Consider the following 72,089-nt stretch of genomic DNA (forward strand, 5'->3'; position numbering starts at 1 on the left):
GGAAGAGACTGATCATAGAGTTGGGTGATGGTAAAGGGTGAAAAACTGTATTGAATGCTTTGGATAGGTCAAGGAAGAGGGTGGAGTCAGTGTTGCCAGCGTCATGGACTCTTGACTGTATCCATAAAGGAGAAAAGGGCTATTGTAGTACTATGGCCAGGTCTGAAGCCATGTCGGGGTGAAAATTTGGATGTCAAGAAGATATCGGCGAAGTTGAATATTGATGCATTTTTCTAAGATTTTGGAGAAAGAATTGCAATGGGTCAGAATTTAGAGATGGTGTTGCCACATTTATGGAAAAGGAGAATGAAGGCCTTTTTCCAGGTTTTGGGAACTTCGAAGTCAAGGATGTACCTATTGATAAGTATGCTTATGGGGTAAGTGATACTGTCAGCAGCAGTTTTTTATGTATTCTGAGGGTATGCCATCAGTGGCATTAGAGCAAGGCTTTAGTAGTATTTTTATAGTTGATTGGGATTGGCTTTAGTAAAGGTAGAAAAGGCGTTGGTGTTGGGGTTTTGAGTGTTAGGTGTTCAGGAAGGGGAATGCTTTGGTGATCTAGATCTAGATGTGGATGTGTGGGATGTGGGGTAATTTTAGAAAATGTTGCTGTAATGTCTGCTATAGAGTTGAAAAAGCAGTTAAAAAGGGAGGCTGTTTCTTCAGAAGATTAGTCCGGATGAGTGGAGGTGCTCCCTGGTCAGCCTCAGTAAAAAGTCGAGATCCCTTGTAAGATCCTGCAAAGCTAGCTGCGAAAAGAAAATCACCACTGATTCTAAGGGCAGCCACAAAGCATTTAATAGCTATGTCAAGAATCTCAATGGCAACACCCAGATCTGATCAGAGTTGCAGCACAAAAATTACAGACCCAACTGATACTGCCAACATCCTGGCAGATAGGTTCAGTGCTAACTTCACCCACCTCTCACCCCCTAAAGGGCCTATATCTGTACAGGAAGAATGCAGTCTCCCCGCAATCACATCTATGCAGGTAAAAGCTGCACACTCTAAAACCAAAAACACAGCATCCATGGGACAGGACAACATCCCAGGCTGCATTTTGCACTAACTTCAGAACGAACTGGCTCCTCAACTAAGCACCATGTTCAGTCAGTCTTGCATCGGGCTTTGTGCCTGCTGAATGGCGCACAGCAACAGTTAATCCCACTCCACAAAGGGGGAGCCACCACTGATCCTGGGAACTATTGCCCTGTTAGCCTGACAAGCCTGGTCTACAAGGCCATGGAACAGATCATGGACCTCCTAAACAGACATTGGTAACCTCCAAACTCTGGATCCCACCCAGGTCGGGTTTGTGAAAGACAGATCATGCCTTCTGAACCTGATCAGCTTCTTTGAGGCAGACACCAAAGCCGTAGACGAGGGTAAGGTGGTTCACACAGCCTATCTTGACCTCACTAAGGCTTACGACACCTTCCCCCATTCTGGAATTCTAGCTAAACTCCCTAAACTAGGTATAAATCCCTACATCACAAGATGGGTTGCCAACTGGCACACTGACGGAACCCACACTGTAAAAGTTGCAGACTCCAAATTGGACTTCAAACCAGTGACAGGTGGAGTACCACAGGGTTCAGTCCTGGGACCTCTCATGTTTGGTATCTACTTCTCTGAAGTACATGCTAACACAGAAGGCCTCTGGCTAACTAAGTTTGCAGATGACTGCAAACTAGGAGCTATAGTGGAGTCCCCAAATGATGTGGACATCCTACAGAAGGGCCTCACTGAGACACATGCCTGGTGTCAGAGGCAATGGCCTCAAGCTCAATGCCAAAAAGTGCATTGTCCTCCCCTTTGGCAAAAAACTCTGTACCCATGAAGTACCGCATAAACGGCAGTCCACTTAATGCCAAATGTGTAATAAGTGACCTTGGGACCCAGGTGGACAGTAGTCTGCTATGATAATCACATCGCCACAGTAGTCAGGAAATCCTGTGTGGCACACCTCATAAAAGGGTCCTCATCCAGGAAAGAATTCATTGTTCCCCTCTACTCTGCACTCATTAAACCCATTGTAGAGTACAACACCCTTTTTGGAATGTACCTTACAAGACATCTGCAGCAGCTGGAAAGGCCACAGAAGTACCTCGCAAAGAAGATTACCAGCCTCACAGATGCCCTGCACTGACTGTCTCAAAAAACCTCCGGCTTTATTCTATAGCATATCGCCTACTCCGAGGAGATCTCTGTCTAACATATAAAGCTATGTTAAACCCAGAGCTGTTGGACGTGCTACACCTAAAGAAATCCCAATCCGTCCGAGCTACACGCTCTAGGGACCTAAACCTTGTCACCACAATAAACAGGACATGCTGGAGGGGTAGATTCTGTCCCAGAGACTTTCTATACTCTGGAACAAGCTACCCATCAATGTCAAGCAAAGTTCCTCATTAGCACTCTTCAAGAAAAATCTTGAGTGGATGGGAAATAGGAAGTACACCCCGGGGATTACTTCTGTGGCTCTGCTCGACAGTGGCACAAGAAATTAACTTTCTTGGGTGGCGCAAGCCAGAGAATCTTGTTGGCTAGGCTTACTTAGGCCCTTGGGCTGATAGCCTAGTACCTACCTATGAGGGTAGGGGTTGTCTTTCTTGCTTGAGTTTAGTAGTGAGGTAACAGAATTCCAGAATTTCTTCGTGTTCTCCCTGTGGTTGCACTGAAGTTTTTAGGTAGTGTTCTTTTTAATCTGAATAGCTTTTTTTACTTGGTTGTGAAGATGTTGGAATTTTAGTAGGTCTGGGGTGTTGATTTGTGTTTGCCATAACTTCCATATTTTGTTTCTGGCATGCATGGGAAGTAGAGTAGGTTTGGGTAGCCAAGGGGCATCATTATTTTTGATCTTCTGTACACAGAGGTGAAAGGCTGTTTAGTGTATTCATGAAGGTTATGTTGAAGTAGTCAACAGCTTTGTCAAGAGGGAGGTTTTTTGCTAAATTCCAGTCTCTAGAATATTGAATGTTAAAAGTTTCAGTGATGTCAAATTCCTTGTTTATATCAATGTTCACCTTGACTAGATTGGTAAGCACGGTTTATAAAGACTGGGAGATTGTTGCTGATGGTGTTTGGTAGTGTTCTGGCTGAGGATATTTTGTCAGGGTTTGTAACCAAAATCCAGTCTAAAATGGATCCATCGTCATTGTTAGGTCTGGTGTGGGAGTCTGTGAACTGGGTGAAGTTGAAAAGATTGTTAGAGGATGGATGGTTGGAGTTGAGTTCTAGCCATTTGATATTTACATCACCTAGTATGATGGTCTTATTTTTAATATTGGAAGAGATCTAGGCTAGGAAATCTTCTAGTATGGATATGCTGTTTCCAGGGGGTATATAGAGAGCTACGATGCAAAGTTTTTTTGCTGTCATTCATACTTAGTTACGAGTATTTTTGTATTCGAGAACCGAGCTATGTATACGGTTAGGAAATGGAACTAGATTGTAGGTGTTGGAATAGAGAAGGGCTCCATTGTTTATAGGCGTTGTCAGACATTCTTGTTTGAAAGCCTGGAGGGAGAAATTCAGAGTCTTTAATATGGGGATGCGAGTGTTCAACCTCGCCATTTGTTCTTGCACACGGGTTCGGAGCCGATCCTTGGCTCAGAGTCGGCCACATCGCAAAGCTCTGCATCTCGGAGAAGCTCAAGACCAGACTATATCCCACAATCCTCACTGCCATTACTCAGATCTAGTTTGCCGCTGCAACAGATCGGATCGAGGAGAGCTCAGACCAGAGGAGAATTTGCTAATTTTTTGCTATATTTCAGATAAGCTGCTTTCCTTTTTTTTGTAAAAAAGTTTCTAATAGTTAGTTATAGTATAGGAAGTGTGTGTTATTAATATAATATTGTACAATATTATTCTTAAGGCACCTTTTGTGGCCTACTTGTGTTCTTTCTACACTTTATATAGATATTCACTATATATATATTCACTGTATATATATATAATGCACACACATATATAGAAGTTAGTTATTGGTAGTTTTTTCTTGTGAATTAAACCTAGTAGTGTCATTTACTTCTACCAGTCATGTTGGAGAAAGCCAAATCCGGCTTTAAAAGATGTCAGTGTGGGCAGAAAATGTCTATCATTGACAACCACGCGTCCTGTCTTGGCCCCCTCCACCTGCAAGAGGATTGCTCTCATTCCTTTAGCGGGAGGGTCATGACAGATTAAACGCAGGAAGCTTATAGAGGGCTGCTTAAGCCTGCCTTTCAGGAGGCTTTAGACAAATCGGATCAGGCTTCCAAGTCCTTGAAGGGGTTGAAGATGTCTGAGCCCATGTCATCGGCTCAGTTCATCTTTGAAGGTTCGTTCGCCGGTTCCACAGACCTCTGGGCCGAGTGTCTAACGTTAATCTTTCACTGAGCCCCAGATCTTGGAACCGGTGTCGGAGCTGCCGCCACCGTCCATTCTTCGGTCGGTGCTATCTTCGGCTCCTTCGACCTGTTCTTCCAGACTGTTACCTGAGACAGATGTGGATCGTGTCGTGCAAAAACTCATGGAAAACACGGCCCTTTCCAAGTTGATTGCAGTTTCCTCCCAATTGGTGTCGAAACTAGAAGGCCTCCCCATGTCTCCAACAGGTCCTCCTTCGAGACCCATCCAGTTTTTGGAGCCGGGAGAGGATGAGCTGATAGTGGAGCCCTCTGTGCCGAAACCGTCCATTGCACAATCGACACCATTGATTTCGACTCATTCGGAACCTGTAGGTGAGTTGCGGAGCCGATGGTCTCTCCTCAGTTCCGGGACAGAGTCGTACCGACCTTTCGGTGCAGACTCCCTCTCGGGGCCTCTACGCAGATTGGCTCTGCTCCATCCTCTGGGTCGGAGCCCACGGCCCCAGTTTCTGGGATGCTCCCGTGTTCTTCGGAACCGGGGGAGTCCTCGGCCCGGGGTTCAGGGGCGTTTGTCCTTATGAGGAAGGTATTGTCTGCACAGACAACCACTTCATCAGAGGCGTCTTCTTCCCCTAAAGGGCCGCTTTCTTTTTCTACCCCCACGACCCATCCAAAGTGTAGAGCCCCATTGTCTCAGCCACCCCCAGAGGGTTCCCCCTGTTCCTTGGAGGCCTCACCAGAAGCCCCCTCTGAGGTCCCGAGGAAAAGGTTGTACAAGAGGAGGCACATAGATTCCCCGCAGCAATCTCGAACGTCTGACATCGACTTGGATGAGGCAGAGGGGTCCCCAAAATCCCCCTCTGAGGATGTCATTTGCGGACATCCTGGAGATCTTAAAACAGAGGGGTGATTGGCAGTCCCTAGCCCCCACTGAGGACGAGTTGGTGCTGCTGAAGGCTTTTGGGGCTCAACCTTCTACCTCCTGGGTGACTCCGCCCTTCGATGAATTAATGGAATTGATTGCTCGAAGGGTGTGGGAGACACCTGACACAGTGGAACCAGTTCCTCGAAAACCAAACAAATTTATCACCGCCCCCCCAGGACAAGACTCCTCTCACCAAGGGAGTTCGGTCGATGCTATGGTGGTGGCGGCAGCCACAAAAAGGAGATGTCTGAGTCTTCCTCATCTGTTCATCCTCCTAAGGATTCTAGGACTATGGACAGATAAGGGAAGCGCGTTTTTAGTTCAGCGACTTTTTCCATGCGTTCGCTAAACTATTTGACACATTTCACACATCTGCAGAGGGATCTCATCATGGAGCTGACAGATACCCTCCAGGGTAACACAGATGCTGCTGTTTCAGATAAGGTAACAGCACAACTTAACATCCTTACCTCCATAGTAAACTCATCCATGAGGCTCATCTCGTATGCGGCCAAAGGATCGAGTAAAGCTGCAGCTTCAGCGATTGCTCTACGAAGACAATCCTGGATGCGGCTGTGCTCCTTTGCGGAAGCCTCAAGTCTTCCTTTGCCAATGCCCCCTTTGGTGCCACACTCTTCGGGCCCAAGGTGAAGGAGACTGACTCTGTGTGAGCAAGAGGGAAAGACCCTGTCTGCTGTCGGGGTCCATTTTTCCGCTCCAACTAGACCATACCCCAAAGGGCAAAGAGGCGGGAAAATGTGGTTCCATAAGACTCTGGGATCTTTCCAAGCCACACAGAGTGATGCCCCCTCCAGAGGCAGAGGGGGGGGGTGTAGAAATGGAAGACGCCGCCCTGGCGGCAGGGGGGGTCCGCATAACCAAGGCGACAGGGATACTATCCCTGGGAAGCCTTTCCAGCACTCCTGAACGGAGGCCCAGCTGTCCTGCTCTGGAGGCAGTTGGGGGTCGCTTGGCTTTATACCCACAGGCCTGGCTAAATATTACCTCTGATTCCTGGGTAAAAAGCATTGTAACCAGAGGATACAAAATCCCCTTCATATCAACTCCACCTCAACAAAGGTGGTTTCCAGATGTGCCACCCCATCTGCGAAGCCCAGCAGCAATAGAAATTTTAAAGCTGCTCAAAAAACACTCATCCAACCAGTCCCGGCGGACCAGAGAGGATCCGGAACTTGCTCAAGGTTCTTTTTAGTTCCAAAAAAGACGGGGGACTGGAGACCGATTTTAGATCTCAGCAATCTCAACACCTTCGTGAAGGAAAAGTTCCGGATGGTCACGCTTCAATCGATCCTTCCATTTTTACAGAAGGACGATTGGATGTGCTCGATAGATCTCAGATGCGTACTACCACATCAAAATGGCCAGACCGTCCAGAGATCACCTGCCCTTCCGGCTGGGAGCCAGTCACTTTCAGTTTCGAGCTCTGCCCTTTGGACTCACCTCGGCCCCCAGGGTATTCACCAAATGCATGGCAGTAGTTGCGTCTCTCTTGAGACAAGGATTCCAGGTGTTCCCTATCTGGACGACTGGCTCCTCACCGCCACCACCGAGCGTCGCCTCATACAAGTCAGAGACTACACAGTCCACCTTTGTTCCCACCTAGTGATTTCGATAAACTTCGAAAAGTCTGCCTTATCGCCCTCACAGCATATTTCATTCATCGGAGCAGACCTAGATACACAATTAACACTGGGTAAAGCTCCCTCCAATAAGGGCGTCAACTCTCAAATAACAGGTTCTTCTACTACAGAGCAGGAAAGCCCCGGCAAAACTGGTGTTGAAAGTTTTGGGACTAATGGCAGCGTCCCTGATTGCAGTTCCTATGGGAAGATTACACAAGGATCCTCCAATGGCTGCTTTTCACGCAGTGGTCGTTCCAGCAGTTACCCCTAGCATATGAGATTCTTGCAGACGAGACCTCTCATGGTGGGTGTACAGTCAGGATCTCACTATGGGTCGTCAGTTTGTTCTACCCAGTCCGGCCACAATAACCACGGACGCTTCTCTGATAGGGTGTGGGGGGTCTATTTCAGGGAAGAACAGTCCAAGGGGAATGGTCCAACATGGAGTACAGCCTGCACATAAATGTTCTGGAGCTGAGGGCGGTGTTTCTGGTGTTGCAACGCTTCCAAGCCCTCTTACCTCTAGGAACAGTGGCAGTTCAGACGGACAACATGTCTGTGGTCTGGTACGTAAACAAGCAAGGGAGAACCAGGTCTTACCCGTTATGCAGAGAGGCCATGAGAATTTGGCAATGGGCAGAGTCCACGGGTCGCTTTCTGATAGCAACGCACATCCCGGGGTCATCAAACGTCATTGCGGACAGGTTGAGCAGAGCCATCCTGTTACCTCATGAGTGGTCCCTCAATCCACAGATGGTGGAAAAGATCTTCCGCAGATGGGGCCAGCCTTGCTGCGATCTATTTGCTTCCCCGTTGAATGCAAAATGCAGAAGCTACTTTGCCCTTTTACCCCCTCTGGGGGATGTCCCCAGGGACGCACTGATACAAGATTGGCCCCTGGGTCTCCTATATGCATTCCCACCTACCCCCTTGATTCCCAGATTTCTACAGAAAGCCAGGAACCTGGAAAGGACAATAATACTCATAGCCCCATTCTGGCCTCGGCAGATATGGTTCCCCTTTCTTCGAGCCCATCAAACAGAGGAACCGTGGATTCTGGACCCAGTACCAGATCTACTGACCCATTCGTCGGGAGTTCCTCACCCGTCTCTTCAATCCCACAAACTAGCAGCTTGGCTGCTCAGCTTCCCTGCCTAGCCAGGTCTGATCTACTTTCTCCGGCAGTTCAACACATTATGGTTGCCTCTCATAAAGCTTCCACTACAAAACTCTACAGGAGTAAATGGAAACTCTTTGTATACTGGGCGTCTAGCCAACACTTAGACCCCCTGGTAGCTCCTTTACATAAAGTATTGGAATTTTTATCTATCCTCTTTCATGAAGGAGCCTCTACTTCCACACTAAGAGTACAGTTGGCGGCCATATTAAACTTCCATGTTGGTGAGGACGGTTCTCCCATTATATGTCTCAGACTTTGTAAGGCTTTTATGAAAGGAACCTTCCATCTTCGGCCGCCCGTCAGGAAGCCTTTCTTTCCATGGAGTTTAAATTTGTTATGGTCAACTCCTGTTGCCACCCTTCGAACCTGCTTCTTTCTGCCTCCTAAAGTTCTTATCGTGGAAGACACTTTCTCATAGCTGTTACTTCAGCTCGAAGAGTATCAGAGCTGCAAGCATTATCGGTCAGACCACCTTACTTGATTTTCCACCCAGATAGTCTCTTTGTGTACAAATCCATCTTTCCTTCCAAAGGTATGTTCCGCCACAAATATTAACCAATCCATAGAACTCCCTACCTTCAAGAACCATACTAACAAGTTGGAGTATATGCTGCACAAGTTGGATGTTCACAGGCAGTTAAGATTTTATTTGGATAGGACTAAAAGTTACAAGAAGACAGATCGGCTCTTTGTCGCGTTTGCAGACAATAAAAAGGGCATGGCAATTACAAAACATACATTAATGGCTTGCTGATTGTATAGCCTTTGTATACTCCAAGTCGAATCAGTCCTTGCCTACCAAACCTAAGGCCCATTCTACCAGATCCGTTTCCACTTCCTTGGCTCATGCAGCTCGTTTGCCTTTGGACACTATTTGTGCAGCAGCCACGTGGTCTAAACAACATACTTTCATCACTCATTATAGAGTTGACAAAGCCTCCAAAGACAGGACATCTTTTGGTTCCACTGTGCTTAGGAACGTTCTTCCAGGAGTCACTCGGGGTGACGGAGCTAGGGATGCTACCCGTGTGTAAGAACACAGCGAGATTGAACACTCACATAAAGAAGTTATGTCCTTACCATAATGTTCCATGTGGAGTGTTCATCTCGCCTTTGTTCTTACATCCCCCCCCCCCCCACGCGTTTTGGAAGAACGGGTAGGACTAGACTCTGAAATGTCTTAACCCCTTTCGGGGTGTATGGTTCTGTGTCTCATGGGGGTATATGCTACTACCCTTAGTTATTTTGCTATGGTGAGAGTGTCTCTGGATGTCTGAGTGTGTAGTTCTTGCACCTGAGGTATTGGTTTATCGGTCTGGTTTGTTTGCAAACTAGATCTGAGTAATGGCAGGGAGGATTGTGGGATATAGTCTGGTCTTGAGCTTCTCTGAGATGCAGAGCTTTGCGATGCGGCCGACTGAGCCGAGGATCGGCTCCGAACCCGTGTGTAAGAACAAAGGCGAGATGAACACTCTGTATGGAATGTTATGGTAAGGACATAACTTCTTTTTTTAGCCAGGTCTTTGTGGTGGCAATAATGTCTGTTTGATGGTGGGTAGTACATGTGGGAAAGTATTGAGATTTTATTACGGATAATTTGGGGATTGAGTTACTATATATGACAACTTAGGGAGTCTGATGGGTGTGGTGGAATGGTGGAGTGTGGTGGATCCTGGATTGGGGTGTATGTCGCCACGTAAAGGTATGTTGGAAATTTAAAAGTATTACCTGATGGTTTTCATTTAGTAGTTGGTTTGGTGTGACTCATTTTGAAAATTTACAGCAGAGAAGTTTAGTTGATTCAGTTGGGTTTTTATATACTGAGGTGATAGGCTTTACTTCGTGATGGAGGAAGGGGTTTAGTTGATATAGGCTTGGGGAGATGTCTTTATAGGAGTTGGGTGGAATAGGTAAAGTAAAGGTAGTAGAGGTGGTAATTAAGTTAGTGGCGAAGGAAATGGGTTTGGAACTGAGAGGATATAAGGAGTGTGGGAAAGAGTGGGGTGAGTGCAAATGTAGTGGATGAGAGCATGATAGTTGGTTTTGCAGTTTTTGGGGTAAAACAGTAGTAGAAGCTAGAGGAGGAGTTGTATAGAGTTGTGGTTGAGTAATGAGGGATAGTAAGCAATAAAAGGGGTAATGCTGAGGGAGAGGTTACAGCTAAGTTAGAGGGAGTGAATGTTGAGTAAGATATGCAGGTAGTGGTTGGACCTGGGGTTTAATGGTGTGGTGGGGTTAGGTAAGGGTAGAGCAATATGAGGAGTGTGTAATTATAGTAGCTGAGAATATTCAAGTGGATTACTGGTGGAGTAATAGATGGGGAGGCATGATATTGGAAGGAAGTATGCCGGGAGGAGTGGCAAGGAGCAGTGTGAGTGACAGGTGAAATTAGTGATGGTGGTTGGTTGGAGTTAGAGGGGAGTAGAATAGTGTAAGTTTAGGGAAAGTGGGGGTGGGTGGAAATGGGGCTAGGGAAGTGGAGTGAATCCGAGCAGAGCGAGGGCAAACTGAGGGGGCAGACCCTGGCCAGAAGGACCACTGGTGAACAAAAACAATCAGTCCAAGCTTGTCCAGGTCAGACTTAAACACACTACAAAATTCTTAATACATTGCACTTAATAGACAGGACGAGCTGTATACAATTTGTACTAAATGCTGATTAAATGTGTGCCTTCATATACAAACAGCAGAGTTAAATGGAAATAATGGACACCAGTAAGTCACAAGTTTGGGGGGCAGAGTATACGAAGAGCTTCAGTGCTGGCTGACAGTTTGTTCAAACTGCAGCAGTATGATTTGGTGGGGGAAGGGATTAGCTTGAATAGGTTTTAAATTCTTCCCTAGGGAGATTTGGTGTTCGAATCCTCTGCTGCAGAGGTGATCAAAATGTTTGATAAGAGGAGCAAGTTGATCATTGAGTCTTTGATTTTTTTAACCCTCCTTTTCCAACTTTGCCAAGGGATTTTCTCTCTGCTTAGTTTACTATTTTCTCATCCAATTTTGGCAATAAAGAACAAGGCAGGAAACCACTGGATAAACACTTTATATAAGTAAAGCTTTCGGATACAATCCTTTCTCAATACAAAACAATGCATAGAACCAGCTCTTTATATATAGGTCCAAATATGTCACATGACATGCAGCCAAAATCACGTATGTCATCCAAATCACAAAAACATTTTAAAGAAACATTTTAAAAAAAAACTTTTTTTAAAAAACTTAATACAAAAACTTGAAATACTTTAATAAAACTTTAAAAAATATATATAGTTAGATAAAACTTCAGGCTAAAAAAGATTAGCTCTACTTAATTTAACTAAAATAGGTTTGAGACTGACTTGGCTATTCAAGCCTGGTTTTGAATCACTCAAGTCTCAAGATCCATTCATATTCTTTAATTTCTAAGTGATTATTTAGGTCCCCTCCCCTAGGTGTAGGTGTAACGTGGTCAATAATTCTAAACCTAACAAATGCTGCTGACCAAATTCCTCTGAATAGTGCATTCCTGTCATAGCATCTCCTAATTTCTGACTTATGTTCAGTCAATCTGAGCTAGATCCACCTATGAGACCTATTGTCTCTGGTGCGGGTTGGGTTACAGAACCCATCTCGATTTATCTACATGGGCAACTGCTTCCATACCTGGCTAAATGTGATTCTATCATTAAAGATAGCTTTGATTTATTACAGAAATTAAGGGGATGGATGGATAAAGAAAAAGCTTCTTTAGTCAACAATAAGTATCTTTTAGTTTCTTTGGACATTGTATCACTCTTCACCGTTATTCCTAATGATATAGGCCTGGAGCTTTTAAGAGAATTGTTGTGGACACATACATGTGATAATCCCAACAAAGTTGAAATTATCTGCATGCTTATGGATGTTACATTGAAAAACATAATCTTCCTTTTTAATGGCTCCACATATTTACAACTTACAGGGGTGGCTATGGGTACCTCTGTAGCCAATACTTATGCCAACCTGATACTGTATCAGTGGGAAAGAACGCATTTGTTTGGTGATGGGAACCCATTTAAAAGTAATATCACATTTTTTCAACGCTTTGTAGATGACTGCCTCCTACTTTGGAAAGGTAACCATGAGGATCTTGAAAAATTTCTGGAATATCTAAACTCTGCATCTACTTTTCTAAAGTTTAAGATGACGGTATCTGAAACTTCTATTACATTTTTGGATTTGAAGTTGGATCTTGCTGGCGATGCACTACAAACTAGTATCTTTAGGAAAGAAGTTTGTTCAGGTAGATACACTTATGCCACAAGCATGCATGCACCTCACATATTTAGAAGTACTGTTAAATCTCAATTCTGCAGACTCAGTAGGCTTAATACCGATGATTGCTTTGAAGTACAATTAAATGGGATGGTTAATGATTTTTTGCTTAGTGGGTATGATAGATCTCTACTTTATGAACAGGTCATTAAGATTAGGGAAGATAGGCGGACTTTATTTAAACCAGTTTTGTATGAGGATGTTGTTAGTATTGACTCTAGGTGCAAACAAACATCTGTAGCACCTATTAGATATGTAACTACATATAATTTAAGGACACCCGCTGTTAGAAAAATTATATCTGATAATTGGGTCATCTTGATGGCATCAGATGAACTAAGAAGTTTATTGGGACCTAAACCCAATTTCTCTTATAAGATTATGAGGACCCTTAAGAGTTCACTATGCTACAAGGACTTTGAGAGGACTACACCTGTATCTACTATAGTGAAATATGGTACTCACAAATGTCACAACTGTTCTTGTTGTGATGACATTTGTAGTACAGAAAATGATACGTTTGTGCATCCTATCAATGGTAGGACATTTAGTTTTAGAGTAGCAGGTACATGTATTACTACCCATGTGGTTTACTTGGCTACCTGCCAGGCATGTAATGCTTTCTATGTAGGCAAAACTACCAGCAGGCTTAAGGACAGGATGACTGAACATAAGTCAGAAATTAGGAGATGCTATGACAGGAATGCACTATTCAAACATAGAGGAATTTGGTCAGCAGCATTTTTTTAGGTTTAGAATTATTGACCACGTTACACCTACACCTAGGGGAGGGGACCTAAATAATCACTTAGAAATTAAAGAATATGAATGGATCTTGAGACTTACGAGTGATTCAAAACCAGGCTTGAATAGCCAAGTCAGTCTCAAACCTATTTTAGTTAAATTAAGTAGAGCTAATCTTTCTTAGCCTGAAGTTTTATCTAAATATATATATTTTTAAAAGTTTTATTAAAGTATTTCAAGTTTTTGTATTAAGTTTTTTAAAAAAAGTTTTTTTTAAATGTTTCTTTAAAATGTTTTTGTGATTTGGATGACATATGTGATTTTGGCTGCATGTCATGTGATATATTTGGACCTATATATAAAGAGCTGGTTCTATGCATTGTTTTGTATTGAGAAAGGATTGTATCCGAAAGCTTTACTTATATAAAGTGTTTATCCAGTGGTTTCCTGCCTTGTTCTTTGCATTTTGGTTCCTGGCGTTTATTTTCTTCAATGAGAAAATAGTAGCAACAAAATACAAGTAAACCGACATTAAGAAAAAATGGCAAAGGGGTTCCAAACAAGTACTTCCCAAAATCCAGGACAGTCAAAGTCTGAATGACTTTTCAATAGCGCTTGTGAGCACCTCCCACCCCGACTCCTTTGTTCTTCCAGAAGGACTGAATTTCTGCTCTCCCAAGGAAGAGTCCTTCCCAGGTGGGAAAGGGTTTTTATTTAATGATGGTCCTAGTGCCAAAGAAAGAAAATACTTTGAGAACAGTTTTGGATCTTTCTTTCCTAAACCTGTGGGTGATGGTGACCAAATTCAAAATGTCACTTCACAGCCTGTTGCCTCCTCTTCCTCTTTCAAGTTTCCTGGCAACTCTAGACTTGAGATGCTTACTGTCACATTCCTATTCATCCAGACTTAAGGTGTTTGTTCAGATTTTGTGTGTGGATCACATTATCAGTTCTCTGCCTTACCCTTTGGATTACCTACTGCACAGGGCCTAGCTCCATTTATAACTCATTGCAGGTTACAGGGTATCCACATTTTCCATGTTTAGAAAAGTACAGAAGCTGGCCTAGCTTATGCCCACCTAAGACTCATTACTGCCTGACTTCAGTGTGGAAGGTAACCCTTTGCCTGGTTGAGGTATGTCTACTTAATTTTGGTTGGAACACTGTCCATCTTCAGCCATGCCCAAATGATGTACAGACAATGTAGAAGTGATCTTATTTCCAGCTAGGTCCCAAATATTGAAAGTGCACTTTTGTAGTGATCTTGGTGTTCAAATGTGTGGTTATAGCAGATTCCCTCCGAGATTGTCTCAAGAAGAGGAGGGGTTGAAAACTGCAAAACAGACCATATCCAGTTGGATTGCTTGCTGACAGCATCTTTTCCTGTTGGATGGTGACTTGCTGCTCTTGAGTCTTGACTTGCTTCAAAACTTTTCTTTCCAGGCATGTGTCTTGTGTCAGTTGGGCATTAGTGCTTGGGTTGTAATTCCCCAATTGTAATTTGTTTACCTATATAACTCTAATTTTTGATTATTTTGAGTGTTTTGGCCGTCATGTGCAATAAGGCGTTACCATAGCAGCTGATTGTGAGGGAACCTTTAGTTTAACACGATTCCTGTGTCTGCAAGACTTCTTTTTCTATGACTTGTAAGTTTCCTGAACTTTGGTACGTGTGCATTTTGTGTAGTGTAGGTTTCCTTCATTGTTTTGATTTGCAAGTAGGAACTTCATTTAGAGGAGTGAAGAGGTGCATGGTAGAGGAGGTAAGCCTACACTCCCTGGAGTATGTGTTCTGATAAGGGGGAAAAGGGAGCCAAATTTAGAGGTGGGACAGGATACTTAGTTTGACAAGTGTGTGACAGTTTAGTGCAGATGATTAAAGATAAGAGGAGCTGCAGAACCACATCCTGTAGCTGTAAGATCTGATGTCTTGTACGTTTATAGGAGGTTACTAGGCTAATGGCCCCCAGGGGCTTTACAAGCATTAATAATACCAGAGTACCTTAATTGATCATTTTTTTTTTTTTTTTTGCAGAGCGATTCTATGATCAGCACCCCAGGGTGAATTTAATTACCCATCCAGTTGTCAAGGTTGTGCTTAAATAGGGTTATTGAGAAGCTCTACTTCACATGGTGAGAGCTTGTGTCTCCCAGAGATTGCCAGTCCTGTGAAATATCGGTCTCTTCCACAAGTTCCTTTAATGTGTTAGGCTAGGTTGTAATCCCTGGACAGAGTGACTTTTTCTCTATTTAATTTGTGGACTTGTAGCTTTTCCATTAGGGCAGGGTCAGAGACCTCTCTGTAGGAGAGGCACAAGTCACTTGTCAGCAGCCTGTATGATGCAGAGTACAGTGATGGGGCGTTCAGCCTTTCTATGTAGGTCATGTCTTGGAAGCCCTGAATTCACTTGGTTAGAAACTTCTGTGGTATCTCCAGCTGTTGCAGGTGTCTGGCACGGTACATACAGAAGGGAGCATTGTACTCAGTGGTCTGATAAAGGTCGAATACAGCAGAGTTATGACTGCCCTGGTTTTGGATGCAGTTCCCTTATTTGAGATGTGCAGTGTAGAAGACTTTCCTTAGCACTATGGAGATATGGTGATCAAAGTTTTGTTTGCTACCTACCTGCGTTCCCAGGTCTTGCACCACTGTGAGCCTAGATGGGTGCTATCTGTATCATAAATAGCAGGGGCTTTTCTTTGCCCAAAGGGGATAATGAGGCATTTTTTGTTCGTGATCCTGGCACCAGTCATTTCAGTCCCTTCTGTAATTTGTTGGGACACTCTTGATTGTGCCCAGTTTAGTTGTCTTCAGACTTGGTAAGCCACAGGCTGTCTACTTTTGACTGGACTTCAGAAAAATAGATTCTAAACAGTAGAAGGTGCAGTACAGATCATTGTGGTGCACCACTCATAACTGATCTACTGGTGGAAGTCTCTCCCCAACTTTGACCGTATGCATTCTGAGACAATTTGCTGTCTGTCTAGTGCCAACTGAGTTAATACACAGCTGTGAGAGTTCCTCAATGATCCCAGAGTGGGGAATTGTCTAACACCTTGGGTAAGTCCAGCTTGGTGGTATATACTGCTTTCCTCTCATCCAGGGCTTTGGTGACATTCTCAGTCGTCCACCAAGTTTCATAAGCAAGATCTACCCTTGAAACCAAAGTGGGATAGGTCAAGGGTTTGAAGGTTGCCTGTGTTCTGGATGAGAATGTCCATGATGAGCCTTTCCATGGCCTTGCAGATAAAGCTTGTCAGGCTAATGGGTCTATATTTCCCAGGGTCAGTCGAAGGACCCCATTGTGCGGGGCAGTTACCGTTGCTGTTCTCCACTCTGGCACAGTCAGTGGTCAGACTGTGGTTAGAAACAGCCAAGTGGTTTTGGTAGGTTTTGTTTTAGGTTTAGTATGCAGCCTGCAATGTTTGGTCTCATACAGGCCATATTTTTGGCCTTGGAGAGTGCTTGAATCACCTGTTCAGAGATGATTGATAGAGGACTGGTGTCATATAAATGCTGTGGGGGATGAAATTGCTGGCAAGTCTACCAGCTAGCAGGTTGGGAGTTTAAGTTCAGTGTGAGAGATACCATCCACTTTGGGACACATTGTGGTTTTGACATAGCTAAAGAATGCCTTATGATTGTCTTTAGTCAGGGATACTAGTTCAGTCTTGTAATTAGCTTTAGAGGACTTTACAAGGTTTCTGGTTTTGCATGTTTAAGTTGTGTAGGGTAAACCTCCTTTGAGTGTTCTTTGTTCTGGGATAACGTTTGTTTTTTATTACTTGCAGTCCTTGAGAGGACCTGGTTTTAGTCCTGTCTGGTACAGCAGTCTCCATACATTTACTTAAGTGCCTGTATAGGGTGTTTGTACTTTTCTGTATAGGAGTTGTCATTGCCTGTGTTAGCAGGGACTTTGAAACCATTTATACCATCGCTTAGGAGGTGATAGTTTGCTTTGGAGAAATTTCAATTTTTTTGCTCCTGTGGAGGTGTCAGGTCTGATCTTTACTTAAAATGAGACAGATTTATGCCCTGACTTAACCAGGGAGGGCAGCACATTGAGAGTAGTGCAGTAACCAACCCCCCCATGTTGGTGAGTACTAGGTCTATGATAAGAGTCCCTTCTGGTGGTGCAGACCAACTGTTCCAGTGCATTTGAGTTGAAGTCCAGGAACCTTAAGGTGATCATGTTTGTGCTCTTGTGAGTTGCCCTGTTGATGGGTGGGTAGTTGAAGTCTCCCATGACCAAGGTTTTTGGCTGTATAATGAGTATTTCAAGCGCATCCAGGTAGGCAGTTTCTCCTGGTTTATGGTGAGGGACCTGTAGCTAGCTATGATGTGGCAGGGTACGAGTAGCTCAGGAGAGTCGTATTGTTTCACCAGTTACGAGGTGTATTTGGATTTATTGAAAATGAATGCACCTTCACCTTTGGTTCTTTCACACTCATTTTGGGGTCTGAATGTGTGGAAAGCATTGTAGCCTTGCACAGCCAGGGTGCTCTGAGGACCTTGATACAAGTTTGTGACTGCACAGATGTCAGCATCTTCCAAGGTGAGGAGTGCTTCCAGGGAGTGCAGTTTATTGTTTAGGCTCCTAGCATTAAGCAGCATGACCTTGATTTTGTCTTTAGAGTATCTTTTTACATCGGAAATTTTATTTTGATATAGCCTAAAAAAGGCTCTATGGGGGAAGCAAGCTTCTTTGCCAATATCCTAAATCCTTGAGACAGATTAAGGCCATTCTGGCAAAGCATCAAGGTCCGTCACCCATGTCTTCCCAGAGTGACAGATATTGGATCCCCTTGGACTGTCACCAGAAACTAAGTAAATTGTTGAAATCCATAATTGTTTGTCTGTACTATGGCTTCATCCTAGGTGAGGGTAGAATGCTGCTTAGGGGTATGAACACACCTGTCTGGCACACTTAGTCTGAGTTCTGTCATGTCTCTTCATATAGTCCAGAGAGGTACGTCTCAAGTCTTTCACTCAGATGTACTATGACCATCATAAAGGTAATTGCTAGTGAATGACTTCAGTGCGTGAGCTACTTTATGGGTCCTGGCACCTGACAGCTGACTGTGACCTTCTTATCCAGCCTGATGAGACATCTGTGTCTCACTACTGAGTTGCTTAAAACTAGAACATTTGGTTTTGAAGTGTTTTACCTTAGAGGCTCAATTGCTGAGACCTTGATTTGTGTTGTGTACTGGTGGATTCGGTTTGTGTACCTGTATGTGAGGTTTCTTTGACTTTGGGAGGGTGGTGGTCATCTCTGGTCTTTTGGTAGACGCTTGAAGTACCTCCACATATGTGGGTTTGTCTCTACTTTATCTTGTGAAAGATGAGTGTGAGTTGACAACCTTTTTGATGCCTTGTTACATGAGAGGACACATTAATTTTCTTGACATAGTGACATCTCGCATACTTATTTGTTTGCTTTACACGCAGGTATTTGTCTGTATACATGAGGTAATTGCTACATTACCTCAGGATGCCCATGTCAGGCTGGCTGGAAAAATGTTGGAAACGGATTGTCCATAGTAGCAGGTAATTCCTAGTTTGTGGGAGGGAAATCTGATCAGCTATTTCTCTGGGATTAACAGGGGAATTTAGTTCTATATAGGATTAGGGAAGAAAGTGGGGGTGATGCTGCTCAGTGCTTAGCAAAGCTGTTTACAGTGCAGAAATGCGCAACAGAGTTGCCCAATGAGCAGCAGGGAAGCCCGAGAGGGTTTCACAGAGTGGTCTTTAAGGAAAGTGTTTCTAGGTGTTTGCTTATATACAACTCATTGCTAATGCCCATTGCACAGTTCACAGGTACATGCAAGCATGAGGCTTAACTACAAGTGAATTACACAGTTGTAACTCAGTCTACCAATGGGAAAGCCCCCCACAGAACCTTTATTCCCAGCAATCCCCAACTCGGATGGCTCCTGAGCTACACATTTCTGCAAAGGTACAAGGGGAAGGCCCTTTTATGTAAGAAGGCTGGTTTTAGTGCTGAAATAATTCATAGGTTGATACTAGGCCATCTGCCCTAGGGCATTTATAAGCCTAGCCAGAGTTTGTGTGGCTTTCGCCACCCTTTTAGATTAGTTGACTGTGCCTCTGTATAGTAGGTCACAGAAGGTAGCCCTTTTAAGGTTGGTTTACAGTACCTCTGTCAAGCAGGGACACACAAGCGATCCCAGGGGTAAACTTACGATCTCCCATCCACTCGTCAAGATTTCTCTTGAAGAGGGTCAGTGAGGGGCTCTGCCTAACATGGATTGGGATTTTGTTCGAGTGAGGGGAGCCTCTGGGATATGAATTTGTCCCTCCAGCATGTCCTATTTATTTTTGTGTTGAGGTTCAAGTTCCTGGAGCGTGTAGCTCTAAGGGATTTGGATTTCCTGAGGTGAAGCATGTCCATTAATTCTGGGTTGGACATGGCTTTATACGTCTGACACAGATTGCCTCTGAGTAGGTGGTACGCAACTGAGTAGAGCTGGAGTTTCTTTAGCCAAAGTGCATAGGGCATCTGTTTGAGTTCCTTGATCCTCTTGGTGAGGTATTTTTGGGGTCTTTCCAGTTGCTGCAGGTGTCTGGTAAGGTACATCCCAAATGGGGCATTGTATTCAATTATGGGCCTGATAAGTGATTTAGTAGAGGGGCACAATGACCTCTCTTGATCTAGTACCAAACATAATACTAAATAGTCTAGATATAGCAAGTCTGAATCTAGCCTATGCTATGCAAGGCAGAAGTAACCCTTTTACAAAAGTGCAGGATGAAGTGGTCACAGCAGCAAAAAACAGTAAAAATGAAGCAACATTTCAATAAAAATACAGTATAAAAGTACAAAAACAGGCTTACATTTTATACTTTTGAAGATATCAGTGGATGCCTTGGATTTTTGTTAGATGCAGTCCAGATCTCTGGCTAAGAAGGCCAAGCTGTGAGCAGCTCTGGTAAAATGAGCCAAAATTCATAGCGAATTACAGGGCTAGATTTCTTAATATGCCATTCTAAGCCTAACCAATTTCCTTACCAAAGATGAGAATCAAACAATGTACCTGTCAGTCAAACGCCTTAACTTATACCAAGCCCCCATTTTCCTTGGGTCTACTTAACGACAGATGTTTGAAATATCGAGCGCTCACATGAGCGAATATTTCAAACCTCGGTATTGCTATTTTTTTTTTTTGCACTACAGTTTGGATCAGAATATTTGTCTTTTCCTCGTAGTGCAATCTCTGAGTTAGAATATATATTTAGGGAGGGTTGTGGGGGGCGTAGCCCCCCACAATAGCAATTTAGAGTTTTGGAATATTCACTCATATGAGCGTTCGAGACATTGAACTTTCGTTTTTCTGACATAGACCAGTTTTCCTCTACTTATGGGTCTCATCTGATGTCTGATCACTCCTCAGACCTTTTGAAACTCAGGCTCATCCCCTTCCCTTAATTCCCATTGCACAGAGGGAGTTGCCTCAGATCTTAAGTTTAATAGTGTTACTAGTTAGTTTCTATCCTAGTGAGTTTTACAGCATTAAATAGTGCAGAGCTATAGATAGGTGTATTTAGATTTATTCTTAGTATTATGTGCCCTTTGTTATTGTTCTTTTCCTTTTGCCATTGTCTGACAGACAATCGGGATTTAAAAAATGTTTGCAATGTTCACACAAATTTTCGAAATCAGATGCACATGACAAATGTGTATACTGCCTTGGTCCTGCTCCCCTCAGTGTTACCTGCGTAGTATGCGAAGCTTTGATCAGAGCACCAGTGGAGAGAAGGAACAAGTGGGTATTGAATGGTCTAATCCAACCTGCAACTGGTATGAAGACTCCATCTCCATCTGCAAAATCAAGTACTTCATCCCCTTCTGCTTTGACTAAATCAGAAGACAAAACCACCTGAGAAATTGAAATCCTTGAGGAAATGCTTCCCAGCTCTGCCTGCTAAGGTAGCTAAATCTTTGGATTCGGTGCCTCTATCGGAACCTGTTTTCATAGGCTGTGTGACTCTTCCTTGGTTCTCCTCAGAACCAGAATCTCTGAGGCCTAGACTGCCCATTCTGCAAGAGTCCATACTAAGCAAGATCCTTGCTGCAGATAACCTTCGTCATCCCTCAAATCAGTCGGATCCTCAGAGTTTTATTGAAGCAGATGTGATCATGATGTGGCATTTTCTGCAGACCTGGATCCAGTTGGGGGTACTACTGCCTGCTCCAACCCTCATTGGATCCGTTAGAGATGCTTCTCCCTGGCACTAGTGATGGCTTTCTCTCCAATCTGACCTTTGCCCAGGGTAGATCTGCATTGGAGTTGAGACTTCATGTTTTCTCTACTCTGGTTTTCTGTCTAGGTCTGCTCCAATCTTGTCAGAACCATTTGACTCCTGGAGCCGTAATGTCAGCAGAGACTTAAGAGCATCACTTGACAACTTGAAGTCATCTTGTTAGGAGAAATCTAACTTAAGACAGAAAGGAGATTGGCCTTCCAAACACTTTCTTCCTCAGTTTTTGGTTGTGGCCCATCTATCTTTGTGGTAGGTACTCCTGTGGATAAGATGGTAGACCTTGATGTCCTGGGTACGGAAGTAACATGATGCAGTTGAATGCACCATCAAGAAGCCATACAGGTTTGTAATGGCTCTCAAGTTGCACTCACACTGGATCAGTAGCCTGGCAGTGGATTCCATGGTGATGACGGCAGCCATCAAGAAGGAACTCTCAGAGCACCTTTGTATATTTGCCAAGTAGAGAATCTTGTGCTGTGTACAGGTTTGGAAAGTTAGTATACATCTCATCCACTTTCAAATTTTTTCAAAGATTTGGTGAAGGAGATTTCCACTTCCCTTCAGGGACCTTTATCTGATCAGAAAGACTGTTGATTCTCAGTTGGCTGCCCTACATTCCTTGTCTAATGCATGTATGCACCTTGTAGCTAATGCCCTATAAGTGGCGCAGAGTGGCCACCACAGGTATTTCCATCAGAAGGCTTGCCTGGATGTGGCTTTGTAATTTCAGAGTACTTCAAGATATTCTTCATCAGTGCCCCCTATCGATAAACTGTTTTTGGTCCAAAAGTTAAAACTTTTTTTTCAGACGCGAACTGGATGGCACATCTGTCTGCTGTAGGGATCAAATCCTCTATTTCCCAGAGTACCTTCAGAAATCATAAGATGGGGAAGAGAATGTAGTCCCAAAAATCTCTGGGTTTTTTTTGTCTGACATCTCAGAGCGAGCTTCCTGTGGCAGAGGGAGATGCTGACTATGCTTGAGTGGCGGATGTGGTCCACCGAATCAGGGCTTTAGAGGACCTTTCTCTGCGAAGCCTTATCAGCACTCCTGAGAGGTTGCCTGACTGTCCTACTCTGGAGACATTCGAGGGCACTTATCTTTGCACTGCAGCCCTGGACAACCATTGCTCAAAACAAGTGGGCGCATAGAGTAATTATCAGAGGCTACTTCATTCTAACTCTGACTACCCCCGCTCCTCAAAAGAAAATTCCCAATGTCCTACCTTCACAAAGAGAATTTGCAGCTTCAGAAATAAAAAAGCACCTAAAAACTGTCATCCAAGAGGTCCGATCAGACAAGAGAGGATACAGAATTTACTCAAGGTTCTTTAGTGCCAAAGAAGAATGGAGACTAAAGACCAATTTTGGATCCAAGTCAGTTGAGCGAATTGTTTGAACAAAACTCTGGATGGTCAAGGTTCAGTCGGTCCTTCCACTGCTGAAGGGAAATGACTGGATATGTTTGACAGATCTTCCGGATACATACTACCCCATCAAAGAGAAATGACGATGTGCTTGATTCATTTTTCTGGATACATACTACCCCATCAAAATGGGCAGGTGCTCCACGAAGCATCTTCTCTTCTTTGATCCAGTTGCTATCTGTTCAGGGCTCTGGCCTGTGGTCTTGCCACAGCTCCCTAGATGTTTATCAAATGCATTTCTTTATCTGGACTACACTTTTTTTTTTTTTTTTTTTTCCCACCCCCTTTCGCTCTCATAACCATCCCATCCAGGGATCTACCATACCTCTCAACCTGGAAACATCAAAAATCTGGACAAGGCCCATGAAAAATGGGTACAAATCTGTATGCTGATTAACATAAAATTTGCATACATAATCAAGTAACCCCACCCACTCCAATGGAATTGTGGGATAGCAACTTTCAAATGCAAACTGAACAGGCAGCCAAAATATGGCACCAGAGTCCCCCTACAGCCATTCCAATGTCCCATTAACTGGCTATTTCGCCCCATTTACTATAAACAATAATGTGCATACTACTTAAATTACTTACAATGATTATTTGGATTTTACTTTTACATTTTATAGTACAATGCACAAACACCAATACATCTGCTAAACAAAACAATACAGTCTCACAATGAAAACAGAGTAGAATCCACAGCCTTCTGCACCAAAAGCAAATATTTAACCTGTTATGCTATTAACAATGCAAGCAGCCTCCGCATAAGCAACACAAAACTTCTCTTCCCCTGAAGCTCTCGGCTCCTTGTAAAATTCACTTAACACTCAACTGTATCTCTCAGCTTTGCAGCACAAGAAATATGGATATAGCCAAACTTTATTGGGAGGGGACAGAAGCCCAAAAACCAGGGACACATTTTAAACATTGCTTGTATAATTTTAGAAAGTTGCTAGAATAAAATGTTGTTACCACCATGTGTTTCATTGCCAAGTCTAGAACCCAGGAGGACCATGTGCACTAACACCAGAGCAACATACCACTATGCCAAATCAGCAGTTTCCTAAACAAGAGGAAGACTGAAACTTAAATGGCTATCATTTAGTGAATTCAGTTCTCACTTCTCACCATAGCTTTCAACTTCTTGGCACAAAAAAACACGGACAAAGCCAATAACCGGGGAATACATAATTCAGTTCTTACTTCTCTCACCATAGCTCGTAACCTCTTAGCACAAATAAACCTGGACAAAGCCAATAATGGGGGAATACAGGCCCCCAAATACTGATATTATAAACTTAGAAAATTGATAGAATAAAAGATTTTGTTACATGTATTTTCTGAAGAATATGAAGTCTGACACACACAAGCTCTGCATTTCAATGAATGACGGTGCACACCTCACACAGAAAACAGCTCTGCATTTGAAAGAACAGCAGCTCAGTATTCAAAATAATGAATGATTGACGGCGCACACCTCTGCGGGCAGCTCCGGTCGTAAGCACACACCCTTCCTTGTCATAAGGGTACTTTTCCGTTAATGGGGCAACAGTCAGAATGCGCGGTTGAAGGACCGTTGATTTTTTTGTACAGTTCAGCTGTTATTCTAAATGATGCAGCAAACATATACAGATGCAACTCCGTAAACAACAGGTTAAGTACATTTGTACAAGAAGGAAAACCTTCTATGGAGGATTTGTAAAGCATTTACTGAAGCTGACTGCTGAACTATGAAAAGCCCGAGTTCCTTCTCAGAAACACCAGAGCATACAGCATGTCCCACCCCCTCCAGTCTACTGCTGCAGTATGCATCTTATCCAAATCATCAGATTCCACCTGTGCATATATGAGGGGAAAAGGTATCCAAGTAAAAGAAAAAAAAAAATCAGAGCCAATGTTAATGTTGCCGCGAAATGTGAACACAGTCAGCCTTCCAAATCAGCACATGTTCTCAAACAGGAGCACTTCACTATTTTCTTTTTGTACGATATAAAGTGCTTGATGTACACCTTATTTATGCAATAACAGGCAATCTTTCTAAAGGCGCGTGTATGATTGGCACTGACTTGTGACGAAATGAGGAACAATCCCACAACAAAGCCAACATTAAGCACAAAACAACCAAATATGCAGCACTGACTTTGGAGGAGAAATCGGTAATTAATAATGTGAGAAGAACATAGGCAAAATGAAAACCAGAACACACCAATGCAATAAGCAGTACTGAGTCTGACATCTGACAAAATCAGTGGCAGCGAGACAATGAAGGCAAAACTGATAAACCATGCATAAACGAGCAGCACTAAACATCAACCGGGCATTTCCCACTGATGCCGTCTTAACATTTTGTTACCATTTTCATTTCTCATTCTCAGCACCTATCCATATGTTGAGAAAATCAGTAGTAATCTGTGTACTAAGACCGACTTAAAAGCAGAAAAAACAGTGGCACTGGGTTGACATCAACTATGCATTCTGACTGTTACTGCCCCGTTAACGGAAAAGTACCGTCATAAGTTACGGGTCGGCAGCTGAGAGCTCACACACAGAATGAAAACAGCTGTGCATTTTTGTGCTCTTCCTACCTCTGCGTGCAGCTTCATCCATTCTGGTAGGCACACAGGCACAAACCCTTCCTTGTAATGCCGCAGGCCCGCAACTCTCTTATGCACGTTGAACTTGCATCCCTCCCGCTAAGGATTTGAATAGTTGAGCACGTTGAACTCTTAAAGCTCAATTCCGACAGGCTGTTTCTCTGTTTCACGGAGCTGACGTCATCGCGCCCGTGATGACGTCAGCTCTAAAGTCGGGAAATAAAATAAAATTTAAAAAAGTGCAGGGAAATCGGAAACTAAGGGGTGCCACTCGGGAATCGTGGCACCCCATTGTTTAGACCCCAAAACTCGGTAAAAACAGAGTAATTCGGTACGGTTGTGAGGTCTGGGATCTACTAGTCAGTTCCAGGGACTCTGCTGTGATTAACAACATGGGGATAATAGTAAAACTTTGGGTTGGCTGTAGTTGATACTTCTGATGTCTGGAATTTATCATTCCTTCTAGGTTCATAGGTAGGTACTAGGCCATCTGCCAGAGGGCATTTATAAGCCTAGCCAGACTGTCTGCTTTCGCCGCCCCATTGATTAACCGATTCTGTCAAGCAGAGCCAATGAAGTGATCCCAGGGGTGTATTTTCTGTTACCCATCCATTCGTCAAGGTTTCTCTTGGAGTGTTAGTGAGGGGCTCTGCCTGATGTAGTTTGGAATTTTGTTTCAAAGCATGGGGAGTCAGACGGGAATCTCTCCCTCCAGGATGTTCTATTTATTGTGGCAAGGTTTAGCTCCCTGGAGCGCGTGACTCGCAGTGACTTGGATTTCTTTAGGTGGACCATGTCCATCAATTCTGAGTTGGACATGGCTTTGTAAGTCAAGAGCAGAGATGACGTCTGAGTAAGCGATATGCCACTGAGTACAGCCGGAGTTTTTCAGTCTGGCTTCATAAGACATATGTTTGAGAGCAGTAATCCTCTTGGTGAGGTACTTTTGAGGTCTTTCCAGCTGTTGGAAGTGTCTTGTGAGGTACATCCTAAATAGGGCATTGTACTCTGAGTAAATAGTCTTTGCAGGTCTTTAACCTAGGACCCTGTACACTATAGTCATAGTAGTTAACCACTAAGCCATCAAATTTTGGATACGACACTCCGTGTGAGGCTCCCCCCGATGTTCATCGTGTTTCACTGTTGCAGTCATTGCAATTGGGTTATCCTGCTGGCAGGCTACCCGCAGTCGGCCTGACTTCCAAAGTCCTGGTCTGGCGTCTGATGCAGTCACCTCTTCCCTGACGTCAGTGCGCCAGGGGTATAAGATGCAGCTGACACCATTTTTCTTCAGTATTTCTTGCCGCGCGGTGCCCGAAGCAAAAGCAGTTCGCAAGTGCCGGTTGGCAGACTCTTGATCTTATCCCTACATTTACAAGCCCAGCAGGTTGTGTTTCACAAGAAACCAATGGCTAAGTTGGTTTTCCTTCTGGGTTTTATTGCCACTTCCATTACATTAGTTCCTTTAGCCAGAGTTTACACTAGTACTTCATGGTCAATCTCAAACATTTTTAGGGAGTGCATTCATTGGTGGTTAAATACCCCTGTCTTTCCAGAAGAACTTTCACTTTTCTGACCCCCTCCCCCAGGCCACAGTGACCATGGATGCTTTATTTTTAGGGTCGGGTGGGAACATTACTTGGGAAGGATAGTCCAAGGCATGTGGTCTCAGAGGCCAGTCTTCACATCAGTAACTTGGAGATGAGAGCACTCCTAGCATTACAGGCTTGTCGGGACTTTCTTCTCTGATATTTACATTCAGACAGGCAGAATGGTTTTCTGTTCCTCCCTGTTGTACCAAATAAGTCTTGACCCCGTGTGTCGAGGTCATGAGAGTTTGGCAATGGTTGGTGATCTCGCTGTTTTCTAGTAGCATTGTATATCTGGGGAAGTACAACATTTTTGTAGACAAGTTAAGCAGATCCATTCTGCTCCCTCATTAGTGGTCCCTCAGACCATTAGTAGCAGAGCACATTTTTCAGCCTTTGTGGTCTTATTCATTGTTGTCTCTGTGCTTCTCCCCTGAACACTGAATGCAGCATGTTCTTTGCTCTTCTCCCCCACAAGGAGGAATAAGGCATGGATGCACTGATGCACCCTAGGCCTCTGGGACTTTATACTTTGCTCCCTTTCCCTTTGTTTCCAAAGTTTCTTCAGGAAGCCTTGTCGCTGAAGATCTTGGTCATCCTCAGCTCTTCGTGGCCTCTACCGGTATGGTTTCCATTCCTCTTGCCTCATCTGGTTCATCAATTTTGGGATTGAGCTCAGACCTGAACTTAATATCTTACAGGTCTGGGGCACCACACCAGGACATGCAAAAACTCAAAATGACCGCATGTTTTCTCCAGTTGTAATGAAGGTTTGGCAGTCCAGGCTTTCCACTCCCATCATACACATTTTATCTTTCTCACGTCTGTCTTCCGCTTCGAAGGTATACAAAAGCAAGTCTAAAAGATTTTGTAATTGAGTAGCAGAAAGAGATCTTGACCCCTTTCCAGCTCCTCTTCCCACAATACTAGACTTTCTAGCTCATCTCTGAAGGAGCTAGTTATTCCACTATGAAGTTTGAGCTAGCTGTCCATTTCTCTTTATATTGGAGAAGATCACACCCTTTTTGCCTCTTAGATTGTCCTTGGCTTTACTTTGAGTATCCTCCTCCTACACCCCCTGCTCAGAGATCCAGTTCTGCCATAGGATATCACCATTGTTTTGCAGCCCTTGACGGGACCCCTTTTTGAAACTGCTGCTTAACCTGATTTGAAGGATCTGTCATGAAATATCATATTTTTGGTAGCTGTAACTTCTGCACAAAGAATTTTTGAGCTGCATGCACTTTGTCAAACCTCCTTATTTGGTTAGTGTCAGAGTCCGTTTGAGAACAAACCCATCCTTCCTACCACAGGTGGCCTATGAATTCATCATCAGTCAAGCCATTAATTCGCCAGTACTTTCCCAAATGTCAACATCAAGGGTTTAAGAATTTTTTATTTACATCGCACTTCTCCCTTCAGGAAGTCTGATCATCTTTTCATTTTCAAAATCAAAATTGGTACAAGCTGCATCTAAAGTCTGCTTATCTAGAGGGCTGATTCTATAGATTTCATTTCTCACTCAAAAGGATTGTCTCTTCCATTAAAACCCAAAACTCATTCGACAGGATCAGTGGCTGAATCTGCCACCTTTCTGTAGTGTCCCCATTGATGATATTTGTGCTGTGGCCACTTGATCAGAAGTCCACATCTTCATTTCTCACTTCGTCTTCCAGCTTTTTCCCCGTTGGGGGTCACCAAAGCAGATCACCTGTCCGCTTATGATTGGCAGTGGAGTTTTATGGTGCCGAGGTGCCAGCCAGGTGCCCAACCTTCCACAGGCGCACGCATGCACACACTCTCACCTAGGGCCAGTTTGGAGTGTCCAATCCACCTACAGCATGTCTTTGGGATGTGGGCGGAAACCCATGTGACCACAGGGAGGACATGCAGACCCCACACAGAAGGCACCCCAGCCGAAAATTGAACCAGAGAACCTCTTGCTGTGAGGCGGCAATGCTAACCACTGCACCACCGTGGCCGCCCACATCGTTTCTTACTACAAATTGGATATTCAGTTTAGATCCAGGTCTGCTTTTGGTTCAGCTGTGCTCAGGAATATCCTTCCATGAGACCACCTGGGAGCTCAAGTAGCTGAGGACTGCCCCAAGTGTAAAGGAAAGGATGGAAAAGACCGCATCAGATAGGATAGTTATGTACTTACCATAACGTTGGATCTGTGTGTTCGTATTCTGTCCATTCCTCTACTACCCTCCCTCCGTTCCCCATTCATGTTTTATTTCTATCACCTAGTTTTGTTTCAGTTATGTCTGCCTAGTAAAGGTTTGACTTGATTTGTTTTGGCTCCTGAAGATTTAACTAGGATCTCCTCTGTTTTTTCACCACTGCTGTTGGCCTACAGAGTAAATACTTATCCTTTCTGTTAAGGATTTTTCTGGTCTTTTTAGAGGCAAATTTGATCTGAAAACTTTTTTCTTAGATGAGGTTTATGGGTAGGAGGAGCAGCCTGAGTGCTGGATCCTGACGTCTGCCAATGTACAAGATCTGTTAGATTACGACAACCCTGATCTAACATTATGGTGAGTTCATAACTTTTGCTTTGATCCCTTCCATTTGTATATGCTTACTGTGTGGCTGTTTGTCTCAACCCAGTCAGTGCTGCTGTTTTACACCTACAAGAGGCAGTCATGCCTGTTGTGTTTACCTGGTTAGTAAATCAAACGCCAGCATTGTTTCCTGAACTGCAGTCAGTACTTCATGAGTTCAAGTAGTAGCTCAGGTGCCTGCTGAAACTGGCAATGGAAGGAGAGGATTTAAGGTACTATACCTGCAAACTTTACATATTGAGGGGCACCCAAAGTGCACTAGATGTTCGTGTTTCACTGTTGGTCATTACATTTGGGTAATCTGCTGGCAGGTTGCCCTCAATCGGCCTGATTGAGAAAGTCTTGGGTCCTGCGTCAATTGCTGTCCTTTCTTCCATTACGTCAGGTTGTCAGGGGTATAAAACATGCAGCCGACACCATTACATCAAGTCTTTCTTGCCGTGCAGTGCCCGAAGCAGAAGCAGTCTGCAAGTGCCAGTCGGCAGACTCCTGAAATTTGCGTTTTCGAGTTTAAGAACCGAAGTCTTCAACTAAAAGCCAAGTACCCCGTTGGGGAAACTTTTTCTTGCTCTATTCCGATGTTAGTAAAAGTTAATTGCATTACTTGTAGAAAGCAAATACCTCAAAGATTTTCATTTGTCTTTATTTAATCAGCGCACTATCTGTCTGTATAATTTTGCCTCTAAATATTTTGATTCTCTGTTTAATTATCCAGAAATGTAGTCTGTTAGCCATCTGACTACCGGGATTCCGAAAAAAAACGCAAAGATAAAGACAAGCCGCCGAGGTCCAAAACTGCCAACGATGCCTCTCCTAAGTCGGTTGCCAGTTTGCTGGTACTCAGTGAGCTGATAACAGCTACTTCTGATTCGCAGGCCTCTACTGAGTCCCATTCGGAGTCCAGTATGCCATGGGATACTTCAACTATGGAACCCGTGGATGTCTCTACCTTGGATGGGTCTGGAGCCGCTGTGCAGGCATCAGCTTCTGAGGGTGTATGCAGGCCTATGGACTTGCATATTAAATCAACGCCTTCTTCATTACCAAGGCCTAAATCTCGATCCATGTCTAAAAAACAGACGCCCAGGCCACATGCTCAGGGCTCTATGCCTAAAGAACAAATGATAGAATTATTCGATCTTCAGCCATTTTTATCAGGGGTAGCCAACCCCCCCACCTAAGAGGCCTAGGGCTGAGCTTGACTATGAATCTTCTTATCAGGATTCAGTTTTTTTTCTGACTCTTCTGATGACCTGGATTTGTCCATACCTACTTATGAGGATTCTGATGCAGAGGACTCTATATTCCCTCTGCTTCCCCTCCTGAGGATTTTTCTTTTGGGGAAACCTTCCTTACTCTAAGGGAGCATTTTCACTGGGAAAGCCAGGAATTTTCTGATTCAAAAAAGAGGCTTAGGGAATTTCCTACTCCTACCTCAGCATAGGCCTTAGGCTATTCTTCCTGTACTGGACATTGTTGATGCTTCTCAGAATCCAGTTTGGCCCCTGATTCCTTGCCTCCTGCTCCCAATAAACCTGACATACTACATGGTCCTGGAGTCGCGGAAGTTCCTTTTCAAAAATCCTATTGCAGATCCAGAGACTTTCACAGGGGCCCAAGGGCATTAAGGCTTCTGCTAAAAATCCTACCCCTTTTGATAGACTCCAGGCCGCTGGATAGATGGGGTAAAAAGGTTTACACTTCAGCAACCTTGGCCATTAGAGCTTTAAACTGCCAATTTCATATGTTAAAATATCAGCAACGTTATTGGACTGCTTAAACGGAAAATGATGATTCCTGACTGTGTGGAAAATGGACTTGCAGGATTTAATGCATTCTGCTGAACAAGCTGGAAAACGTACTTTGCAATGTGGTTTTGATTCTTTAGAGGCCTCTTGCAGGGCTGCTGTTACTGGGTCTGTGCTTAGAAGGCATGCTTTGCTTAAGGAGCAACATTTGCCTGATCACGTTAAAGCTACACTGTTGGATGCTCCTTTAAATCGGGACCTCATGTTTGTCAACATGGCTGAAGTTCTTAAAAAGATGGAAGATAAAGCTAAATCTGTGCAAACTGTTAGATTTTTTACAAGTTCAGCCTCTTAGATTTAGTAGACACTGGCCCTCTAAGAATTGGTCCTTTCCAGCCCCTTCCAGGTCTTCTCAAGCCAAACCCAGGCACTGCAAAAAAACAGGTTTCAGTCCCACGGGACACTCTGAACTAAGCAGTGGGGGGGGGGGGGCTCCACTTCCAAGTACGGGAATAACGAGACTTCCCTCTATGGTAAACAGTCTCAATGACTTCCTTTTAATATTTCCTAGCACTTATCTTCTGACTGCCCCTTTGGGGGGGAAAGATTGCTCTTTATGCAAAGAACTGAGAACTCATTACCCCGGACAAATGGGTTTTAAATGTAGTGTCCCAAGGATACAGATTTCACTTCCACACATTGCCAACGCCAAATGGGTGGCTGGACCTACCCCCAAATCAGTGGGCAGAGGCTCAAAAACAAGTACTTTCTCTCAAGCATGGCGGCTATTCAGCTGGTACCAGAAGAGGAAAAGGGACAAGGTTTCTACTCAAGACTTTTCTTGGTACCCAGAAAAGGCAAATCATGGCATCCTATCCCGGACCTGTCTACTCTAAACGCCATTTTGGAGATTCCAGAATTCAAGATGATGACTCTTCAGTTATTTTCTATGCTATGCAAAGATGTCTGGTTGACAACACTCTATTTAAAAGCATACCTGCACATCCCAATCAGGGAATCTTGCAGAAGATACCTATGCTTCAAAGCAGGCTACACACGCTATCAGTTCTCTGCACTGCCCTTTGGCTTATCTACTGCGCCCAGGGTATTCACAAAGTGCCTAGCTCCAGTTATTGCATTTTGCAGGCAAAGAAGTATTCAAGTTTACCCATACCTGGACGACTGTCTAATTCAGGCAGAAAGCCAGGACATACTTTTGAATCATCTGGCCTTTGTGAAAAGGGTTCTAACTTGTCTGTGGTACACCATAAAGAAATCACAACTGGTACCCTGTCAACAAATTACATTCCTGGGAGCAAGCTTGAATACAACTTCCCAGATGGCTTATCTCACGCCAGAAAAGCAAATTCATTTGACACCCTACTTCAAACAATTGGCCACAAAAACCCTGCTCATCTGCAAGGCAAATACTGCAAGCCTTGGGGTTCATGGCCTCCTGCATTCTTCTAATTCCATATGCAAGACTGCATATGAGGAAACTACAGTGGTATCTAAAATGCCTATGGAGTCAACATTCTCACAGCCTAGAAACAATGATTCCTATCATACCTTGCCTACGCCTAGAGTTCCTTTGGTGGGCGGAGGCCTGCCACCAAAACAAGGGACTACCTTTCACACGACCCCTTGCTACCCAAACCCTCAGACTATGCATGGGGGGGGGCTCACTTGGCAGGGAAGTGCATTCAGGGCAAATGGAACAAAGTCAAATGCACCTGCATATCAATCAAAAAGAGATGTTAGCTGTACAGAATGCTCTGACAGCCTTTAAGGACTACATTCTTCCAGGACAACTAATAGTCTGACAACACCACGGTTTTGTGGTACATAAACAAGCAGGGGGGTACACATTCTTACTCCTGTGCAGACTAGCCATGGCATTGTGGAACACAGCCTTGCGCTACCAAGTGCACCTACAAGCTCAATTCCTGCCAGGAAGTACACTGGCAGATGGACTAAGCAGAAATCTCATGGACCCACAAGAGTGGAAACTGGAACCAAGGATTTTCAGCATGTTGACAAGCGAATGGGCGAGCCAGACCTTGTTTGCCTCCCCCCAGAGCTACCAATTGGACAAATTTTGCACAAGGGCTCCCCACAAACAAGCCTGGAAAGTAGGTGCGCTGTGCTTCACCTGGAAAAACCTTTCAGTCTGTGCCTTCCCCCCCGCTGCCTCTACTCTCCAAAGTACTACTAAAAGTCAAACAGGACAAACAAAGGATGATTTTGATTTGCTCCAGACTGGCCGCGCCAACACTGGTACCTCCTGCGCAATGCGTCACTTATCTCAGTGGCACTTGCCTCAGACTCCTTCCCTGCTGTCTCAGCAGGAGAACCAGATTCTGAATCCTCAGCTTCCAACACTGAACCTTGCAGCTTGGCTGATTTACTTAAACTCTCCCTTACCATCCCTCGGCTAACCTGTGATGGATGTAATCTTAGAGGCAAGGAGGCCTAGTACTAGGAAATCTTATGCTGAAAAATGGAAAAGTGTGTGCCTGGAACCATTCTTAAGGGATGAGCACGGCAGCGTCCAATTTACCTCCGATTTTACAATACTTAACTGGGATGCTTCACAAGGGCCTGTCTTTTTCCTTCATTAAAATCCATGCCTCAGCCATTTCAGCTCATTATAGCACAGAACCTCCCCTCTTCTCTCATCCACTGCTCAAGCAGTTCCTCAGAGGGGACAAAAATTTGAGGCCACCCAGTAAAGCTCCAACCCCAGCCTGGGACCTTAACTTTGTATTGGAGAAACTCACTGTACCTCCTTTCGAGCCAGCTGCTACTGCAGACTTAAAATTTCTTTCTTGGAAAACAGCTTTCCTTTAAGCAATCACTTCAGCTAGAAGAGTATCTGAATTACAGGCCCTTATGGCAGTGGAGCCTTTAATCATCTTACATGTGGACAGGCTGTCACTCAGAACCAATCCATCTTTAATGCCCAAGGTGGTATCCAGTGTGGCTCTTGATCAGTCAGTTGATTTGCCAACCTTCTTTCCTAATCCACAGAGCAAAGGGGAACGAATACTGCATTCCTTGGGTGTGCACAGACAACTTAGATTCTACTTGGACAGGACTAAACCTCAAAGAAAATCTGAACTGCTGTTAGTATTTTCTGCAGGGGCAGAGGGGAAGGCTATTTCAAAACAAACCATTTCTAAATGGATAAGCCATTGCATTCATTTCTGCTTTAAGCACCATGGAAACCCCATCCCCCAGGGGATCAGACCTCACTCCACCAAGGCTGCATCTGCTTCTACAGCCTTTCTCAGAGGCGTTCCTACCAGGGACATCCTAGAAGCTGCTACCTGGAGTTCTGTACATACTTTCACCAAGCATGATCATTTGCCAATTTTCTCTAAGTTAAGAGCTGGCTTTGCCACTGCAGTCTTGCAGGGCCATATAGCTGGCCCTAATGCTATCTAAACTCCTCCTTCCAACCATAGCTTTGGGAATCTACCCAAATGTAATGACTGCAACAGTGAAACACTAAGAACATAGAACAGTTGTGTACACTTACCATAAATGCAGATGTTCAAGTGTATTCACTGTTGCAGTCCTGATTACCCTCCCTCCTGCCCCCTAACTTTTGGCTATACCTCTACTTTCCTTTACTATGCTTCAAAGCCTTTTTGGTGTGTGTTTTTTTGTTGGAGGTATACCTTTGTGTTTGCTTCCCATTAGGGGGGCACCTGATATCTGGGGCAAGAAAAACTGATGTAATGACATCTGCTGCATGTTTTATACCTGTGACGACCTGACGTCATGGAAGAAGGGACAGCAACTGATGCAGGACCCAATACTTTGTGAATCAGGCCGACTGAGGGCAACCTGCAAGCAGGTTAATCAAATGTAATGACTGCCACAGTGAATACACTCTAACATCTACATTTATGGTAAATGTACACAACTGTACTTTCCCTGGTGGAGACCAGAAAAAATGCATGATGTGCCACTTCTAAAAGTTTGGGTATTTTGTAGGCTTTACGCTCCCTGGAGTCCCACACTGCTCCCATTGGATGTTCTTTTGGAGTACCTTAAGTGTCTGTGAGGGAGATGTAGTTAAGTAGGTAAAACTTGTCTTCATCTTCCAAATGACTGGTTCCACTTCACCTCATCTTCACCATAGGAGCAAGCAAGTGTTAGAGCTCCTACCATGGGAACAGATGGATTATGAGCATAGCTGGGGGGAGAGTTGGTGTTCTGCAAAGATCAGAGCAGAAAGTGACAGTGGTACTTATGTGATATATAGTAAGGATATGTCTGTTAACTAATGTGAGCACATGTGATAGGTTTTCTGTACTGGGTGCTCATTATCCTTTTATCTTTTGTCTGGATGGGCACGCCTTGCAACATATGCAGATGGATTTTCTTGTAGGCAGACAAGTGCATATAATTTCCCATTCTCAAGTTTTCCCCCTTAGTTTTATTGATGCAGTACATGGGGGGGGTCAGACTTGGAGAATGCAGATTTCGGATGCAGGCCGTTAGTGTAGAGTATGGTATGATCTAAGCACCTCCATGTGCAAGAGATAAAATCTTGATTTCTGCTAGACTTGAGATGCTAACAGACAGTTACCATCTGTACTTGATTTCCTTAAATGCACACTTCTGAACTCAAAAAAAGTAAATCTTTTTTTTTGTTTAAGAAACAATGTATTCTTTAAGCTGGTTTTGCAGTGGCATGCTTGTGTGGGAAGCATTTACAAGGAAACTTTCCTGTTTATTACAGGTGTCATCTTTGTCTGAGAGTGATGATTCTCAGGAATCATCGGACAGTATAGCATCATCTCAGAAGTCTAGAGAGATTTTAGTTCGGCGTCCATCTTACAGGTAACTGCTGTTTTGTTTTCTTTTACATTTACACATCTAGACTTCTGTGCTACAAACATCACTACTGTGAAGGTGACTGATACTTGCATGCATCATTTTATTGCCCTTAACAGAGTTGGTTTAAATATTTGTACTTGAGTTACTTATAATGTTAAACACATTTTTTTCCAAGTCTTGAGCTTGGCTAACTGTGAATTGATCATGGTAGTCTCCTGTTGGGATTATATTGGTGAAAGCTGTTGCATTTATGTATGTTTATTTTAATACTCTGCTGAAGTTTATAGTTTAGAGACATATCAGATGTAAGAAAGAGGTACTAGCACACAAGTGATGAGCAGGTTTTTCCTTCTGGCAAAATTTGAAATGTATAAAGTAATGTTTTAAATTATAAATGTCAGTCTTCAGACATTTTTACTGTAGTAAATACGTGCGTTTAACTTCAAAGTGCACTTGTCAGCTATTTCTGCTTGTCTGCCTCATCTCCAACTTTAGCTTCTATATTATAGGCTAAACAATTCTTAAAAGGCATCCTTCACATAAGAATCCCAGGAAACATGTTGCATCTCCCTGGGGTCTTCTGTTTGTTAGAGAAGCTGACACTTCTTTTGAGACAGCAGCTTCTGCTCCCTTGAAATTGTGCTTTTGGAAAACTATTATGCTTCTTTCACTAACATCAGTCAGAGGGGTTCCTGAACTACAGACCCTAATGGTGTCTCCTTCTTTCTTGGTATTCCACAGAGACAATGTCTCTCTCCACACCAACCCTACCTTTATGCCTAAGTAAGTGAGTTATCCCTCAACAAAGTCTATTCATTTACCTGCCTTTTTTCCCCACCCCACAGAACTCTGCCCAGAGAATTTTGTACACGTGGATGTGCGCAGGCAGCTTCGGTTCTCTTGACAAAACAAAGGATATCAGGAGATCTGACCAGTTATTTGTCTCATTCCATCCTAGATCTTTTGGGCTGCCTGTCTTTAAGCACACTTTTTCCATCTGGTTCTCTAAAGCTGTTTCCTTCTGCTGTGAGCATGGAAATAGCCTCCCTTCTGTTAAGGCACACTCTCCCAGGGCTGTTGCTTCCTCTGGCGCTTTCTTCAAAGGACTGGACACTAACTCCATTCTGGAGGCAGCCACCTGGTCTTCAGTCCATACCTTCACAAAACATTACAAATTGGGGCATTTCCAAGTCTAGGGCAGGGTTTACAAGGGTTGTTCTCCATGGCTTAATGGAGAATTCCTCTGCCCCTATCTCCTCCCTCTACTTATGAGCTTTGGTATTCTTCCTTGTGTTCAGAATAGTGCAACAGAGTAATAGAAGGACAGATTATTTGTGTAAAATCGTACCATAATGATAGATGTTCTCAGTTACAGCTTTCCATCCTTCCTTCCTACCCCCTGACTTTGTTCTTTCTTGGATGTACTTAACCTACATTCATTAGTCTGGCATTCCTCTTGGGGCACTCAGTTCGGAGGATGGTGCGTTCGTATGTCACTTTTATGGCCAGCGTCCGACAGCAGCCCAAGTGCAAAGTACCATGCACTCCTAGTAACTCTCTTGTGTACTGGTTGGCGTCAGGTTGTCACAACAGGCAACTCCATGTTAAGAATACTGCAACAGAGAAGAGAGACATCAGTATGGTAAGATTTTACACAACTAATCTTTCGGCCATCAGCAAAAATATTATTGCTGTATGTTAACGTCTTTTATGTTACTAAATACTGGGCAGCTATATTAACTAGTGACAGTTGTAGAAAACTTAAGCACTCCTCAGCTGGTTATGCCCCCCCCCCCATAAATTGAAACTCGTGTTATTGCCCCAGTTGCGAGGGTGATATGAAGGTGGGTGTGTGAACTCATGCTTATAACAATGTTTACAGTATTGCCATAACTTTTGTATCTTATAAAATCCTGTCTTGGTAACTATGCATCTCCCATACTTTCCGTTTTTTCTTGCATGACCCGGTACTAGATATTTTCCATTCCCACTTTAGTGCCTTGACTTCTGTTTTACAGTGATGGTCTTCTCGTGGATTACTGTAATTTGTTTGCTTTTTGATGTTCATAGTGTTTCACTGTTGCAGTCATTACTCTTGGGGTTATCCTGCTGGCAGTGCCTGTGGTTGGCCAGAATTCCAAGCTCTAGGTCCGGCGTCTGTTGCTGTCGCCTCTTCCCTGATGTCAGTGCGCCAGGGGTATAAGATGCAGCCAACGCCATTTTCTTGAGTCTTTCTTGCCTCGCGGTGCCCGAAGCAAAAGCAGTTCAAGTGCCAGTTGACAGACTCCTGAGATTTTCAAATCTGAATTTCAGAACCAAAGTTTTCATTAAAGCTAAGTAACCCATTGGGGAAACCTTTTTTTTCTTGCTCCAGACCAATGCCAGAAAAAGTTAAGTTGTATTTCTTGTGGGGAAGCAAATACCTTAAGGATTTTCACTCTTATTGTATTCTTTGCCTAGGCCCTGATCACAACATTGCTAGCTGTCTGTTTTGTGCTAGATTCAACCAACGCACTATCAAGCGTCTGTTCAATTTTGCACTTCATTACTTTGGCCGACGATTTAATTATATAATGCTGGCGGAACAGCTGACAACCGGAGCTTACAAAAAACACAAGGACAAGGATAGGCGTCAGAGGTCCAAAACAGATGAAACCTCTTCTAGGCCAGTCGCCGGTTCTCAGTGAGGTGCTTTCGCAGCCCCTGGCGCCCGTTACCTCAGAGCCACAGGCTGCTACTGACTCCCACGTGGAGCCGACTGGGTTTCAGTGAGGTGCTTTCGCAGCCTCTGGCGCCAGTTACCTCAGAGCCACAGGCTGCTACTGACTCCCACGTGGAGCCGACTGGGTCTCTGGAAACTCAAGGTATTGGACACTCTGAAATCAATCTCTCTGATGGGTCCGGAGCCGCTGAGCAGGCATCGGCTTTTGAGGGTGTCTTCAGACCGACCCAACTATGTTAAGCCATCTTCAGTTTCAAAGACTAAAGCATTAAAGACAAAGAAACAAGTACAGCATTCTCCTCTTCAGACTTCGGCCATTTTGAGCATCTGTTTTTTTAGGCATGGAAGACCTAATTACTTTGATCAGGGACTCCCATCCCCCTCCTGGTAAGAGGCCTAGGCAAGAGACAGTATTATTCTTCTGATAAGGTTTCTATTTCCTCTGATTACTCTTTTGAACAGGATTACCCCATGCTTCCTTGAGGATTCTGATGCTGAATCCATTCCTTCAGCCTCTCCTCCTGAGGACTCTTCTTTTGGGGGAACATTGCATACTATGAGGGAGCATTTCCACTGGGAAAGCCAAGATTATTCTGAGTCTAAGAAAAGGCTCAGACTTCCTGCTTCTTCCTCAGCACAGACCCCTAGCTATTCCACCTGTTCTAGACATCACAGATGTATTTTCAGAGTCCGGACTGTCCCCTGACTTTTTACCCCCTGCACCTGCTAAGCCAGACAGATACTACAGGGAATAAATTCCTATATAAAAACCCCGCAGCAGATCCAGAAACTATATCTCAGGGTCCCAAGGGGGTTAAAGCTTCCGCTGCAAAAAAACTGTCCCCTCTGATGGATTCTAGGACGCTAGACAGATGGGGTGGGGGGAGTTTACACTTTTGCCACTCTGGCTGTAAGGGCTTTAAATTGTCAATTTCATATGCTTAAATAGCAATATTTAATGTCACTACTTAAGCAAAACATGTTGACAAATACTGAATGTTCAGAGAACAAAGAAATGCAGGATTTATTGCATGCAACTGAACAAGTGGGAAAGCATACTTTGCAATGTGGTTATGATTCACTGGAGGCCTCTTGCAGGGCCGCTGTTACAAGTTATGTTATTAGAAGGCATGCTTGGTTAAAGGAACAAAATCTGCCTGATCATGTTAAAGCAAAATTATTAGATGCACCATTACAGCATGATACTTTTGTTTGGTACTAAAGCAGAAGAGGTGTTGAAAACAATGGAGGGTAAAGCAAAATACATGCAGACTGTAAAGGATTTCTTACAGGTACAGCCACCCAGGTTTAGCAGGAACTGACCTTCTAAAAATTGGTCCTTTTCGGTCCCTGACAGACCACAAAGAGGTAGATACAGACATCCCAGAGGCGGATCACAGCCCCAAGGCACATACAGACCTAAACAATGGGGTGCTCCTACCTCCAAAAGCAGAGAAGACAAATCACAGCCTTACAGGAAACAGTCCCAATGACTTTCCTCTACCAGTTCCAAGCAATTTTCTTTTGACAGCCCCCTTAGGGGGAAAACTGGCACTTTTTTCATCAAATTGGCAAATAGCTACCCAAGACAAATGGGTTCTGAACATAGTGTCCCAAGGCTACAGGTTCCATTTTCACACACTACCAAGGTCAAAGGGCATGCCAGACCTGCCACACAAAGGGCAGAGGCACAAAAACAAATAACCCTCATGGACATGAGGGCCATTCAGCAAGTACCACAAGAGCAGGGACAAGGATTTTACTCCAGACTTTTTTCTAGTACCCAGGAAGGACAAAACCTGGACACCTATTCTGGACCTGTCTGTACGAAACACGTTTCTGGAAGTTCCAAAATTCAAGAGGTTGACTCTTCAGCAGCTACTGCCCATGCTGGGCAAGAGGGTTTGGCTCGTAACCTTGGACCTAAGAGGCATACCTGCATGTCTTAATCAGACAATCTTGCAGAAGATACCTCAGATTCATAGCTGGCTCAATGCATTACCAATTCTCTGCACTGCCCTTTGGCTTATCTACTGCGCCCAAGATCTTTACAAAATGCCTGGCACCAATAATTGCGTTTTGCAGACAAAAAGGAATTCAAATATATCCCTACTTGGACGACTGCCTAATTCAAGCAGAGAACAAAGGCACTCTTCAGCATCTGGCATTTGTAAAAAGATTGCTAATTGGCCTAGGATACACAGTAAACGAAAAGAAATCAAAACTAGTGCCCTCTCAGGAGATAATATCCCTGGGTACAAGCTTAAATACAACTGCCCAGATGGCTTATCTCGCGCCAGACGAGCAAAAACTGACTACTTACTTCAAGAAATTGGCAACAAAAACCCACTTATTTACAAGGAAAATCCTGCAGGCTTTGGGTTTCATGGCATCCTGCATTCTACTAATTCCATATGCCAGACTGTATATGAGGAAACTTCAATGATATCTGAAAGGTGTTTGGACTCAGCATTGCCACAGCCTGGAGATGGTAATTGCACTCATTCCCTGCCTACAACAGGAGTTTTCATGGTGGGCAGAAGCCTGTCACCACAACAAGGGTCTGCCATTCAGTTTACCCACAGCCAGACAGACACTGACAACGGGTGCATCAGATTATGCCTGGGGGCCCATATGGCAGGAAAAATGTTTTCAGGGCACATGGCCTGTAAACCAGATGCATCTTCACATCAATCAAAAAGAGATGCTAGCTGTCCAAAATGCTTTGACAGCTTTCAAGGACCTGCTTCATCCAGGACAATTACTGATAGACATACAACACTACGGTCATGTGGTACATAAGCAGGGGGGTACTCCTTTGTTTTACCCCCTCTGCATACAAGCAATGACCTTATGGGACACAGCATTGGCTTTTCAAGTCCACTTACAAGCACAGTTCTTGCCAGGAAAAACAAATACTCTGGCAGGCGAACTAAGAAAACTCGTGGATCCCCACAAATGGAAACTGGATCCACAAGTCTTCAGAGTGGTAATGAGGAAATGGGGTTGCCCAGACATCTGTTTGCCTCCCCTCACAACTGTCAACTGCTGAGATTTTGCACAAGGATTTACCACAAGCAAGCATGGAAAGTGGACGCCTTATTCAGCTGGAAAAATCTAACAGTATATGCTTTTCCCCTTCTGCCTCTACTTCCCAGAGTACTCCTAAAGGTCAGACAAGAGACGCCAAACATGATTCTGATTGCACCAGACTGGCCACGCCAGCACTGGTACCCAATCCTAAAGAGCTTGTCTCAAGGTCCAGCATGGATAATTGCCTCAAACTTCTCACTTGCTGACCCAACAAAACATTCGGATCCTGCACAGTCAACTCAGGTCCCTAAATCTGGCAATATGGCGGATAACGTAGCCATTCAAAAAAACTCCTCCTAAAGCTGTTATGGATGTTATCTTGGAGGCCAGGAGGCCCAGTTCCAGAAAATCTTATGCAGAAAAATGTAAGATTCTGTGCTTGGAACCAGGAACAAGGCATAGACACGTCTGTACCAAATATTACTCAGATTTTACAATACCTAACTGAGATGCTGAACAAAGGCCTTTCCTTCTCATCCAATTAAGATTCATGCCTCTGCCATTTCTGCACATTACAATACGGAACCACCTATTTATTTCTCATCCTTTAATAAGGCAGTGCCTCAGAGGGGCCAAAAACATTAGGACTCCAAGGAGAGCACCGATTTCAGCCTGGGACCTCAATTATGTTCTGGAGAAACTCACACTGCCTCCTTTCGAGCCAGCATCATCAGCAGATATTAAATTCCTATCTTGGAAGACAGCTCTACTCCTAGCCAGGTGAGTATGAGTTGCAAGCACTCATGGTTGTGGAACCTGTCATTTTTCATCAGACAGGGTTTCTCTGAGGACAAACTACACTTATGCCTAAGGTGGTGTCCAGTGTGGCCGTCAACCAAACCATTCACTTGCCTACCTTTTACCCAAATCCACAGAACAAGGGTGAGAAAATTCTGCATTCTTTGGACATACACAGGCTGTTACGGTTCTACTTGGACAGAACTAAAGCTTTCAGAAAAACTGACCAACTTTTAATGTCATATGCTGCAGGATCACAAGGAAAGAGTATATCAACAGACTATTTCTAAATGAATAGGCCATTGCATCCGTTTCTGCTATTCTCAACATGGCAAATCAGTGCCTAAGGGCATTAGGCCTCATTCCACCAGAGCAGCAGCCACTTCAGCAGCCTTCCTCAGGAGTACCAACCAAAGAAATCTTAGAGGCTGCAACTTGGAGTTCAGTGCACACCTTTACAAAACACTACCACTTGCCTCTCTAAGTCCAGAGCAGGCTTCGCCACTGCAGTTCTGCAGGGCCTTGTAGCCTCTCCCAATCCTACTTAGCCCAGCCACCCATCCTCAGCTTTGGGATTCAACCCAAGAGTAATGACTGCAACAGTGAAACACGATTAACATATAGTACAGTTGTGTAACCACCATAAATGTAGATGTTTGAGTGTATTCACTGTTGCAGTCCAGGTTACCCACCCACCATCCCCCTTCTCTTTGCTGGGACTTATCCACACTTCTCTATCCTATACAACCTTTTTGGTGTATTTGCTTGTAGATGAAGGAAATGTTGTTTTTGTGCATGCATTTCTTTTTGCTATATTTTTCAGCTTGCCTATTTGGGGCACCTGACATCTGGGGCAAGAAAAACTGAAGAAAATGACGTCGGCTGAATCTTTTATACCCCTGGCGCACTGACGTCAGGGAAGAGGTGACAGCAACCGACGCCGGACCTAGACTTTGGAATTCTGGCCGACCACGGGCACTGCCAGTAGGATAATCCAAGAGTAATGACTGCAACAGTGAATAGACTCTAACATCTACATTTATGGTAGGTACACAACTGTACTTTTTCTTCACTGCCTGATTGACTGGAACCGACTTTGTCTTTGCTTTGGTTCATTCTGCTTTTAGCCCTTGCTAATGCTTGGACTTGCTCCCCTACCCCACCCCTCCTCAACTACATTTCTAGTAACCTAACCCCACCCACAACCTAGAACAACCAATCAACAGACAGACCTCATCAGACAAGCTAGACCAATCACAATACTTCATTAACTTTAAGCCCAGTCTATCCCTGCTAGCCACACTATGCTTGACCTAAAACATTCCAACTAATGTAACAACTCTATTAATTCTACCATCTGTTTCCTTAACCTGAAAGTCTCATTTTCCTCTCCATCTCAAATATCAGTTTCTCGCACATTCATTTAAATGCTACCTAATCCTTCTACAAACTAACAACTGTAAGTGATAACATGTACCCTCCTATATTGTCTCTGTTGTACTAGCCCATTCTTTCCAACTACCAAAACTCATTCATAATTTGATGCTCAACTTCCCTCCCACCATACCACAGTCAGTGACTCCGCTATTGATATCTATCACTGAACGTACTCTAACCTTATCAGTTATAGATGTATCAAAAATTACAAATCTTTTGCCTGTCTGTTTTAATAGTTTATTGCTGGCACCAGAAAACTTAAAAGCTTTCTTTCTTTCTTTTTTGCTGATAGAAAGCTTGCTTAAAAGAGCTAGTAATAAGTGGGGCTGTTTTCTCCTGATTCATGTACACAAAACTGATATGAGGTGGGCTAAAGCTCCTTTTGATGCACTGTTGGAAGAACATCCAGCTTTATTTTTAAACATGAACATAAGGGCTAAACTGGTACCTGTTGCAGATAGTATGATTTTTACAAATGCATACATTTCTGTAGCTATGGCAGAGTTTAAGTGGTCAGTCATTTGAGCAAAGGACAAAGTTGAGCTTAGTACATTTTTCTTATTTGCCCAAATTACTTTACAGCCATTTCACATTTGAAATGCTCTCAACCGGGTTCAGTGTATAATGCACAGTAAATTTTAAGAGTATTGATTGTATGTGAATGCTCTTTTGCTGTTTTACTCCACTTTCCATTGTGCTGCTGTCAAATTCCCTTCAACTTGAGTACTTTGAGATCTAAATGATGACCATCATTTGATCTCTGCTGCAGTAACCTTACCTGCATGGTTTTATATCCTGCCAAGGATATAATATCTGGCAGTTTTCCAGAGCTTAACTCATTCCTTCCAGTACAGCTGTTGGGAGTGTGTACCTTTAACTCCCAGTGGGTGTGGCTTGAGCCTTTAAAAAATGAAGTTGTCACCTTAGTTATAACAAATGCCTCACTGACAGAGGTCAAATGTCATTGTTTGCCATCATGTATGCTTCAAGATTAAATATTCTAATACTGTGTATTTATCACTGTTTTGGTATTAATACAAGTATGAACAAGCAATATTTGATGTTTAGAGGTGCAGTAGGAGGAAACGCCTGGTATAGCACTCTGCTGTAATGAATTAAGGGCACCTTCCAGACGTCCAGACTGGTGGCACTTTGAGCAGAGCTAAAGAACAGCAAGTTTGGGCAACAAGCCTTCCTAACTTTCCTGCTGATAAAGACTTCTTTTGCAGGCTTTCGAGAATTTATGCTAGTGGTTCTCCGTTTTTGGGCAGACAAGTTCTCTTTGGGTGGGGGGGTGCTGCCACATAGTTTTTTACTGATAAATATTCTTTAAAAATTAAATTAAGCTAGGAAAAGATGTGCAAGATATCAATTTTCATTCTGTCCTCAGCTGTTTGGTTCAGATGAGAGACTGCCATTACTAAATCTCATGGTAACCAAAAAGCTCTCAAGGTTCTCCCTTAACCGTAATGCATCAAAACCGTAATGCATCAACACCTAACATACCCCAGGCCTTGTTTGCTGCTTTTCATGAAAAGACTCAGCCTTAGCTCTTGAGTTATCCTTCAGATAAGGCTGCTTTTTCATATATTTAAAGTCGTTTTAACAAATCTTATTACATTTTCTATGATCCTTGTTTACCATCGTTGGTAACTTGTTCCACATTTTTCCCTATTTCTACATGTTGGTGTAATCTTACCATTGTTATTATTCCATTATTTAAACAAGGTTTTCTTCACTGTCTTGTTACTCGCCTGTATATTTGAAAGGACCATCCAGTTCCAAGAAGTGTCAAAATTGTGGGCATAAATTGCCCAGTTTGGATGCTTTTTTTTTTTTTTGAAATACTGTTTGGGTCCAACATCTATAGGAGGATTGTGCAATATGCATAAGCTTTAATCTTAAGGCAGGTGCTGATTTGGAAGAATACATTGATTCTTAAAGGATTGTTTTTATCTTCCTTTGACAAAGCTATTTCTGGGGATCAATCCCCCAAAATAAAGTCTAAGGAGGCATTGTCTGTCTTTTAAGCCCTTTGTTCCCTTGACTCTATTTTGGGAGCCACCAAGGAAAAGGCCAAAAATGGATCCAGAACAAGTACAGAGTATCTCTCTCTGATCTTCAGAAGAAATCAGTGGATCCAGCAGTCTCTGATCAGATGAAATAATCTGTGGATCCAACTGCTTCAGATTCCAATAAGCCTTCCTGGAACGAGGTACTCTTCTGTATATGGCCCAATGCTTTCCAAGGTTCCCTCACCTCTCTTGGAAAGGCATCAGTCTGTCACCATGCCTTGCCTCATCTTGGTGTTCATGTTTCCTTGTTGCAGTCATCACATTTGTTATCCCTGCCAGGGTAGCCCTCGGCCAGCCTGAATACCAGAGGCGTAGTATTTCGGTCTCTGTTGCTGTCGCTTCAGGACTGACGTCAGGTTGTCTGTATAAAGTAAGGCAGCCAACGCCATTATGTCAGTCTTTCTTGCTGCGGAGCCCAAAGCGGAAGCAGTTCGCACGGGTGTCGGTTGGCCGCTGCCTGAGTTTAGACTTCTGAATTGAAGCTGAAGTCTTCTAAAGGTAAGTACCCCATTGGGGATCCTTTTTTCCTTGCTTTAACCAATGTCAGAAAAAGTTAATTGTCTCGCCTGTGGAAAGCAAATACCACACTGACTTTAATTCTTACTGCGTCACTTAATTAGGCCCGGACCAGTACGTCCCCTGCTGTCATTTTTGTGCTTTGTTCAGCGTCAGAACTATGTCGTCGGGCCCTTAATGTAGCTAGATATTGTCGCTTACAGTCTTCTATTTCCGATTTGGCTTCTGTAAGCCAACCAACAGCAGATTTTCCGAAAACTTAAGGCTAAAGACAGACCTCACGGGTCCAAATCTACCAACGATGCTTCCTTTAAACCAGTCATCAGTTCTCTGGTCCTCAGTGAGGTGCTTTCGCGCAGCCCCTGATGCCAGCTTCTGTGGATTTGCAGGCCGCTACAGAGACCCTTTCGGAGTCTGGTATGCCGCAGAACTCTTCGACTAAGGATCCTGCGGTTGTCTCTAACTTGGATTGGTCCTGTGCTGCTGAGCAGGTACCGGCTTCTGAGGAAGTACTTTGCACTACCAATTCTCAACACAAACTGACTACTTTCGCGTCAACCATTCTTTCGAAAACTGCAGAGTTTCTAAGGCCCAGGGTATGAACCACACCCAAGAAATCAACAACCCAATCTCAAGCACCTGCTTCCTTGCCTTAGTCTCAAATGCTTAAAATGGCAGAAGACTGTATTATGCTGATCAGGGGAAGCCGTGCTACCCCTTCCAAAAGAAAGAGATCTGTCCCCTGTAGTTTTGTCTGAACAGGAGTCTGAATCTGCATCTGAATATGAAGACATGCAACCCCTCTCTGCTTATGAGGATTCTGATGCAGAGGACTCCATTCCTTCAGCCTCTCCCCCGAGGACTTTTCCTTTGGGGAAACCCTTTACTCCTTAAGGGAGGAGTTCCAATGGGAATGTCAGGGCTACCCTCAGTCAAAAAAGAGATTCAGGGAATTCTTAGCTTCCGCAGCACAGACCCCCCTGGCCATTCCCCCAGTCCTGGATGTTGTGGACGATGTTTTCCTGGAATCCAGTTGGACTCCTGACAGCCTACCTCTTGCACCTAGAAAACCTGACCGGTAATAAGTCACCTGACTCGCACACATTTCTTTTTAAAAATCCTACTGCTGACCCTCAGGTAATTTCTCAAGGACCTAAAGGAATTAAAGCAACCTCTAAGAATTCCAGCCCCTCAAATAGGGATTCCCGAGCACTAGACAGATGGGGTAAAAAAGTATACACCTCTGCTACTCTTGCTATCAGAGCACTAAATTGCCAGTTCCATATGCTAAAATTTTAGCAACCTACCATGGAACTCTTCAAAGTGTCTTCCTTTCCTGCTTGTGCAGAATCTAAAGTTACAAGAGTTAATGCATTCTGCAAGTCAACTAAGTAAGCACACCTTGCACTGTTTTGACGCCCTAGAAGCTTCTTGCATGGCAGCAGTCACCGGTTCTGTCCTTAGAGGGAATGCATGGCTTAAGGAACAGCCCTTGCCAGATCATGTTAAATCTAAATTGTTGGATGCTCCCTTGTACAAAGACAACTTATTTGGCACTAATGCAGAGGGGGTCTTAAAAACGATGGAAGAAAAAGCTAAATCTATGCAGACAGTTAAGGATTTCTTACAGGCCCAGCCACCCAGGCTCAGCAGGCATTGGCCCTCCAAGCACTGGTCCTTTCCTGCTCCCACCAGGTCAGTTATGCCCAGAGCCAGTGGAAGCAGACCCCCCAGACAGCAGCCACAGGGAATGCAGAGATCAAAACAGTGGAATTTCTCCACTTCAAAAACTGAGTTTTAAGCCACCCTCCCATGGTAAGAGCTCACAATAAGTCTTCTCCCCCACCCCCACCCTCTGCCCACCTTCACTTACCCCTAGGAGGAAAGCTCCTTTCACACGCACACCTGGCATGCCATTACCTATGACTACTTGGTCCTCAGCATAGTGTACCAGGGATACCGATTTTCATTCCACACACTTCCATCTCCAAAAGGGTTCCCAGATATACCTCCGAACCAGTGAGCAGAGGAGCAAAAGCAAGTCCTTTCCCTGCTGTCTGAGGGCAATAGAGCACGTTCCTCCAGAACAGAAAGGCCAAGGTTTCTACTCCAGACTTTATCTGGTATCCAGAAAAGATGGCACCTGGCACCCCATCCTCTATCTATTCATTCTAAAACCTTCCTGGTGAAACCAAAATTCAAAATGCTCACCCTCCAGCCACTGCTATCCATGCTCTCCAAGGACGCTTGGCTACCCACCCTTGAACTAAGAGGCCTACCTCCACATTCCTATCAGGGAATCATGCAGGACATATCTGTTTCAGGGCAGGATCTCTGCAATTCCCTTTGGCTCATCTACTGCTCCCAGAGTTTTCACAAAATGTCTGGCTCCAGCCATTGCCTTTTGCAGACAAAGGAATATCCAGATTTACCCATACTTAAACGACTGCCTAATTCAGGCAGACATGAAAAGCTGCTCAAGCATCTGGCCTTTGTAAAAGTCCATACTGACCTCCCTAGGGTACACTATCCGTGAAAAGAAATCCAAACAAGTACCCACCCAAAGGATTATATTCCTGGGAGCAAACTTGCCTGATAGCTTACTTCTCTCAACTAGCCACCAGACCACAGTTATCTGCAAGGAAAATACTGCATGCTCTAGGGTTCATGGCATCTTGCATTCTACTCATTCCATATACCAGACTGCATATGAGGAAACTTTAATGGTACCTAAAAAGCCTTTGGTTTCAACACTCTCAACTTGGAAACTCTTATACCCATGATATCTTACCTCAGGAAAGATTTTTCTTTGGTGAGCAGCACTATGCTCCCACAACAAGGGACTAACTTTTTCACCACTCCCGCTGCCCACACCCTCACCACAGACTCATCAGACTATGCCTGGGGTGCACACCTGGACAGCAGGTGGGTACAAGGCCAATGGAGCTCACAGAAAATCTTAAATGCAGATCAACCAAAAAGAGATGTTAGCTGTCCAGCACGCATTGGCAGCTTTCAGGCCCCTTCTATCCCCAGGTGCACTCCTGCTCAAAACGGACAACACCACTGTGATGTATATCAACAAGCAGGAAGGGACTCACTTCTACCGTCTATGCAGGCTGGCCATGACCCTTTGGCACACAGCCTCTGCCATGCAACTCTACCTGTTAGCACAATTCCTACCAGGTTCTCAAAACTCTCTGACAGACCACTTGAGCAGAAATCTCCTGGACCCACACAAGTGGCAGCTAGACAAAAGAACCTTTACCCTAATAACTCAGAAATGGGACACCACGAAGTTCGACCTCTTTGCCTCCCACACAGCCATCAGCTCAGCAAGTTCTGCACTAGGGAGCATCACTGCATGGCTTGGAAAGTTCATAGGTTCATACTAGGCTATCTGCCCAAGGGCATTTATAAGCCTAGCCCATAGTTATGTGGCTTTCGCCACCCCTTTAGTTTGAATAAAACTATGCCTATTATTTTGCTGTGCCTCTGTCAAGCAGTGACACTGAAGTAATCCCTGGGGTATATCTGCGATCTCCCATCCATTGGTCAAGATTCCTGTTGAACAAGGCCAACGAGGTGCTCTGCCTCACATGTACCGGGATTTTGTTCCACAGCATAGGGAGTCTCTGGGTGATGAATTTGTCCCTCCAGCACGTTTTATTAATAACTGTGTCAAGGTTTAAGTCTCCCGTCCTTGTGGTTCTGAGGGATCTAGATGGTGAAGCATATTCATCAAATCTGGGTTTGACATGGCCTTATATGTCAGGCACAGGTCACCTCTGAGCAAGCGGTATGAGACTGAATAGAGCTGGAGTTCTTTCAGTCTGGCAGCATAAGACATATTTTTGAGACCCTTTATCCTTTTGGTGAGGAACTTTTGGGGCCTTTCCAGCTGCTGCAGGTGTCTGGTCGGATACATTCCGAATGGGGCATTGTACTCAATCATAGGTCTGAGTGATGAGTACAGGGGGACGATGACCTCGCTTGATCTAGATGTGAATCCCTTGATCAGGTGGGCAATATAGAAGGTTTTCCTAACTACTTTAGCAACATGAGTGTCAAACGAAAGGCTACTGTCAACCTGGGTCCCCAGATCCCTGATGACTTCTTCTGTGCTCAGTGGATTGCCACCTATATGGTAGCTAGGGGTAACCTTGTTTTTCCCGAAGGGTATGACTATGCATTTCTTGGCGTTTAACTTTAGGCCATGGCTCTGGCACCAGTTATCCGTTTCTGTGAGGCCCTTCTGAAGGATATCTGTGTCAGATGTGTTTTCGACTATGGCGCCCAGTTTGCAGTCATCTGCAAACTTGGTCAGCCATAACCCTCCTGTGTTTGCTTGTACTTCAGAAAAGTAGATGCCGAACAAGAGTGGACCCAGGACTGAGCCCTGTGGGACACCACTTGTGACAGGCTTTGAGTCTGACATGGCTCCAGCAACTCTGACCCTGTGGGTTCTGTCACTTAGCCAGTTTGCAACCCATCTTGTGATGTATGGGTTTACATTCAAGCTGATGAGTTTTTCGATGATACCTGAGTGGGGTATTGTGTCGAAGGCCTTTGCCAGGTCGAGGTAGGCTGTATGGACTGCCTTTCCCTCATCAATGGCCTTGGTGACTGTCTCGAAAAAGTCAACCAAGTTTAAAAGGCATGATCTGCCTTTGACAAAGCCAAACTGGGTTGGATCCAAAGTCTGCAAGTTCCCTATGTCTTTGAGTTCCATTATGATCCTCTCCATGGCTTTGCAGATAAGGCTTGTCAAGCTAATGGGACGGTAATTACCAGGGTCGGTGGAGGCACCGCCCTTGTGAAGTGGGACCACAGTCGCCGTGCACCACTCCTTGGGTACGTATACTGAGGTGAGGCTAAGATTAAACAGCTGTCCTAACTGCGGGTTTAATTCCTCATTGAGTTCGTGGAGCACACAGCCGGGGACACCATCCGGTCCCATGGATGCTGTGTTTTTTGCCTTGGAGAGGGCAGTTCTCACCTGGGCATTGGAGATGTTTGGGGGGCTACAATCCTCTGGTATAGATATCTCTCCTTTTGGGGGGGAGTTTGCACTGAACCTGTCAGCCAGTATGTTAGCAATGTGTGTAGGTTCAGTAATCTTCACATCATTTTGAACTAATTCTGAGCATATCTGGGAGTTTCCTCCTAGGTTTCTAACATAGCTAAAGAAGGCCTTATGATTGTCTTTTGAGTCCTTGGTGATTTTTCTCTCAAAATTTGCCTTGGATGATTTTATGAGAGCTCTTAGTTTTTTACTTATAATGATCAAAGGTGTCTTACCTTTCAAGGATTTTGATCTATCTTGTAGTAGCTTCCTCCTTTTGTTGTAGAGCTTGTTTATGGCTGGGGTCCACCAGACTGGACGCTTGCCTTTGGTACAAAGAGTCTTAGTTTTGTTTGGGATTGCCTGATCCATGCAGTCCTGTAGGTGCTGGTAGAAGGCATTTGTAAGTGATTCAGCGGTTTGAGTAATGTTTACCACTGGCTCAGGGGCCTTAAAGGAGACCACACTAGTTTTTAGAAGTGTGAAGTCAGCTTTTGAGAAGTTTTTCACTGTGGTCTTTTTTATTTCAGGTGGGGGTGGGATGAGGACCTCCAGCGAGATTAGTTTATGATCTGATCTCACCAGTGAGGGGTATACTTCCGGTGTTGAACATTGTGATCCCATGTTCGTGATGATGAGATCAAGTATGTTTTCTCCTCTTGTGGGGATGGTGACCAGTTGTTCCATGGCATTTGAGTTTATGAACTCCAGGAACCTTTAGGCTAGAGTGTTTGGGCTTGAGTAGTGTTCCCAGTCTATTAGGGTAGTTGAAATCACCTAGTATGATGGTGTTTGAAGATGCATTTATCCCCTCCAATGTTTTCAGGAAGGCCATGTGCGGTTCCTGAGTTTGAGAGGGTGGCCTGTAACATGCTACAAATTGCAGAGCAGTCTTGCCTATGGTTAATTGCACCTGGATGGTCTCCGGTGCATCGTGCGTTGCCACCAACCTTGAGGTGTGGGTGTCCTTTATGAATATGGACACCCCCCTCCTTTCTTGGTGTTGTCCGGATTTTGGGGCCGGAAAGCATGATATGAGGTGAAACCTGATGGTGCTGGGGTGCTCTCAGGAGCCTTGAACCAGGTTTCTGTCACAGCACAGACATCTATGTTCTCCATACTGAGAAGGGCCTCGAGTGCGTGCATCTTGAGATTGAGACTTCTGGCATTGAGCAGCATTACCCTTAGTTTTTTTCCTTTTTGGTGTTCTAGGGTGGTAGGTTTAGAATTTGAGCCTTGCCTAAAAAGGCACTATGGGGTGGCAAGAGCCTTTGCCAATATCCGGAAGCCTAGGGGTGACAGGTGCAAGCCATCCCTTGCGAAGCAGCGTGGCTTGTCCAGCATGTCATCCCAGGCAGACAGACATTGGATCCCCTTTGAATGACACCAGAATTTAAGCCAATTATTAAAGCTGATCATCTTATTGTATTGTGGCATCATTCTAGGTGAAGGTAGGATACTGCTCAAGGTCAGGGTCATACCTGCCTGGGCTACATAATCAGAGAGCTCCTCAATGTCTCTCTTCATGTAGTGTAAGGAGGTACGTCTCAGGTCGTTGACACCAGCGTGGACAATGACTGAGTCATACTTGTACCTGCTGTTGAGAGACTGGAGTGCTTGCGTTATGTGGCGGATTCTAGCGCCCGACAGGCAGCTTACTGTGACCTTCTCCTTACTCAGTCTGGTGAGCGGGACGTCAGTGTGTCTGACTATGGAGTCACCTATGACAAGTATGTTTGGTGTTGTATTTGGCCTTAAGGGCAGTGACTGCTTTGCACACTGATTTTGTTGTTTATGTGTTTGTGTGGTGTATTGAGTTTGCAGTTGCTTGGGTGTCTGCTTTGGAGGCCTCTGCTGTTTAGGTAAATTTTTACTCAGAGCCTCCGAGTATGTCTTAGTGTGTTTGTGTTTGATTCAGTGGTGTGGTCGAGTTATGTGAGACTGGTATTGTGGTGTGTGTAGTTGCCTTCTCCTCCTGCCTGGTCTTGCCAGTCCTGAGTTGAGAGAGCTCAGCCTCCAGTCTGACTAAATAGCTGCATCTCTCACAAGTGTTAGTGTTACATGGGAGGAGGAGAGGGTTGTCCGTGTACATGAGGCAATTGTAACATTGTCTCAGAATTCCCAGATTCACCAACTGGGCAGGAGAGGATGCCAGCATCTGACCCTTCGACATGCTAGAAAGAATTATGAGTTGGTATGAGACAGAAAAGTAGTGGGCTTAGCAGGGAAGTGGGCACTCCTGGGGGGGGGTTTTGCTAGTGAGAGATTTGTATAATATAGGAGTGCTTGACCTGCAAAGAGAATGCTTATAAGACAAGGGATACCCTGTCCTTCCCCTGAGTCAATCTTATCGGTCTATGCCTTTCTTTCCACTACCTCTCATCTGAGAGTACTGCTCAAAATAAGGGAGGAAAAACCAAGGACAATTCCTATTGCTCCAGACTGAGCTCGCAAGCACTGGTACCCACTGCAACCATGGCATCTCACTCAGACCCCAACCCTCCTGACCCAGTGGGAAGGAGAATTCTTGCATCCCAAATTGCAGACCCTCAATTTGGCAGCTTGGCTTATTCCCCAACCACTGATCAATCTGCCAACCTTAGTAAACAAGAAGACCTCTGGTATTCCACCACAGCAAAAATCCACCACGATAGTCCTGTGTCAAACAGCAAACAATTTAATGAAAAAAGTAAAAACAGCATTAAAATTCCATAGTGATAAAACGATAAGCGCTTTCGGCTATTTAGCCTTTTTCAAATCATTATCTTTTGATAGCAATGCTTAATATTTATACTAAAAACTAACCAATAAGGTTTAAAATAAATTGACTTCTAAACCAATCATGTCAATTCGTTCTTTATTAGAATATCCAATCTTACTTTGCACTAAGTAGCCAATAGCTATGATTTAAAATTGGCGTCAAATATGCTAATAATTGTTAGCCCATCCTTCTTCAGCCATATGCACTTCTCTGCCTGTTTTTTTACTGGTTAAAAGTGCCGAATGCATCATTCCAATAGATTTAGTTTTACATGGCTTCCCCGTTTCCACTTTGCTGCCATCCAGTGGCCAAAGTATACTAGCTTTTTAAAGATTTTTCAAAAGCATTTATTTCTATTACTTTTTATTTTTCTTTGTCAAATATAAACTTACTGTAATTAACAGGTCTCCTTTCTGGAATTTATATATATAATCTTTTGCAGTTATCTGCTTCAGATATATGAAACAATTCTTATCTAGAACTACCAAACTATTAAAATATTACTGACACAACCAAAAGCATGGTCACTATGTCAACCCTGCTTCCATCAGCACAAAAATGCATAACTGCACATTACAATTTTATATCCTTTTACTACATATTAGACAGTCCATTATTCGCTAAATCTCTAGATACATATATGGAGTGACGTCCCTATTCACTGCCTTGATAGAAAACAATGTCCAGATATACCTGTTGTAAAACTCATAATGAAACAAGAACATACGCACATCCTTAGTGAAAAGCAATATTCAGATCTAAAGTACTTTCCATATCAAAATTAATAAATATGTATTTAATAGCTGAATATTGTACTTATTAATATACTTATTTTGTATTTGATAAACCTAACAAAACAAACTTATATTCATTGTCATAATATCAGCTAAAAGAAAAAAAATATTTTAACATAATGAATAATTGTATTTTAGTTTTACAACCAGTATATTTTGACATTGTTTTCTATCAAGGCAGCGAATAGGGACGTCATTCCATATATTTATATATCTAGAGATTATTTAGTGAATAATGGACTGTAATATGTAGTAAAAGGATATAAAATTGTAATGTGTAGTTAAGCATTTTTGTGCTGACGGAAGCAGGGTTGACATAGTGACCATGCTTTTGGTTGTGTCAGTAATGTTTTAATAGTTTGGTAGTTATAGATGAGAATTGTTTCGTATATCTGAAGTAGATAACTGCAAAAGAAGATTATAAATATATAATTCCAGGAAGGCGACCTGTTAAAGTTAATTATAGTAAGTTTATATTTGACAAACAAAAATAAAAAGTAATGGAAATAAATGCTTTTGAGGAATCTTTAAAAAGCTAGTATCACACTTTGGCCACTGGATGGCAGCAAAGTGGAAACAGGGAAGCCATGCAATAATAATAATGGAAAATGCTTTTGAAAAAACTTTTAAAAAGCTAGCATTACACTTTGGCCACTGGATGGCAGCAAAGTGGAAACAGGAAAGCCATGTAAAACTAAATCTATTGGAATGATGCATTCGGCACTTAGCCAGTAAAAAAACAGGCAGTGAAGTGCATATTAGCATATAGCTGAAGTAGGATGGGCTAACATATTATATTAGCATATTTTTGGTGCCAATTTTAAGTCGTAGCTATTGGCTACTTAGTAGTGCAAAGTAAGATTATTGGATATTCTAATAAAGAATAAGAATTAATAGACATGATTGGTTTAGAAGTAAATTTATTTTAAACCATATTGGTTTAGTTTTTAATAAATATTAAGCATTGCTATCAAAAGATAACTATCTGAAGAAGGCTAAATAGCCAAAAGCGCTTATCGTTCTATCACTATGGAATTTTAATGCGGTTTTTACTTTTCATTAAATTGTTTGCCGTGACACAGGACTCTATCGTGGTGGATTTTTACTGTGGTGAAATGCCAGAGGTGGTGGTCTTTGTTTGCTTCATTTTTCCACTGGTAAACCAAGTGTAAGTTTTTTCCTTGAACCTTAGTAAACTGGTTGTAGATGTTATACGTGAGGCCAGACGCCCTAGCACTAGAAAGTCTTACGCTAACAAATGGAAAAGATTCTGCACCTGGATTCAGGCTAAGGGAGCCGATATGGCACAGCCCTCTCGCCGTCCCACTCATCCTAGATTACTTAGCTGACCTGCTACACACTGGTCTCTTTTTTTTACTGTATTAAAATTCATGCCTTTGCCATCTCTGCTCATTTCCCCACTGAGCAGCCCCTTTTCTCACACCCTATGATCAAACAATTCCTAAGAGGGTCTAGCAACTTGAGGCCACCCAGAAGAGCACCTACCCCAGCTTGGGATCTTAATTTTGTGTTGGCAAAACTCACCCTGCCCCCCCCCCCCCCTCGAACCAGCATCTTCAGCAGAGTTAAAATTCCTCTCCTGGAAGACCGCTTTTCTTCTGGCCATCACTTTAGCCAGAAGGGTCTCTGAGCTACAAACACTCATCATGGCTGTGGATCCCTTCATCCATCTTCCATGCTGACAGGGTTTCCCTCAGGACTAACTAATCCTTCATGCCCAAAGTGATGTCCATTGTGGCTCTCAACCAATCCATTCATTTGCCCTCCTTTTTCCCTAACCCACAGAACAAGGGGGAAAGGATCCTGCACTCAAGATGTGCACAGACAGCTCAGATTCTGTCTAGACAGGAGTAAATCATTCAAAGTCTGAATTGCTGGTTAGCTTTGCTGCAGGGGCAGAGGATAAAGCCATCTCCAAACAAACCCATTTCCAAATGGATAGCATGCTGCATCCATTTCTGTTACAAGCAACATGGAAAGCCTCCCCCTAAAAGGGCTAGGACTCACTCCACCGAAGCAGCCCCCACTTCTGCAACTTTCCTCAGAGGAGTCAGCACCAGGGACATCCTGGAGGCTGCCACCTGGACATCTGTTCACACTTCATCAAACATTACTACCTGGCTTATCTTCTCCAAATCCAGGGCAGGCTTTGCCACTGCAGTCTTGGAGGGCATCCTAGCCAGTCCCTAGTCTCCTTGACTGCCTCCACCTTTTTCCTCATCTTTGGGAATCGACCCAAATGTGATGACTGCAGCATTGAAACACAAATAACATGGTACAGTTGTGTAAACTTAACATAAATGTAGATGTTGGAGTGTATTCACTGTTGCAGTCCTGGTTTCCCCCATCCCCCTCTTCTTTCTTTTGTCTCCTTACAAGGGACATTTTGGTACTGACTTTCTACTGGTGGGGTTCTTCCACCAGAGCTTGGCTCCCACTTGGGGGTTCCTGACAGGGCAAGAAAAACTAATGTAATGGCATCGGCTGCCTTACTTTATACTACTTGACGACCTGACGTCAGTCCTGAAGCGACAGCAACTGACTCAGAAATACTAAGCCTCTGGTATTCTGGCTGGCCGAGGGCTACCCTGGCAGGGATAACACAAATCTGATGACTGCAACAGTGAATACACTTGAACATCTGCATTTATGGTAAGTGCACACAACCGTACTTTATCTCAGGAGTTTGAAGATATGGACATAATAATGAAGTATGTTAGGTAGTCCCATCTCACCTTCATTTTTACATATGGGTTCGGATATGATCCTGTGCTCCGACTCGGTCGATTTTCAAGCTGTAAGACTTCTGGTTGGCTTATGGCTAAGCAGGTATCCCATGATGCACCAGTGCAATCCCCAGATCTCGTTTGCCGCGTCGACTAGTTCTGATGTGCTTCTCTCTACTCTGGCTAAGTTTTTGAAAATTTTCATTATTCTAGTATCTTTGCATAATTATTGAATATATACAATGTTAAGTTGTCATTCTCGCCTTCATTCTTGCTGGATGGGTTGCTCCGACTCTGCCTGTACTATAGCTCGAGAGCTATTTTTTTACTGGCTTGAGGCAGCACTATATCACACAATACCATACATTAACTCCCCAGATCTCATTTGCTGCTTCGCTGCGAGGTTGCCTTTTTTTTTGCCGGCTCAGGTCAGTAAAAGAAATTTTAGCAAATTCTTCAGAACTTCAGGTTAATTTTTGTCAGATTAGTTCCCATTGATATAGTTTTATCTAAATTACCTATTAGTAATTTTTTTAAGCCCTACCCACCCCTTTAGTTAAACTTTTTAATCGGGCCTACAGGCTTAGTTTTTGTTCTCTCCCCCATTATTGTGTGAATGAGTTGTTGTTTTAGTCAGCCCCTTAACTTCCCTTTGGTGTGAAAGTTGAGTGAGTGGTTGTGCTGATTGTTACTGTCTTTTAGGATAACTATGTCTAAAGAAGCAAAGGTCTCTGGATTCAAGAAGTGTGACTTGTGCTGTCAGAAAATCTCTGACGGTCACACTTGCGTCTACTGCTTGGGACCTTTGCACCTGCAGGACTCTTGCTCCGTCTGCCACGGATTTAGAGTCCTGCAGGAGCGTCGTAATAAACTTATTTTGAGGGGCTTATTGAAGCCTGATGACTCCCCGTCCAAGTCTGGCTCGGGGAAGTCGTCTAAGCCCGCCAAGCCCTCTACTCCAGCTTCTGAGTCGAGGGCTGGCGAAACTGAAATCGCTCTGACATTGGCTCCAGTCGGAGCCGATGTGAGCAAGATCGTACCCGCTCCGAAAACTGTATCTGAGCCGACATCAGCGTGCAAGCGCTCTAGATCCCCTTCATTAGAGTCCGTCCGATCGGCTCCAAGATCACCCCTTTTATCGGAGCGGAGTCATAGGACTCATTCCTCCAGGTCATCTAGGCTTTCTGACCACTATATAGAGAGGGTGGTCAATAGACTCATAAAATCTGAGGCACTGGCCCAAATACTCCAGAGCCCATCTCACCAGACTGTGGCTCCCTCGGTGCCGCCTTCGATTCCTCCTCAGACTCTCTAGTCTAGTTCGGAGCCGGAGTTTGTTGTAACTGTAACCTTGCCCACGTCGGAGCCGATACTTCCACCTTCGGCTCCGGTGTCGTTAGCTCCGACTTCTTCATTGGTAACGTCCGTGGAGAAAGTCCGGGCGCCAAGACTCCATTATCGGCTCTGAGGGGGCGAGTGGCATCGGACCCTTGTTCGACCCCCGCTCTCCCTCTTGGAGCATCTGCTCTGGTTAGTTCGACCCCGACATCATTCTGAGCCTTCTCTGTCTGTGCCGGGGGCGGTTCTGGTCTTCGGAGCCGGGACTGTCTTCGGTGCCTGAAAGGGGGGCTTTCGAGGTGATGAGTGTGCTGGATCCAGTGTCCGCTCCAAGGTTGGGTTCTTCAGCTCCTCCCTTCATAGTGCCTGTTACGGTCTCTGGCCATCCTCTTGCAACTGATAGCAGAGATCCAACGCATACGGTACCCACTTTGGGTGTCTCATCCTGCTCAGAGGCCTCTCCTGAAGCCTCAGGAGAGCCACCTAGGAAAAGAAAGTGCAAGAGGAAGCACGTAGACTCCCCTGAGTCTGTAACCTTGGACACCGACTTGGATGAGTTGGAGGGCTCCCCCAGATCCCTTTCTGAAGATGTCTCCTTTCCAGACATACTAGAGATCCTGAAACAGAGGGGGGAATTGGTCCACACTCAAACCCTCCGAGGATGAGTCTGTGATTACCTTGATGCCTTTGGAGCTCGCCCTTCCACCTCCTGGGTGCCCCCCCCCCCTTTCGATCCACTGATGGAAGTGGTGGCCAGAAAGGCGTGGGCAGCTCCTGACTCAATGGAACCTACCCCTAGGAGGCCTTCAAAATTTATTTCTGCTCCGGTGGACAAGACATTTCTCACCAAAGGTGTCTCGGTAGATGCTATGGTGGTAGCAGCTGCCACTAAGAAGGAATTAGCTGATCCTTCTGTATCTGTTCATCCTCCTAACAGAGTCCAGGACCATGGACAGGTACTGTAAGCGGACATTTGCTTCAGCGACCTTTGCTATGCGATCGCTGAACTGTCATTTCACCCGTCTTCAGAGAGATTTGCTCAAAGAACTGGGTGAAACTGTACAGGATGTTCATCGTGCATACAGCTGCAGTCATAACAGATGGGTTTTCCTGCCGTCAGGTGGGTCCTCGGTCGGCCGAATTCCAAAGTCTAGGTCTGGTGTCGGATGTCGTTGCTTCTTCCCTGACGTCAGTGCGACAGGGGTATAAGAACCAGCCGATGCCATTTTCTTTAGTCTTTTTTGCTGCGCGGTGCCCGAAGCAGAAGCAGTTCGCAAGTGCCGGTCAGCCAGCTCCTGAGATTACAAATATTTTTCAACCGAAGTCTTCTTAAAAGCTAAGTACCCCGTTGGGGAAACTTTTCTTGCCTCAGACCGATGTCAGACAAAGTTAATAATTGCATTTCATGTGGGAAGCAAATACCACATAAGGATTTTCATTCCCTCTGCATTCCTTGCTTAGGCCCAGACCACGACGTCTCAGCCTGTCGTTTTTGTGCTACATTCAACAGACGCACTATTAAGCGTCGGGCGGAGTTCGCCCAACACTATTTTGGCAAAAAGTTTAATTACATTGTCATCGGATACTCAGACTCCAGTTTTAAGTAAGACGCAAAGATAGGGACTGATCGGTCCACACCCTGACTACAGATACCGAAGCCACTCTTGGCAGTGAAACTCAGAATTTAGACAGGCCTGCCACCTCTCAAGGTGTCTTCAGGCCTTCCTCTTCTTTTTCCATCAAGGCTTTCACTAAGTCTAAAGCAGCCATGCATACTAAAAGACAATGCCCCATGCCTAAGAAGCAGATGCTCAAAATGGCTGACTATTTGATTACTCTTATCAGGGGTTCTCAACCCCCTCCGGACAAAAGGCCCAGAGTGGAGGAAGAATCCCCTTCCTCGGACCAGGCCTCCATTATTTCAGAACATTCTGAAGACCAGGAACATTCTTACTCCCCTTTTGAAGATTCTGATGCTGAGGAGTCCATTCCCTCTGCCCCCCCCCCTGAGGATTACTCTTTTTTTGGGGAAACCTTACATACCTTGAGGGAACACTTCCACTGGGAAGGCCAAGAGTACTCAGACTCCAAGAAAAGGCTTAGAGATTTCCTCTTGCTCCCTCAGCACAGGCCTCTGGCTGTACCTCCCGTCTTAGACATACTAGATGTGTATTCGGAGGCCTGCCTTAACCCAGATTCTTTACCTCCAGCTCCAGTCAAGCCTGACTGGTATTACCGGTTTCCTGATTCACACCAATTCTATACAAAAGCCATGCGGCTGACCCAGAAACTATTTCTTAGGGTCCCAAGGGAATTAAGGCCTCCACTGCTAAAAATCCATTACCTTCAGAGAGATTCCAGAGCTTTAGAAAGGTGGGGGAAGAAGGGTGTACACCTCTGCCACCTTAACCATGAGGGCATTAAACTGTCAGTTCCATATGTTAAAGTACCAACAGTTTCTGTTAACAGTTGAAAAGCAAAATGTCACAACCTGAACAACCAGACTTGAAGGAGTTGCAGGATTGGTTACATAGTGCAGAACAAGTGGGTAAACATACCTTACAATGTGGTTTTGATGCTTTAGAAGCCTCAAGTAGAGCTGCTGTTACAGGATCAGTCATACGTAGACATGCTTGGCTCAAAGAGCAAACTTTACCAGATCATGTTAAAGCTAAATTACTGGATGCACCTCTGCAGAAAGATGTGTTTGGTGTTAAAGCTGAGGAGGTATTAAAGAAAATGGAGGAAAAGGCAAAATCAATGCAAACAGTGAAAGATTTCCTACAGGTACAACCTCCACGTTTCAGTAGAAATTGGCCTTCCAAAAAGTGGTCCTTTACCCCTCGGGCGCTCTTTGGGGTCTGTCCGTGGCTGGAGAGGGCAATCTCAAGGATCGTTTAGAGGCAGACAATGGCAAGCACCTACACAAAGAGGTGGTGAGGATAGTTCACAGACATTCAGAAAGCAGAACCAATGACTTTCCCCTTTGCATGCCAAGCAAGGCTCAAATGGCAGCACCTTTAGGCGGAAAACTGGCATTATTTTCAAAAAATTGGCATATTGTCACAAAAGACAAATGGATCCTGGACATTATAGACAGAGGCTACAGATTCCACTTTCACACCCTTCCAAAAATGAGGCATGCCAAACCTGCCACACAATCAAAGGGCAGAGGCACAAAAACAAATTTCAGATCTCATGGACATGAAAGCTATTCAAGAGGTACCTGCACAAGAACAGGGTCAAGGTATTTATTCCAGACTATTCCTGGTGCCAAGAAAGGGAAAAGATTGGAGACCTGTTTTGGACCTATCCATCCTAAACTCATTTTTACTCGTGCCAAAATTCAGGATGCTCACATTACAGCAGCTTCTTCCCATGCTGGGCAAGGAGTCTTGGCTGGTAACATTGGACCTCAAGGAGGCATACCTGCATGTCCCAATCAGACAACATTGCAGAAGATACCTCAGATTTCTTGCAGGTTCAACCCATTATCAATTCTCTGCATTGCCCTTTGGCTTATCTACTGCGCCCAGAGTGTTCATGAAATGCCTGGCATCAGTAATTGCCTTCTGCAGACTTCAAGGGATACAAATATACCCATACCTGGACGACTGCCTGATCCAAGCGGACAGCAAGCGCATACTTCTAAAACACCTGGCGTATGTAATAATGTTGTTGAAAACTCTTGGATACAGTGTCAACAAAAAGAAGTAAAGACTAATACCTTCTCAAACAATAAATGTTAAGTTGTCTATCTCGCCTTCATTCTTGCTGGATGGGTTCGGAGCCGACCTCGGCTCCGACTCGGCCACTCTAAAAGCTCGAGAGTTGGTTCCACCGGCTCGAGGCTCCCCTTATATCCCACAATGCTAGGCGAGAGTTACCTCAGATCTCGTTTGCCGCTACAGCTTCGAGGTTGGTTGCTTCTACCGGTTCCTGGTGAGTTTTAGCTTTTCTATTAAAAGTTACTCTTTTCCCCTTTTCAGTTTAGTTCTTCTTAAATTAGTATAGTTCATAGAACTTTATCCCGACCCTATTTTTCCGTTCTTGTTTAAAAGAACCCTTGGTTCTTCCCTTGGGCCTTAGGCCTTCTCTTCCCTAGGGAGTGTTTGTGTAGTTTACTATTATTTGCTACAGTTTGTTGTACTTTATTTTTAGTATCTTTACTAAAATTGTTATTCTGACAGGGTATAACTGGTGTGTTTGAGTGTGTGTTTGTGTTCACCAGTTAGGCTATGTCAAAAGAACAAAGGTCTCGATTCAAGAAGTGTGATGCGTGCTGTCAGAAAATGTCTCTGACAGACGCTCACACTTCTTGTGTCTATTGTCTGGGGCCTTTGCACCTGCAGGACTCCTGTGCTGTTTGCCATGGCTTCAGCCCCAGGGTCCTGCAGGAAAGAAAAAACAAGCTAATTCTGAGAGGCTTGTTGAAGCCTGAGGATTCCCTGTCTGTCTCAACAGGGAAGCCCTCTAAGGCATCGAGGTCTTCGCTCCGGCTTCTGAGCCGAGACCTCAGGTTGTTCAACCTTGCCTTTATCGGCTCCGGCTGGAGCCGATAAGGCTCAGCCCACAGTTTCTGTGGCTTCCTCGGCTCGGCTGGAGCCGAGGTTATCGAGTACCGTGTCGGCTCCGACAAGATCTTCGGAGCCGACAACTAGAAAGAGGTCTAGGTCACCTTCTCTTGGCTCCGTTCATTCGGCTCCAGGATCTCCCCTGCTGTCTGAATGGAGCCAAAGGTCTCATTCCTCTAGGTCATCGAGGCTTTCCGATCATGACCTTCAGAGGGTGGTGAGTCGACTACTTAAGTCCGAGGCACTAGCCCAGATGCTTCAGAGCCCGACTCATCAGTCGGTGCCTGCCCCGGTCCATCAACTTTTTCCTCCTTCGACTCTGAGTTCGGAGCCGGGTCGTGTCGGAGCCGAGACTGTGGTTGCCGGGCCGAGGCAATTGTCTTCGGCTCCGCTCGGCTCCGTTTTCTTCCATGGAGGAATCTCGGCGCGGACTTCCCTCGTCGGCTCAAGGGGTGAGTGGCATCGGACCCTTGTCCGACCCCCCTCTCCCTCTCGGTGCTTCGGCGCTGGTGAGTTCGGCTCCGACATCGGCCTCGGAGCCATCACTGTCTATGCCGAGGGGGGTCCTTAGCTCCTCGGAGCGGGGAACTCTGGCTCTGCCTGACAGGGGTGCTTTGGAGGTCATGCGGAGTGTGTTAGAGCCTGGCTCTACTCCACAGTCGGCTCCGTCAGCCCCTCCCTCTATGCTGCCTCAGGGTAAGTCGACTCACTCTCTCATCCCGGACCGCAGAGAGCCAGCTCCTCAGGAGCCCCTTTGGGATGTCATCCTCTTCCGAGGCCTCTCCTGATTTGGCAGAAGAGCCCTCGGAAGGGGAAGTGCAAGAGGAAGCACATTGACTCACCTGAGTCTATCACATCGGACACAGATCTGGATGATTCTGAGGGTTCCCCCCGTTCCCCTTCTGAAGATGTCTCTTTTGCAGACATTCTGGAGATCCTTAAACAGAGGGGAAATTGGCCAGCCCTCAACCCTTCGGTGGACGAATCTGTGTATCTTGAGGCGTTTGGCTCTCCTTCCACCTCCTGGGTGTCCCCCTTGACCCCCTCATGCAGGTGGTAGCTAAGAAGGCATGGCCGGCCCCTGATTCAGTGGACCCCACTCCCAGGAGACCCTCCAAATTCATCACAGCTCCATCAGACAAGCAATTTTTATCAAAAGGAGTTTGTGTGGATGCTATGGTGGTAGCTGCCGCCACAAAGAAGGAACTGGCTGATCCTTCAGTGCCTGTCCATCCACCTAACAAGGAATCTAGGTCCTTGGATAGGTGCGGGAAGCGGATGTTCTCCTCAGCGACTTTTACCATGCGTTAAGCTGAATTACCTGTGCCATTTCACTGTCTTCAAAGGGACTTGGTCAAGGAAGCGAGTGAGATGTTGAAGGACCCTACAGCTGCGGGTTCCAAGAAAAATGAACACGCAGCTGGCTATCCTTAATTCCATTTCCAACTCCTCCATGCGCCTCCTCTCTTATGCGGCCGATGGAGCGAGCAGAGCCGCAGGAACAGGGGTAGCCTTACGTAGGCACGCCTGGATGCGGCTATGCAATTTTGGAACCTTTCAAGGCGTCTTTCACGAACTCCCCTTTGATGGATCATCTCTTTTGGTCCTCAAGTGAAAGAAACCCTGACTAGGTGCGAGACTGATGGCAAGACCCTTTCTGCCGTCGGAGTCCGTTTTTCGACTCCTTCTAGGCCTTACCCCAAAGGCCAGAAGGGTGGAAAGATGTGGTTCCGTAAACAATCTCAAGGGACTTTGCCTGACGCACAGAGTCGGTTCCCCGCCAGAGGCAGAGGGGAACAACAATGGTAGGCATTAGCCCTAGAGGCAGAGGGGTCCGCAGAACCAGGGCAATCGAGAAACTTCCTCCGATAAGCCCTTTCAGCATCCCTGAGGTGTTGCCCGACTGCCCATCTTCGGAGGCAGTCGGGGGAAGATTGTCACTGTACCCAGAAGCCTGGCTATCCTTGACACAAGACAAATGGGTACAGTCCATCATTTCGAAGGTTATTCTATCCCCTTTCTTCGTTTTCCAAATCAGTCAAAAAATCCCTTCCAGATGTTCCACCGCTCAAAGGGATATAGCAGCTTTGGAAATTTCAAAACTGCTTGCAAAAAGAGCTATTCAGCCAGTGTCAGCAGACCAACAAGGATCCGGAATCTACTCAAGGTTCTTTTTAGTTCCAAAGAAAACAGGGGACTGGAGACCAATTTTGGATCTCAGTATCTTGAACAGATCGGTCAAGAAAACAAGATTTCGGATGGTCACGCTGCAATCCATTCTTCCCCTATTGGGAAAAGGAAACTGGATGTGCTCTATAGACCTTCAGGACGCGTACTATCACATAAAAATGAAAACACGCTCCAGAAGGTTCCTCCGCTTCAGGCTGGGAACCAGTCATTTTCAATTCAGGGCCCTGCCCTTTGGTCTCACTACTGCCCCCCGGGTGTTTACCAAATGCATGGCAGTGGTGGCTTCTCACCTGAGACGACAAGGATTCCAGGTGTTTCCATATTTGGACGACTGGCTCCTCACAGCTCCCACCAAGCATCTCCTTCTGATGGCCAGAGATTACACTTTTCGCGTCTGTCAAAAATTGGGTATCTCAATAAATTGCGAAAAGTCTGTTTTGTCGCCTTGTCGTACTATTACCTACATAGGCGCAAATTTAGATACTGTAAACATGTCTGCAACACTAACGAACCAAAGGATATCAGACATTCAAAATTGGTGTCACTACTTCTCAACAACAACAGAGCCAAAGCCAGGTTAGTTCTAAAGGTGTTGGGAATTATGGCAGCGCCATACCTCTCCTCCCATTGGCCAGATACCACATGCGGATCCTTCAGTGGATGCTCTTTTCTCAATGGTCATACCAGGAACTTCCAATGTCTCACACCATTATGATCACGCGTGCAAAAAGCATCTCATGTGGTGGATGTCTTCCCCCCCAGCTCCTGTTGGGGAGACCATTTGTTCCACCTCCTCCGGTTGCTACTCTGACAACGGATGCCTCCCTGATCGGGTGGGGGCATTATCAGGGCAGGACAGTCCAGGGCACATGGCAACCAAACGAATGCCACTTGCACATAAATGTTCTGGAGATGAGAGCAGTGCTTTTAGCGTTGCAAGCCCTTCAAGACTGTCTTCCCTTGGGAACGATTGCAATCCAGACAGACAATATGTCTGTAGTGTGGTACATCAACAAACAAGGCGGAACCAGATCATACCCCCTGTGTCGAGAAGCACTCAGACTGTGGCAATGGGCGATTTCTTCTCAGCGTTTTCTGATAGCAACGCACATCCCCGGGAAGTCCAATCACATTGCGGACAAGTTGAGCAGAGCTATTCTTATGCCTCACGAGTGGTCTCTGAAAGACTCTGTAGTGAGAGAAATATTTTTCAAGTGGGGTCAGCCTTGCTGCAATCTTTTTGCTACTCCCCAAAACAGCAAGTGCAGAGAATACTTCACTCTATTCCCTTTACCAGGCCAACCCAGCAGGGACGCACTAGTCCAAGTTTGGCCCCGGGGACTTCTGTATGCATTTCCTCCCTTCCCACTGATCTCTCAAGTAATACAGAAAGCTATCGCTCAGAAGACCTCGTTGATCCTCATTGCGCCTTACTGGCCTCGACAAGTGTGGTTCCCCTTTCTACATCGATTTCTTTTGGAGCGACCGTGGAACCTGGACCTAGTTCCAGATCTTTTGATCCATCAGTCGGGTCAGCTTCATCGCTCCCTCCCCTCTCTGAACCTCACTGCTTGGTTCCTCCACTTCCAACAGTAGCCAGGCTTCCCCAATTATCTCACTCTGTTAGAGATATTTTGATAGCTTCCCATAAATCTTCCACTCGAAAGATTTATTTGAGTAAGTGGAAACGCTTCTCATATTGGGCACAAGGAAAGGACATAGATCCTTTCACCGCTTCCATCCAACTAGTCCTTGATTTTCTTGCTGAACTCTTCCATGCAGGTTCATCTCCATCTACTCTTAAGGTTCAATTGGCGGCTATTTCTAATTTCCATGTGGGTATTTCTGAATCTGCCCTAATGTCCCACAAACTCTGCAAAGCCTTTTTGAAAGGAGTTTTTCTTCTCAGACCTCCTGTCAGAAATCCTCCTTCTCCTTGGGACCTAAATTTAGTTCTTGCTTCTTTGATTCTTTCCCCTTTCGAACCTGCAGCTTCATGTTCCTTAAAGCTATTATCATGGAAAACTCTTTTTCTGGTGGCTATCACATCAGCTAGAAGAATTTCAGAACTTCAAGCACTCAGTTGTCGTTCTCCTTACCTTGTGTTCCATAAGGACAGAGTTTCCTTACGAACTAACCCGTCCTTTTTGCCTAAGGTGGTTTCAACATCAAATCTAAACCAATGCATTGACCTCCCTGTTTTTTTCCTGGAGTATTCAAATAGGTCTGAACAGAAATTACACTACCTGGATGTTCGTCAATTAAGGTACTACTTGGACAGGACGAAACTATTCAGAAAATCTGATCAGCTGTTTGTCTCCTATGCGGAAAGCAGAAAGGGACTTCCAGTTTCAAAGGTATCTTTATCCAGATGGCTAACATCTCTGATTACCCTTGTTTATGAAATTAGACACCAAGAACTGCCTAATAAACCTAAAGCCCATTCCACCAGAGCTTTGGCTACTTCTCTAGCCTTCCAAGACAGACTGCCTATTGACACCATTTGTGCAGCGGCTACTTGGGCTACTCCTCACACTTATTTCCCATTATAAGTTGGATTTAGCTTCTAGGCATAGAGCTAATTTTGGTTCCACTGTTCTCAGGAGTCTGTTCCGTTAGGCCACCCGGGACAAGGTGCTAGGGACGGTCCCATCCAGCAAGAATGAAGGCGAGATAGACAACTTAACATATAGAAGTTATGTTCTTACCATAACGTTCCATGTTAGTTGTCTTCTTCTCGCCTTCTTTTTCGTCCCACCCTCCTTCCCCTGGCCTGGACAGACCTAGAGGAGTTGTGATCGTGACCTCTCTTTCTACCACCTCTTTCTTAGTCATATGCTATTATGCATATTTCTTGTTTCAGGATATAGGTCACCCCTTTTCTTCCTGCTGTTGGAGGTGGATTCTGTTTCACTGTTATACTGTTTTTTGGTATAAGCTGGGTTAGCTTACAAAGCGAGATCTGAGGTAACTCTGCCTAGCATTGTGGGATATAAGGGGAGCCTCGAGCCGGTGGAACCAACTCTCGAGCTTTTAGAGTGGCCGAGTCGGAGCCGAGGTCGGCTCCGAACCCATCCAGCAAGAAGAAGGCGAGAAGAAGACAACTAACATGGAACGTTATGGTAAGAACATAACTTCTATTTTTCCTGGGTGCCAGCTTGGATACAAACACCCAGATGGCCTACCTCACGCCAGAGAAACTAGGGCAACTAACTCAATACTTCAGAAAACTGGCAACTTTCACCAGGCTGACTGCAAGGAAAATCCTGCAGGCTCTGGGATTCATGGCATCTTGCATCCTACTAATCCCATGTGCAAAGCTGCATATGATGAAACTTCAATGGCACCTAAAAAACCTATGGTCTCAACACAGCCACAGTTTGGAGACAATAATACCACTGATTCCATGTCTGCTAAAGGAATTTCTGTGGTTGGCTCAAGCATGCCAAAGAAACACAGGTCTACCATTCTGCAAGCCTCGAGCAAATCAAGTCATCACAACAGACTCCTCGGATTACGCCTGGGGGGCGCACATGACAGATCAATGCATTCAGGGCAAATGGTCCCAAAAAGAAAAGCACACATCAATCAAAAGGAAATGCTAGCAGTAATAAATGCTATTACAGCTTTCAAAGACCTGCTGCATCCAGGCCAGCTATTGATAAGGACAGACCACACCACAATCATGTGGTACATAAACTGGGAGGAACCCATTCATACCCACTATGCAGGCTAGCCATGTCTCTTTGGAACATGGCTCTGGAATTGCAAATCAAGCTTCAAGCACAGTTCCTGCCAGGCAAGGAAAACACGCTGGCAGACAACCTAAGCAGAAATGAGACCCACACGAATGGAAGTTGCATCCAAGTTTTTTCAAAGATAATTCAAGCATGGGGAAGGCCAGACATAGATCTCTCTGCCTCCCACAGAAATCACCAATTGGCAAAATTCTGCTCAAGGATCTTTCATCCACAGGCCTGGAAAGTGGACGCACTCTTATCAGTTGGACAACAATGGCAGTTTATGCCTTTCCACCTCTTCCTCTGCTGCCCAAAGTTCTATTAAAAACCAGAGCAGACAGACCAAAGATGATTCTCATTGCTCCAGACTGGCCAAGACAACACTGGTACCCACTCCTGAGGAGCCTGACGCATTCCCCACCATGGATCCTGCCTCTAATGCTTCTACTGACTCAGCACAACTTCAAAACTCTTCAGTCAGCTGAAAACACACTCTAGCCGCATGGAATATTCCTTAAAACTACAACAGACCCTACTCTCCAAGGAGGTGCAGGATGTCATTTTGGAGGCCAGAAGACCTTCTACTAGAAAAGCCTACTCCGCAAAATGGAAACTGTTTTGTGCTTGGAATGAGAAAAAGGGCCAGAACCCTGGAATACTGAATTTACCTCAAATATTACAGTACCTAGCTGAGCTGCTAAGCAGAGGACTTTCATTCTCCATCAAAATCCATGCCTCAGCCATTTCTGAAGAATACAACACTGATCCTCCTTTATTCTCACCCCCTCTTAAGACAGTTCCTCAGAGGGGCTAAGAATATAAACCCCCCCAAGGAAACAACCAGTACCTGCTTGGGACCTCAATTTCATTCTAGAAAAACTAACTTTGCCTCCCTTTGAGCCAGCTGCCTCAACAGAACTGCAATATTTGTCCTGGAAAACAGCCTTCCTGCTGGCTATCACCTCAGCTCGCAGGGTTTCGGAACTACAAGCCCTCATGGCTGTGCAGCCTTTCATCATTTTCCATCAGGACAGAGTATCCTTGCGAACCAACCCTTCCTTTATGCCAAAGGTAGTATCCAGGGTAGCCTTGAATCAGGCTATCCATTTACCTACCTTTTACCCTAATCCTCAAAACAAAGGGGAGAAGAGACTACTACATTCCTTAGACATTCATAGACAGCTACGTTATTATTTGGACAGAACAAAGCCTTTCAGAATATCAAAGCAACTCTGTGTCCTATGTTACCGGAGCTCAAGGGAAGCCTGTTTCCAAACAGACAATCTCAAAATGGATAGCCCACTGCATACGCTTTTGTTTTCATGGTAAAACTGTACTTGCAGGCATCAGGTCTCACTCCACAAGGGCCACAGCCACCTCTGCAGCCTTCCTCAGGGGGGTTCCTACCAAAGATATTTTGGAAGCTGCCACTTGGAGTTCTGTACATACTTTCCCCAAGCACTATCACCTGCCATTATACTCCAAATCTAGAGCAGGCTTTGCCACTGCAGTCTTGGAGGGCATCCTGGCTCCTAGTTCCACCTAGTGCCTACCACCCCTTTTTTAGGTTTGGTATTCTACCCATCTACTGCAGCTGTATGCACAATGAACATAGTACAGTTTTGTACCTACCATAAATGTAGATGTTCGAGTGCTAATACAGCTGCAGTCCAGGTTTCCCTCCCTCCTTCCCCTCTTGGGACAGGCCTAATGGCTAACACCTCCTCATACAACCTGATTGGGGTATTCTTTTATGGTGTATTTGCTTGCAACTACTGTTTTTTTATTATATTGCATTGCATTATTACATAAATTTATGTATTGCCTTCCTTCTGGGGGCACCTGACATCTGGGGCAAGAAAAACTGAAGAAAATGGAGTTGGCTGGTTCTTTTATACCCCTGTCGCACTGACGTCCGGGAAGAAGCGACAACATCCGATGCCGGACCTAGACTTTGGAATTCGGCCGACCGAGGACCCGCCTGACTGCAGGAAAACCCATCTGTTATGACTGCAGCTGTATTGGCACTCTAACATCTACATTTATGGTAGGTACAAAACTGTACTATCCTGCTGCGGGGTATCAGGACAAGA

Source organism: Protopterus annectens, chromosome 9.part0, assembly GCF_019279795.1.
Source record: "Protopterus annectens isolate FY-2018-M chromosome 9.part0, PAN1.0, whole genome shotgun sequence".
Taxonomy (NCBI): domain Eukaryota; kingdom Metazoa; phylum Chordata; order Ceratodontiformes; family Protopteridae; genus Protopterus; species Protopterus annectens.